This window comes from Aethalodelphis obliquidens, unplaced genomic scaffold (genome assembly GCF_003676395.1).
Source record: "Aethalodelphis obliquidens isolate GAN/ISIS:26980383/991018 unplaced genomic scaffold, ASM367639v1 scaffold9, whole genome shotgun sequence".
Lineage (NCBI taxonomy): Eukaryota > Metazoa > Chordata > Mammalia > Artiodactyla > Delphinidae > Aethalodelphis > Aethalodelphis obliquidens.
The window spans coordinates 37,615,473-37,686,553 of record NW_020837953.1 but is presented as its reverse complement, the minus strand read 5'-3'; the positions used below and the strand labels follow the sequence as shown (position 1 = coordinate 37,686,553).

General features: G+C 43.9%; 2 protein-coding genes across 7 annotated transcripts; one reads left to right on the top strand and one right to left on the bottom strand.

Moving 5' to 3' along the window:
• The first annotated feature begins 16,495 nt into the window (after positions 1-16,495).
• On the top strand, positions 16,496-45,957 carry OTUD3 (OTU deubiquitinase 3). Its single transcript, XM_027109922.1, has 8 exons — positions 16,496-16,876; positions 23,694-23,842; positions 28,948-29,060; positions 32,624-32,746; positions 37,649-37,780; positions 38,333-38,429; positions 39,631-39,815; positions 40,819-45,957. Exons 1-8 carry the CDS (start codon positions 16,656-16,658, stop codon positions 40,993-40,995), a joined length of 1,197 nt encoding a protein of 398 aa, XP_026965723.1. The 5' UTR covers positions 16,496-16,655; the 3' UTR covers positions 40,996-45,957.
• Positions 39,842-59,725, bottom strand: PLA2G2E (phospholipase A2 group IIE). Of its 6 annotated transcripts, none has more exons than XM_027109928.1 (5): positions 55,034-56,190; positions 54,141-54,282; positions 53,826-53,932; positions 49,027-49,133; positions 39,842-40,851 (listed from the first exon to the last, which is right to left on the bottom strand). In XM_027109928.1, the coding sequence occupies exons 1-4, from the start codon at positions 55,071-55,073 to the stop codon at positions 49,054-49,056; spliced, it is 369 nt and encodes a 122-aa protein (XP_026965729.1). In that variant the 5' UTR covers positions 55,074-56,190; the 3' UTR covers positions 39,842-40,851; positions 49,027-49,053. The 6 variants fall into 6 exon arrangements, with proteins under 6 accessions (XP_026965729.1, XP_026965728.1, XP_026965724.1 ...); XM_027109927.1 differs by lacking the exon at positions 39,842-40,851 and adding an exon at positions 47,978-48,115; XM_027109923.1 differs by lacking the exons at positions 39,842-40,851; positions 49,027-49,133 and adding exons at positions 49,579-51,980; positions 59,607-59,725 and having other exon boundaries at positions 55,034-55,114.
• Between the last annotated feature and the right edge of the window lie 11,356 nt (positions 59,726-71,081).

The window sequence follows — 71,081 nt, the reverse complement described above, 5'->3', positions numbered from 1 at the left end:
AAAATAAATAAATAAATTTATATATAAAAAAATAGTAACTTGGATAGTTATTAATGTGCTGAAAGATATGGGATCATCCAATCCTTAGGGAGACTCATGGACCCGGCATGCATCTGTCTCCTATCACCTCTCCCTGGCGGTCCAGAGTCTACTTTGCATATTTCTTAAGAAGACAAGTAGCTTTCTCTATAGGGTAATGTCCCCCACTGCTGGAGGGAATTCAGGGGGGTGGAATGGAGTGGGCATTGGAATCTGATCTCTGTGGATGACTCACCTGCTTTTGCTTGAAAGCTGCCTTTGCAAAATGGGGACAATAAAACATTTTCCCCTTCACTGCCCCACCCTCTCTCCCAGTTTATGAGGCTGGCGGGAGAACTGATTAGCCTGTAAACTGCTGTGGTTTCCCTTGGAGAAAAATATCTAACAGAAGCGATGTGCACAGGGAGATCAGCTCGGTGGTGTGTGACCACCTAGAGGGGTGGGATAGGGAGGGTGGGAGGGAGGGAGACGCAAGAGGGAAGAGATATGGGAACATATCTATATGTATAACTGATTCACTTTGTTATAAAGCGGAAAATAACACACCATTGTAAAGCAATTATACTCCAATAAAGATGTTAAAAAAAAAAAAAAAAGAAGCGATGAGGATGGTTGCAGTTTACAGAAATGAAGATTTGTTTTCAGAGCAACACTTCCTGATACCTGAACTGAAGACTTTGTTCTATACAGACTCAGGCAGGTATAGGTGGAAGTAGCATGCAGCTCAATCTTGAAGAACCAATAGTCTTAGAATTGATGTTTGTGTCTGAATCGATGTGGTAGGATAAGTGATTCTCAGACCCTTGGCAACAGGAAAGTTTTGTTTAAAACTTCGTGGTTAGGAGCACAGACTCTGGAGTTGGACTCTCAGGTTTGAATTACAGCTCAACTCTTTCTAGCTGTGTGGCTTTGGGCTGATTTACTTAATCTCTCCATGCCTCAGTTTCTTCATCTGTAAAACAAGAATAATGATGGTACCTAACTCATAGGATTGTTGTGAAAATTGAATGAGTTAAAAAAATTAAAGCTTTTAGAACAGAGTTCCTGACAGAGTAGGGGGTTTGATAAGTGTTAGTTTCTATCTATCTATCTATCATCTATCTATCTATCATCTGTTTATCAATATCATTATCATCTGGACTGAACAGTGCAATGTAGAGGAAAGAATCTAGGATTTGAAGCATATATACCTTTTATTCCAATCTTGCCTGTACTACTCAAAAGTTCTGTGATCTCTGGATACAACTGTTCTCAAGTTTTTGTATTCAGTAATGGCTGGAAGCTGGAGATACTTAAGTGAGCTGTATAAAATACAAAAACATCTTAAAAGTATCAAATAGCTGACAAGCCAGTGAGGGGTACTGCTTGAGATCTGGGAAAAGACAGGATCCCAGAGAGGTGAGCATTACACTCAGGGCCACTTGTATTGTTCCATACATTTGCTGATATCAAGCAGGCAGCTCTCTCAGACACGGTGGAACGAAAGTAAAATATTGAATCCCATCAAGGGTAAGAATCCTGGTAAACCATTTCCACTTTTAGCTGAGACTCAAAAGGGCTATACCCTAGGAGAAGGGGTGAGATGGAAATAAACAAGCTGTATCTCAGACTGTAGCCAGTCTTTGAGTCATCAGGGTGGTCCAGAAAAACGTCAGTCTTTTGGATTTGGTTGGTTAAATCATCTTAGGTGGTTAGTGCCCTCAGGTGTTTGATAGAAGCTAAAGAAAATCCTCTTTTGAGAGAATATAACATCATCCTGGCCACAAATTGTTTTACAAAGATGTTTTAAACTACAATATTCTACAGTTAATTCAAGATAACTAAGCACACTAAAAGACAAGGCACCATGAACAAGAGTTAAGAGAAACAAGAGACAATGAAACAGATCGATAGGGACTAGTGTTGTTAGAATGATCAGAAAACAACAATAAAACAACTACACTCACTATGTTCAAAGAGATACACATTAAAACTGGAAAATTCTGTCAGGAAACAGGAAGTGATAAAAAGTGACATAGCAGATTTGAAAAAGAACCAAATAGAAATTCTAGAACTGAAAAATATAAGAACCAAAACTAAGAATGCAATGGATGGTTTTAACATCAGATTAGACACAGATAAAGAAAGAATTAACAGCAGAAACTGTAAGAGAGGTAAAAAGAGTATCTCCAGAAAAAAGCATGGGGAGTCAAAAAGGCATGAACTACAGAAGAGAAGTAAGTGACGCAGAATGTCTAATTTAGGATTAATTGAATTTGGCTTTTCCAGAAAAGTATGTTTCCCAGAAGGAAAAACAGAACAGAGCACAGGTTATATTTGAAAAAAATGACAGAAAAATTTCCAGAGATGAGGACACATCTTTCCAAAGACACAAGAAGCCCAAACATTCCCAAGCAAGGTAAACAGAAAGAAATTCACATGGGAACACCTAATGGTAAAACTGCCCCAGTGATTCCCTATTCCTGGAACCTTCTTCCACAATGCCCATTCTAGCTAAATCCTATCTACAAGTCACATCTTATTTTACATTTAATGTAAATTAAAATACTTCATGTCCCTCCTTCTCGCTCCACTTCTTGTTAGGTGGTCCATCTTCTTTGCTCCCACAGCATCCTGGGCTTACTCAGACTTTTTTACTTATCATACCTGAAATTGCCTCTTTATCCGGCTGCCTCTTACACCAGATTGTGAGGTCTATGAGAGCGAGAATGTGTGTGCGGTACTCATTGTTGACCCCCGCACCCCAGCACAGAGCCTGGTACACAGAAAAGCACTAAAAAAATGTGTGTCCAAGAATGATAGTCATCTAAACTCTTTGAGCCTCGGTTTTCTTATCTGGAAAATGGGTACAATAATACCAATATCATGCATTCTGTATATGGTTGTAAGAATTAAGTTTAGATAAAACGTGTACCAGACCTCTATTGATACAATAACGCTATATATTTGAACACCTTAAGACTCTGTTTTCATATTTGTCTAGTGAGGAAAATAATTCCAGTTGGGTTGTTTTTAGTATAGGCTGAGACAGGCTATCCATCATGTCACAGTTGACAGTGAGCTAATGGGAGTTAAATGAGCTAAAGGGAGGCCAGGCCCATTTGTTGAATTCCTACCATGTGCCATTTGCTGTGCTAGGAGCATTATATTCATTACCTTATTTTAAGGCGTATGAAAACATGAGACATATAGTTCTCTTCTTCTCTCTTAGATGCCTGAGAACTAAAAACCTTGCAGGGATCTCATCGCAGAAGTGTCCTGGAGGAGGAGGAAGAGGAAGAGAGAAAAGATGTTTTAGATTTTGGGAGAAGCTCTTTTTTTTTAATTAAAAAAATTGTTTATTAAAAATTTTTCGGCCGTACTTTGCAGCAATGTGGGATCTTAGCTCCCTGACCAGGAATCAAACCCAAGTCCCCTGCATTGGAAGCATGGGAGTTTTAACCACTGGACCGCCAGGAAGTCCCAAGAAGCTCTTGATCTTCAAGTTCCACTGCAAAGTCTGATCTCAAGGAAGAGAGAGATTACTTTGTTGAGCAAGATTCTCTCCTCCTGTATCCCCAGGCAATTAAAAAAATTTTTGACAGCACAAGTCAGCAAGGTCCCAGGGTCCCAATATTCCTCATCCTATAGTCACTAACCTTTTCAGAAATAAATATCATAGTAAAAACCATCTCTTTCTGGAAAGGTGAGGGGGGCAGAGGGTCAAAACTCTCATGAGGCTGGTTTCAAAGGATTCAAAGCCCGGTATTTGGTTATGTTTACCCAGCAAGCACTCTGAGTAGGCACTGTATGACATACTCATTCAATATTCGTAATGCTTTAAGGTTGTATTAGTTAGTGTTATAATACTGGATGCTCTAACAAATATAACCTAAAATTTCAGAGGTTTAACACAATCAAAGTTTGCTTTTCCCCTCACTTAACAGTCCAAAGAGGGTGTTCCTGGTCAATGGGTGGTTTTCCTCTTTATGGTGACTCGGGGACCCAGGCCTGGAAATGACACACATCACTTGTATTCGCATCTCAGTGGCAAAAATTTGTCTTTGGCTGCATCTGGGTGCAAAAGGGGCTGGAAAATGGAAACCATGGTTGGGCAGTTGAAGTTGTTGATAAAACAATTTCAACTTCACACTATGGAAGAGGAAGCATAGGTTTTTGGTGGACAGCTAGTTATCTCTTTTGTAAAAGTATCATCATCGTCATCCCCATTTTGGGATGGGGAAAGTGAGACTTATTTAAATAACTTCCCCAAGGTCCAAAGCTGATAAGTGGTAGAGGCTGGATTTGAACCCAGGTAGTCCATTTTCAAATCCCATGTGCTTGCCATTGTATCCTGCTAGTTCACAGTGATGAATAAGATGTAGTCTCCACTGTCAAGAAAAAGACAAAGTCAGACACACCCTTGAAATTTTATTTTCAAGATTAAAGCTCTTGGGATATCCCTGGCGGTCCAGTGGTTAAGACTCTGCACTTCCACTGCAGGGAGTGCGGGTTTGGTCCCTGGTTGGGGAACTAAGATCCCACATGCTGTGTGGTGTGGCCAAAAAAAAAAAAAAAAAAAAAAGCTCTTGAAATAAGCTAAATAAGTACTTGAAAACAAGTGCTCTCACAGTCGTTCAGAGCTCAGATGCCACCTTCTCAGAGAGGCCTTCCCTGCTGCCCTTTTCTTCCAACCACCCTGCTCCTCCAGATACGCTATTTCGTGTAATCTTGTGTATTCTCTCTGTAGCACTGTCTATCTGAAATCAGGCACATATTTGTTTCCTGTGGATCGACTGTGTCCTTGACTATAATATAAGCTCCCTGGAAGCAAGGAGCTTGTCTGTCTTGCTCACTTTGTATCCCAGTGACCATCACAGAGTCTGGCACACAGTAAATCCTCAATAAATTGTTGTGAAAAGAATGAGTAGACGTCTCCACAAAGTGCAGATGCATTCATTTATTCATTCTCACATTCATTCACTCATGTATTAGTCATTCCTTCCTTCCTTCCTTCATTCATAGACTCTTTCTAAAATGCCAGGGCCTAATCTAAGGATAGAGAGATGATAGTCCTTGGTCTAAGGGTGACTTGTGAAACCCTGGAAGGCTTCCTGTAGGTGGTAATATTAGAGCTGGAGGGAGTATTTAATTGTGCCTCAGAGAAGGGGGTGTCATATTACTTCTCTTGATGCTTTTACACCTTCATTTGGTCTGTAACCAAATACATTGCTTCCCTGGGCTTTGTAAACTATCATTGTTCAGCAAGGAGACCAGCCCGGCTACCACTTTATGATGGCAAAGCTCCTGAACCCTGTACACCATGGGTCCCCAAGCCCCGGGCTGCGGACCGGTACCTGTTAGGAATGGGGCTGCACTGCAGGAGGTGAGCAGCTGGCGAGCAAGCAAACCTTCACCTGCTGCTACCCATCGCTCCCCATCGCTCGCATTACCACCTGAACAATTCTGCCCACCCCCCACCCCCGTCTGTGGAAAAATTGTCTTTCATGAAACTGGTCCCTGGTGCCAAAAACGCTGGGGACCTCTACTATACACAATATAAAGAGTAGAGAATGGACTCACAATGGGACAAGGTGGGCTTGCTCTTTCTGTCTTTCTTAGAGGGGGCCAAGGGCAGATGCTAGTTCATAGCAAAGGGCTGGCACCTTTCTTTAGCCTATAAATAAAAATGACCCAGCCATCCATATGATGGTCCGCCCATCTCAAAGTCCTGATGTCACAGCAATGCAAATGTTACAGCTGTAAGCATCAGTGTCCCTAAGGAGAGGTACTCAATGTTTTTCTTAGAAATCTGAGCGCCTACACTCCTATTTTCTTTTTGGGTAAGTCACGTCAGTGGGTATGGCAGCTACTCCATTCCTGATACAATGAATATGCTTAGATAATGTCACAAGTGACATGTCTGGCACGGATCAAAGTTAGGGTCGGCTGCTGGAGAATGATGTATTTGACCTTTCCCCGTAAGAGGCTGCTCCAGCCTTGGCATTGTGAGTTTTGACGCCAGTGGGAAGCTTTAGGAAACAGGATAAGAGCAAAGAACCAGGTGTTCCGAGGACCGTTCACATCTTTTGGGGGATGTTTTTCTTATTCCCACTGTAATAAGGTTTCAATGTCTGAAATCCAGAAAAATACAAACAAACAAAAGAAAATAAAAATCACCTCCATTTTCAAGAGCCCGGAGGTCATCAGCGTAGCATTTTGATATCTACTCTTCCATTCTTTCTGTGCGTATGTGTGTCTTTCTTTTTTCTTTTTTTTTTTTTAACAGAAATAAGATCCTTATCTCTTTGCAAACTGCTTTCTTTCACCTAATAACACATTGTATACATTATTCCATTCCATTTCATTGGATCGATCACCTTCTACGAGACTATTTGGAATGGCGAGGGATATTCTGTGGTACGGTGACACCCTAGTTTATTTGAAAAACCCATTCTTGCTGGATATCTAGGTTGTTTACCATTTTTTCCCATGATAACAAATGCTGTAATGATTATCTTTAACGTTAGGCATCGAGTCAAATGGTGACTCGATGCCTAACCTTAAAAGTCATGCTTTTAAAAGCATGACTAGCTCTTTACCAGCAAAGTAGAGAAGTTCTAGCGGCTCTAGCTGAACAAATAAAAATAAAGACTAATTTAAATAAAGTGGGTGTGTGTGTGACAGAGGGAGAGAGATTAACTGTAAATACAAAAATTAAGTGTTCATTTCCTTAAATAGATCTACTCCACCGGGGTCATTTTGGCCCCAATTCCTTTTTCATCTAACCAAAAAAATAAAATAAAATAAAGATGTCTGCCAGGGGAGTAGTAGGTATTATGGAACCACCAGATTTTACTTCCTTTTGTTACCAACCAGTGTTCTTGGCCTCCTTAATCAATAGAAATTGATCAGAGACCAGACAAGAAATTCAGGCCAGGCTTTATTGGGACCCCTGCTACAGCAGGGGGCAGCAAGAACAAGTAACAGGTTCCCTTACTGGCTTGCTCTCGGAGGGAGGTCAAGCTGATTCCTTATATGGGGTGAAGGTAGGGCTGTGCCCAGGTGTCGGGCCGGAGGGGTAGCTTAAGTGGTTTGCCCACCCCTTTGGTGGTGTTGTGTGCCGGGGGCATGCGCAGGACACTGCTTTGCTCCCGGATCTTCAGGAGTGGCGGTTGGACTTTTTGGTCTCTTTGTATCTTGTTGTCCAGAATTTGTCCCCTAAGTTTCTTTGTATTTTGGAATTCGAGGAAAAGACGTTTGTCCAGGTGCAAGCATTGCAGCAAAGGGTTCCAGGTCCCAGCCTTTCTCACTTCCCAAATGTTTTTGAGTTTGTGCTTTTGCACCTGGAGGTTTCACAGAGGATTCTTAGGTGAGCTTGGGAACATTCACTTTTTTTTTTTTTTTTGAGATTTGCTGATACACACCTTTTTATTCCCTCCATCTTCTCCAAGAAGAGAAGTGGACACAGAACCAAAGGCAGCTTCCTGGGATGTCAGAGATGTATCTTCTTCAAGGGACAGACGTGTTGTTGAGGAGGGTTGGGGACAGTGACTTCCAGGACCAGCAGCTGGCAGCAGCTGTCACCGTGAGATTCTGGGGTTTAGTATCTGTGAGGAGTTTTCTTTCTCTCTCAGTGACCAGGTCCAGCTTCAAGTGTCAAAGACAGTTCCCTGCCAACTCAGCCTGCCAATAAAAGCTGCTCCCATTTACGGGATGCTCGGTATAGACCAGGCAGTTTGCATCCTCAACTTGCAAGGTGGGCATTAGTATCTCTATTTTGCAGATGAAGAGACAAGAACTGAATGGTTAACTAACTTACCCAGTATCACATGTTCAGGAAGCTAAAGAGTCAGGATTCTAACTCTACTCTCAGTGATTCCAGAGCCCCTAAATTTTCTGCTACGCCTCATTTCTACTCTGATTTATTGTTATCCTTGTGTTTTACAGGTAAACTTTAAACTCATCAGGGTTAGGAAGATTTTGACTACTAAAGGAATTGTGTTTTTTGGTTGTCTATGTTTTAAGACTCCAGCATGCCATTTTCTACCAATCATACATTTTAATTGTCCAAAAAAACTGGAGATAAATACTCAGAGAATCCTGAGAACATGTCAATGCCTTTATCTAAAAATGTGGGCTTTTGGCTGCCATGGTGAAAGGGACCCACCATCTTTCAGGAATGGGCTCAGGACCCTCTCTGGAAGCTTTCCCAGATGCTCTTGCTCTGCCCCTTCAGTCTGGATGGGATGCCCTAGAACTCTAAGCCTGGCACTAGAGAAGTGACATCACAATGAAATGTTCACCTTTGATGTCTGCCTCTCCCAGACATGAGAGCCTTCTTGTCACCAGTGCTCTCTGCCTTGGGTACCCAACAAAGGGGTCTAGGCTTGATTTTCTAGCACAGTGGTCCTCACTCTTTCACTTTCTGCATTTGTCCAGTCCACTCCCATTAATGGAGCCTCCTAGGCCATAGATAACTAAGACAGAGTTCTAGCATGGAGGAGCCTAGTCTAGTGGAGAGAGGCAGATAGCAACTCTGAATATTTAATAGCAAAAACTTGAGAATGAAACAACAAAAGCTGCATGTATAAACATGGATAACTTTAAAAAATTTACTGTTCATACAGATGGCCATAGGCACATGAAAAGATGGTCAACATCGCTAATTATTAGAGAAATCAATACTGCAATGAGGTACCACCTCACACCGGTCAGAATGGCCATCATTAAAAAGTCTACAAATTACAAATCTGGAGAGAGGATGGAGAAAAGGGAACTCTCCTACACTGTTGGGGGGAATGTAAACTGGTATAGCCAATATGGAGAACAGTATGGATGTTCCTTAAAAAACTAAAAATAGAATTGCCATATGATCCAACAATCCCACTCTTGGGGATAGATCTGGAGAAAACTATAGTTTGAAAAGATACATGCACCTCAACGTTCATAGCAGCACTATTTACAATAGTCAAGACATGGAAACAACCTAATGTCCATCGACAGATGAATATATAAAGAAGATGTGGTACATATATACAATGGAATACCATTCAGCCATAAAAAGAATGAAATAATGCTATTTGCAGCAACATGGATCGACCTAGAGATGATCATACTAAGTGAAGTAAGTCAGAAAGAGAAAGACAAACACCGTATGATATCACTTATATGTGGAATCTAAAATATTACACAAGTGAACTTATTTACGAAAGAGAAACAGATTCACAGACATAGAAAACAAATTTATGGTTACCAAAGGGGAAAGGGGCTGGGGATGGATAAATTGGGAGTTTGGGATGAGCAAATAAAAACTGCTGTATATAAAATAGATAAATAACAAGGTCCTTCTTGTATAGCACAGGGAACTATATTCAATATACTGTAATAAACCATAATTGAAAAGAATATGAAAACGAATATATATGTATAACTGAATCACTCTGATATACACCAGAAACAAACACAATGTTATAAATCAACTATACTTCAATAAGAAATAATACATTAAAAATACAATGTTCAGTAAACAAGTCATAGAATGATACATTTACTTTGGTATCATTTACGTAAAGTTAAAAATGCTAAACCATACTGTGTTTTGTGTAATGATACAAACCTATGTATGATAAACACCAGATGTATGAGCATGGCTGCCCCAAGGAGCTAGGGAGGGGGCAGCTGTTGGGGAGCAGTGTATGTGGGGCTTCAGTTTTACGTGACATTTTTTTAGGCGTGTTAGTGTAATTGCATTATTCTTTATCCATTTTTTTCCCCAAACAACGTGGCTTGCAGGATCTTAGTTCCCTGACCAGGGATGGAACCCAGGCCCACAGCAGTGAAAGCACCGAGTCCTAATCACTGGATGGCCAGGGAATTCCCTATCCATATTTGTAGCTGTTAATATTTCATTTAAAGAGGCAGGTTTTAAAAATATACACACATATAGTCCCATCTCAATTTTATATTTAAAAGTTCATTTATGTTCTCATAGAGAAAAGATAGCAGGAAATATTAGGTTAAACCACATGAAATTGTCATTTTTGTAGGTTAAAAAATGGTTATCAGCAATCTCATATGGGTAAAGCTGATACACTGAAATGGCAACAATCACTATCTCTGAGAGTAGATTTATGGATGATTTTTTAAAAAAATTCTTTAATGTCTTTTCCGATTTTCTCCCATGAACAGGTTATATTTTCCATATCAGAAAAATTTCTATGTGGATCGTTTGAAAAGAAAGAGAGAAAGCTGTCTTTCTGCTGCCCCCTTGTGTGCCCTATAGCACAGGGCTCCCTTTCCTTTCACCTGCCAGGTTAGTTAATCTGCACCACAGGGTGGGGGCCTGGCACGTGTGCTGATGGAACAGTTGCAGGTGGTTTGCGCAGGATGATGATAACAACAGACTCTGAGGGCAATTAGGATCTTTGGCACAGAGATACCAGACAGAGCAATTATTATGGAGCCGTAAAGATAAATCCTGCAGCTCAAGGACTAGCAAAGTCATTTTGAATGAGTATGGGCATCTAGTTCAGGGACGGGAACTCCCTTTCCCACACTGATCACCTTCTTCTCTCTTCAAGGGTCATTGATGAAACAGAAATCAAGCGAGGATCACATGAAAACAGAAACTGATGTCTTTTAATCCCCTCAAGAGCAGGGTAAAATAGTCTATTTAGTTGCCGGAAAAATTAGCAATGGAGGATATGAAACTGTTCACTTTACATATATAAATAATTTGGTGTATGTAATATATTTCGGTTTTATAGCCACTTAAGGGAAAGTGGAGAGAATGGGCAGTGCTGAGGTAGAGAAAAAAGAGAAGTAAGGGAGAGAGGAGGAAGGAAACTAATATTTAATGGATCAGGTACTTTGTTAGGGTCGTGATATTAATTCCTCAGAACAACTCGCAGAAGGAACCACCACTGCTCTCATTTCCCAGATGAGGAAACTGCAGCTTGGAAAGATTATGGAAAAGAGTGCTGGTCACACGGGCCGCAGAAATGGGATTGCGACTTAATTCAGTCTGACCACTCCAAAAGTCCTTTCTTTTCGGTCCGCCATATGCTGAGTGGGTGAGACAAAGGGGGCGCTGGAAATCCAGAGAAAGAGGACAAGTGGGGAAGTAAGAGGGACAGAGGCACCCATTGAGCCCAACCACCACCAAGAACAGGAGCCACAAATGGAAAAAGAGGTGAAGGGGTGACAAAGCTTCACGTGTATGTGTGCACATATGCCCAAGTGAACATGCAGAGGGGTTCTGGGTGGTGGGGTGGGGGGATTATCCTTGTCCTGAGTATTTGATGTATACGTATGTGCTTTATGTCCATCAAATAGAACGATGTATCATTAACTCAAATTTAGTACTACACAGTCTGTGACAGTTTGGACATGGCTGAGTTGATATTTAATTTTGCTTAGGAAGCCCTGTCCTTACAGGAAAAGCAAATTAACAGCAAAACGAGATTGATCCAAAGGTGACATGGTGAGAAAGGCAAGAAAGCAAGATGCCAAGACGCACGGGCTTCTCATTGCAGTGGCTTCTCTTGTTGCAGAGCACGGGGTCTAGGCGCGTGGGCTTCAGTAGTCATGGCTCTGGGGCTCTAGAGCTCAGGCTCAGTAGTTGTGGTGCACGGGCTTTGTTGCTCCACAGCATGTGGGATCTTCCCGGACCGGGGCTCAAACCTGTCCCCTGCATTGGTAGGCAGATTCTTAACTACTGCACCACCAGGGAAGCCCCTGAGAACACTTAAAGACTTAAGAAATACCCACTTCTTGGGAAAAGCAATATGCTTATTACAAATTTGGCTTAGCTGATAAAGAGGTCCCCCAAAGAAGTCTATTTGGCTTCAGTTTGAAGGAAAGAATAGATTTTATTAGTCTAGTAAAAATAATTTTATTAATTTTGTTATATACGTAATACACAATCATATTGCACTCATTTAAAAAAAAACATGTAAGTTCACTTTCACTCTTTCCTCCCTCCTCATTTTTATCAATTTGGTATTTACCTTTCTAGACCATTTTCTACATATTTAGAAGAGTCAGCCCTCTGTAAATGGGGGTTCCACACCCATGGATTCAACTAATGGTGGATCCAAGGTTGGTTGAATCCACAGATGGGGAACCCGTGGTTACAGAGGACCAACTGTACTACAGCCATTTTATATAGGGACTTAAGCACCCATGGATTTGGTACTGCAGGAGTCCTGGAGCCATCTCCCACAGATACTGAGGGGTGACCGTACACATGTGCACCTGTAGAAAACATATAGTTCTTCTGTTTTGTTGTTCTGTCTTACATAAAGGCTACATGGAGTGGATCACTTTACCACGTGATCTTTCATTCCAACACACATCCAGGAGAGCTATCCATTTGAACTCATCTAGACCTACCTCTTTTCCCCTTCACCATTTTTTAAAATGGTTGCAGAGTATTTCATAAATGGCTGTTTCATAATTGAAGAAGCCATTTTCCTATTGACGGATATTTACACTATTTATAATGATTTTATTTTACTCACCACTATGCCTTAAATATCCTTGGACAGACTTCCTAATGCATGTGTGCAAGATTTGTTTTAGGACAGTTAATGAGATGTGATATTTCTGGGTCACCGGGCATTCAAAATGTTACCAGAGACTGCCCAAACAGCCTTCCCAGTGGCCAGACTAGTTTAGCTCCCAACAGCAGTGTGTGAGATTTCTCGTTTCCCCATATCTTTGATACTATGTTCTTACAAGTCTTAAAGCTGCATTTCTTCACTAAAATTCTACTAGTCACACTTTTTTTAAAAAACTAATTTGAACTAAATTTGAACTAAATGCCACTCAATGAGGTTTGATGATTCTTTTAATTAATTCATTTAATTCACAAGTCCTCCCTCCCTTCGGCCTTTAGATGTAATTTATAAGCAGTATTGATTTGCCCGCAAAGGGAGACATTGTTTAAGACAGGCCTCTGATGACAGAAGAGAAATGAGCTTATTCAAAATTCTAGGCATGGCCTGACAGGTCAAGGGCTTATGCAAGAAAAGATTTTACAAGAAGGACTGTAATCGGGAAGAACAAACCTGACTCCATATTAGATCTGTTTCTTTTACTTTAACCTTTGTGTTCTATTGCTTTTGCTTCCAGTTAAGAATGTGGCCTATAGTCTGAAATATACAGGAGAGCCCATTCTCAAGGCTCTGACTTTTAAGGGTATAACACTTTTCCATTCATACAGTGATAAAAAATTGTAGAACAGAGAAAAACATTTATCTTGTTGGAGGTTTACATCATGACCTGACCTACGTGGACAGCTGCAAGAACAAAGGATTCCTACACCAAGAAGCTTGCAAAAACCAACCATGCCCCTCCCTCAGCTTGCCTTTAAAAATGCTTTGCTGAAACCTTGGGGAGTTCAGTTTTCTGGGCATGAGTCACCCGTCTCCTCACATGGCCCTGCAATAAACATTTCTGCTCTGAACTCCAACATTTCGGTTTGTTTGGCCTCACTGTGCGTCGGGCACATGAACTTGCGTTCGGTAACAGGGCAAGTCTTTGCATTTCTGTCAATATTTTCACATGTTCCACCCACCTTTCCACATGTTTTGTGGTGACAAAACCTTCCTCCCTAGTGTCTGAAGTTTGCAATGTCACTGCCCTGAGCCCAGGGGTTTTCCACAGTCAGAAGAATGATTCAAACAACTTCACTAAGCTGGTACTGACTGTTGGCCTAGAGCTTTACACTTTTATGTAATCTTTACAACTCTCCTTCTCATTCTTATGTTATCTTAGTCATTGTATAGAATAGAAAAATGATGTTCAGAAGTCAAAATAACTCATCTAAAATGAAACCAGGACAGAAACCCAGGCCTATCAGGCTCTAAACCTTTGTGATCCGCTTTAATGCAGAGAAAGTTAACTAGAAAGTCAGACAATAGTGATATCTGACAACAGACATAGTAGAAAGACTATATTGACAACAATTATGGGCAGTGTAAGGGAGTTAATAATGAAATAAATTCAGGTATTTTGTAGAGGACTCTTCATAGAGTAGTTTATGAAAAAGTTATATGTGTCCTATAACACGGTGGTTACTCTGGAGCCAGGTGGCCTGGCTTCAAATCCTGGCTCTGCCACTTACTAGCTATGTGACTTTGGGCAAGTTACTTAACCTCTCTGTGCCTCAGTTTTCTCACCTAGATGGTGGGAATTAAAAATAACACAGATTTCAGTAAGTCAGACAGAGAAAGACAAATATAATATGGTATTGCTTATATGTGGAATCTAAAAAAAGGGTACAAATGAACTTATCTACAAAACAGAAATAGAGTTACAGATGTAAAAAAAATATATATGGTTACCAGAGGGTAAGGGGGGGGGAATAAATTGGAAGACTGGGATTGACATATACACACTACTATATATAAAATAGAACTAATAAGGACCTACTGTATAGCACAGGGAACTCTACTCAGTACTCTGTAATGACCTATATGGAAAAAGAATCTAAAAAAGAGTGGATATGTGATATATGTATAACAGATTCACTTTGCTGTACACCTGAAACTAAAACAACATTGTAAATCAGCTATACTCCAATAAAAATTATTAAAAAATTTTTTTAAAGTCCACTTTCAAAAAAACCCCACATATTTCACTGGGTTGTTGTAATGATTAAATAAGGTAGTATTTGTAAAGCAATTAGAATAGTGCCTTGAACACGGTCAATACCATAAAAGTTTGTCATTATTATCATTATGATCGTATGTGGTCTTCACTGTTATTCCTGTTTTACAAATGAGGAAAAGTATGTTAAGCAACTCACCCACGATCATGGAATGAGTTAGCGATAGACCTGAACTGGTACCTGGGGCTCTGCCATCCTGTGCAGTGGTTTTTCCACTCCTAGCACTGCCTCCCAACTTAACTAAATACAAGCAGAGGGGCTGTTGCAGGCCTTGGGATGTCTGTGTAAGAAAAGGCGAGGCCAGGCATAACTCACATTCTTTCTTTCTGAGACTAAAAGAGGGATCTGTAGAGGAGGAATTTCAGCAACTTCAGAGAAGCATGTGAAACATTCTACAACAATTCAGTCCAGTTCCATTTCATGAAATTTTACTAGCATGTGAATTTATCTTTCCGATCTACTTCTCTTCCCTTCCATCCCAGACTCAGCATCCCATCCCGATCCACATCCCCAACCCCATCACCATCACCTGTCCTTGGATAGCTACAGGAACTTCCTACCTGGCATCCCTCCTTCAACCCATTCTCCTAACTAGAGCCAAAGACATTTTTAAAACATAAGCCTGCTCAGGTTAGTTCCTGATTAAAGTGTTTCAATGGCTCCCCATGGCTCTGAGAACTGGGACTAAACCTGTTCACAGGGCCCGCAAGACTGGTCCAGATCTGGGCCTTCCTTTCATTTCCTGTCTCATAGGTCAAGTCCTGGGCTCCTGTCAGATTGAACTTTCTTCAGCTCCTCAAAATGGAGCTCTGGTATTGCACACACAATCCCCTCTCTCTTAACTGTCTTAGTCTGGCCAAGTCCTACTCATCCTTTAAGCTTCAGCCTAGAACCCAGCTCTTCTGGGAAGCCTTTCTGCATTTTTCACTCCACTTTTTGCCCCACTGCACCCTTGATAGAATTTGTCATGCAGTGTCGAAATTGCTGTGTCCTTGCCCATATGCCTCATTGGAATCTGGGCTCCCTGAGGGCAATCGCCAAGTCTCTTTGATTCAGTGTTACATCTGGTATCTACCACAAGGGCTGAAGTGAGAGTTACTTACACACTGAAGATAAGTACAGACATTAGTTGAAACTGAGGAAATGGAGGCTATTCCCAAAGGGGAACTTGTAGGTAGGGAAACTAACATCATTAAGGGCAGAAACATCAGGAACATTCCCAGAAATGGTGAAAGAGACTGGTTAGAGGGTCAAGACGTGGAGGAGACAGTGGCATCACCGTGGGAAGAGAGAGTTAAGAAAGAGGGTCCAGGATGAGGGAGAAGAGGGGATTACAGGAGGAGAGAGGGGATTACTGCTGGAGTTAGCTTCCAGGGTACGTGGATGTGGATTAGGGTTACCAACTACCCTGGTTTACCTGGGGCTGTCCCCGTTTTAAAACTGAAAGTCCTGCAGCCTTGGAAAACCCTTAGTCCAGGTAAACCTGGGCTGGTCACCTTACGGTGGAATCAAGATTACAAGAGGAGCCAGTTTTGGACAAGGGCTACCTCCCCCTGAGTTATGAGGGAAGGTAGAGAAGCAGAGAACGCCAGGATTAAATAAAGTGTATGCGCTTTTGTTCCCCGGCTCTCCTCGACCTTTTCCTGCTTTGTTCTCTCCGGTCCCACCGGCGGCTCACTTGGAGTACCACCCACCGATAGAGGGCGGAGCGAAACAAACAAAGATGGGTTCCCCTCTAGCCCTCCCAGGCGAGCTCTCTATGGCGCCTGTCAGCCTAGCCGGGCGGAGGGGCGGGGTTCCATCACATGACCTGGGTCCCCGGCGCCGGCGCAGGCGGGGTGGCAGTGTCGCCGTCGCCGGCTTCCGTAGTCTACGCCGCTTCGCCTCCTCGGCACCTGAGGCGGCCGCCCGGCGGTCCTGCGGCTCTCGCTCTGCCGCTGCGGGCCGCGGGGCCAAGGCCATGTCCCGGAAGCAGGCGGCGAAGAGCCGGCCGGGCAGCGGCAGCCGGAAAGCCGAGGCCGAGCGCAAGCGGGACGAGCGGGCGGCGCGTCGGGCCCTGGCTAAGGAGCGACGGAACCGGCCGGAGCCCGGCGGCGGCGGCGGCTGCGAGGAGGAGTTCGTCAGCTTCGCCAACCAGCTGCAGGCCCTGGGGCTGAAGCTGCGGGAGGTGCCGGGGGACGGGTGAGGCGGGCCCGGGAGCGCGGGGGGCGGCGCCGGGGGACCCGCCGGGCATGGCGACCGTCGCCGGTTCTCGCCCATCCATTCATCGGGCGGCCCCGAGCGCCAGCTGCGAGCCAGCCGTTTCCTAATGCAGGGGGTCCGGCGGCGAGCGAGGCGGCCAGGCCCCTCCCCTCGAGACGCTCGAGTAATCCCCAGTTGCCCTAATCGTGGCAAAGGCTCCAAGCAAACTGTAAAGGGGTCCTGAGAGAGAATACTGGAGCAGGTCTCCTTTAGATCGGTGCTCAGGAAGGCCCCCCTGGAAGGTGACATTTAAGCTGAGACCTGAACGAATGAGCTGGAGCCAGTCAGCCGAAGAGCAGGACCGCGCGGAGAGCGGTCATAATGACCATCAGACGAATAGAAAGGCGTAAGCCCCACTTGGTATAACGCTTGGCCTCCTTTGAGTCCTTACTGTTGGATATTGCCCTCCTTTTACGCTTGGGAAATTAGGTCTGTGAGGGCCTGTTGTTTACTGAGCTGAAGGCAGCTTCTCTAATTCTTACTTATATGGGCTTCAGTTTCTCTGTAAGCAGTGGCGCTTACCCAAGTTTGCTTGGGGTTTAGACTGGAATCTGTGTCCAACTTTTTTAGGGAACACGGGATAAATAAACGGGGTGGGAGGGAGGGACTGGGCGAGGGGAAGGAAGAATGGCCTCGGGAAGGGGCATATGGATCCAGGAGCGTGGAGGGAAGAAGAAAAAGGGTAGGGGAGAGGGCAGGAGATAAGTTAGCATCCCCATTGCAGGGGTAGGTAAAAGGGGGTCTGGAGGCCGGAGTGTGGCACTCTTGAAGAGATAGTATTAATAACAGCCTGGTTGTTTTTGTTCCTCCCTTCATTTGGGCATTTTTGTTGAATGAATGAATGATAAAAATATCATAGAGGGAGGCCAACTAGACCCTCAGCAGGGCCCCTCAAAGAGGCATTTTCTTAGTGGAGTCGCTACAGTTAAAAGCTTGCTTTGCTGGGTCTTGCTTTTAGCCTAGTACCTTGATTTTTGTCAAATATAGTTAATAAATATTCAGGGCCTTATTTATCCTAAGCAAACTCACAAGCACAGACATTGCTCTATAAACCGAAATACCAGTTGAGTACTTTCCGGTGGGATTGGGCTGGGGTCTGCTTCTTCCTTGCAAATGATTGGTTTGCTTGTGTCTGCTGTACTGGGCATGGGCTTCCCACTGGCAGGGTATCCAGGAAACTGAAGTACTCAACAGAAGATTGCTTATGAGCAGGAATTGCAGCACAGAGATGCTGGGAACACATTGATGACTAACGTTCAAGCTTAGTAAGAGAGACATAACAGCAGGTCTCAAACATTTTGGTCTTAGGATCCCTTTACACTCTTAAAAATTACTGAGAACTCCAAAGAGCTTTTGTTTATGTGGGTTATAGGTATCAATATTTACTGTATTAGAAAGTAAAATAAAAATTAAAAACATAATACACAAACACCCATTATATTAACTTTCAGAGTGATAACATCGAGTATCATATATCAGGTAGCCTCTGGAAAACTCCACGGGACACTTGTGAGAGAATGAGAGTGAAAAAGATAAATAACATCTTAGTTTTGGACTCATGGATACCCTGAAAGGTTCTCAGAGATACCCTCCCTTCCCAAACTGGGCCACACTTTAAGAATGGATGATATAAATAATTAAAATGCAAGTTGATATATTCTTAACAGTGACCGATTATAGTGGTACTATTGAGAAGGAAGTTGCCAACACTCCCAGAAGTGGTCAGGGAAACCTTGTTCATTCATCAAACGTTCATCGAAACCTACCGTGTGCTAGATGCCTTTCAGAGGAGGTCATACTCAGACTGGGTCATGAAGGACCAATAAAAATCCAATAAAAATATGCCAAGAGGGGCTTCCCTGGTGGCGCAGTGGTTGAGAGTCCGCCTGCCAATGCAGGGGACATGGGTTCGTGCCCTGGTCCGGGAAGATCCCACATGCCGCAGAGCGGTTGGCCCCGTAAACCATGGTCGCTGGGCCTGCGCATCCGGAACCTGTGCTCCGCAACAGGAGAGGCCACAACAGTGAGAGGCCTGCATACCACAAAAAAAAAAAAAAAAAAAAAAAAATATGCCAAGAGAACATTCCAGGCTGAGGAGTAATACATGTAAAGGCACAGGAGCACATTATTTTTGAGACATCTGCAAGTTGTTTAGGATGACAGGAGTATAGGGTGGAAGTCAGCGGCAATGAGGCTGCAGAGGCTGAGGCCAGCTTGACTGCAATGCTCATGTCTCTCACTTCTGACGTCCCTATTCTTTGGACAATGTTAGATGGATAAAAGGATAATGATAATTTCTCCTTTGGGGGCTCCATGAAGCTAACCCCTTTCTGTTCACAAATTCTTCCCGTGGGTGCCATGGACTGTTCAGCCCTCTTTAGTATTGTGGTACTTTGGGATATGGTGATGACAGGCTTTATCACTGTGCAGTGGATGGTGCGTCCTGTGTATGTTACAGGTTAGTGGGCATCAACAGATTCTTTTGTTAACATTTATTGAGTACTCTTGGTGAAATATAAAGTTACAGTAATAAAAAAATAGTTGACAATCTCCAGTCTTCTGTCTTTCCATTCTGGTCTGATTACAATATTGAGTAGCCTGCGATAGCATCTCACACTATATAGGCGTATTCATTGTTGGCAGTATGGTACTTGTAGCATTCTGGAACCTTCGGGTACTTGGGAAGAAATTAGCTGGTGTTCTCTAATGTAGCCTTTATGTGAAATCAATGTAGCATAGATTAATCAGGGAGCTACTTATGGATTTTTGTAATGCATCATGGCCCGCCTTCATATTTGTTGTGTTATCTGGAGGGTGGACATAAATTGGATTCCGTTTCAAAACAAGAAATATTTTAACCTTGATGCTGTCCTTAAAAACATGATTGGGTGTAGCGTGAAAAGAATCGCTAATTGGATTAGGCAGTACAATATTAACATCTCTCTGAACTATATCCAGTTGTATCTTCCTAAATGTAGCCTCAAAGTACATTGCTAATTAGTAGTGTTCCAATATTAAAGCATTAAAGAATCACTAATTTTAGCCATTTGTCTCTGTCTCAGGTTGTTTTATTGTGAAAGTTCTACCTTATTTTTATAATCGTAACATCTTAGTGCTAGAAGGGCATTCACACTTTGTCATCTTGTCTGATTATCCGTTAGTACCTGCATCACCTGTACAGCAGCCTCATCTTTTGTGTCTGGCTCAGTGGTTTTCAACCTTGGTGTCACAATAGAATCACTTGGGGAACTTTGGAAAAAATACAGCGCCTGGGCGCTCCCTTAGATCAGCCACACCAGAATCTCAGGCAGTGGGGCCTGGTTAGGGATAATTTTTAAAAATGTCCACATGTGATTCTAATGTGCAGTATAATTGAGAACTGCTGATTTAGAGTCTAGAGTCTAGACTAGTGTTTCTCAAACTTTAACATACAACAGAATCACCTGGAGGGCTAATTAAACCCTCAGAGGGAAGAGATTGCTGGGTTCCCAACCCCAGAGTGTCTGATTCAGTAGGGCTGGGGCTGGGCTAGGCGGCTCAGAATTTTCATTTTGAACAAATTCTCAGGTGATGCTGATGTTGCTGGTCAGGGGTCACACTTGGAGAATCAGTGATTGAGACCAGCACTGTCTGATAGAAATAAAATGGGAACCACATATGTACAATAATTAAAAATTTTTCTCTTAGCCACATTAAAAAGGTAAAATGAAACAAGTTTTTAAAATAATGTCCAAAAGTGTAAGTCTCTTACAATTACAACACACCTCAATTTGTATTAACCACATTTCAAGTGCTTAGTAATCACCTGTGATTAGTGGCAACTATATTGTATAACACACATGTAGGCAGTTCCTGAGGCTTGTCAGTAGAAATGTACAAAATCCTTAGTCTGTGCCGTCCATCTCTCTAGACCTAAAATAAAATTACCTTTTATTTGCCAAAATCTGTGTCCCTGTAGCTTCCTTGTTTTAGTTTAGTTTTATTGTACAAGGATAACACCCCTTTCACCATGATGGATAGTTGGAGGCAGCTATCATGTCCCCTGAGCTTTCTTTAGGCTAGAAGTCACTCGTTGTTTATGTTCTTCATATTATTTAGTTTAAAGCCATGTCAACTCATCTGAACCTATCTTAAAATGTAGGAACTAGAATCATATACAGTACTTTAGCTGGGGTCTGACCTCAAAGAACAGAACAAAATCTGACCCCCTCTCCCCCGACTTCTGCATACTTACTGCCACTACTGCAGCCTAAGAGCCCATTAATTTTTTTAACACCTAACGTTGCAGTATTGTCTCATGCTAAATTACTGAGCACCCAAAACCCTTAATTCATGTAATTGGTTAGTTTTGTGAACTCAAATGCAAGACTATATATATCCCTATAGTGCAGTGGTTCTGAAGTGGGCATGATTTTTCCCCCAAGGGAACATTTGGCAATGGCTGGAGATAATTTTGGCTGTTACGACTGGCGGGAACATGGTGGTAGTGGTGTTACTGGCGTCTAGTGGGTAGAGGCCAAGGATGCTCCTAAACATCTTCCAGTGCACAGGACAAAGGATTATTCCAGAATGTCAACAGTGTGTGTGGGGGGGGTGAGAAGCCCTGCTCTAGTGTATTGGGTGAGGGTGTGGACTCAGGAAACAGCTGGGATCTCCTAGAGGCCCTTTGGGCCCTGGCCGCACTGTTCTCACGAGGATCGTGAGTGCGCTTGCTGGGCTCCCTAAGGGAACCTAGGTTGTTTGTAGAGTTTGTTCACATTTCATGTGCTACTATCTTGTAACTCTGTCAGAAAAGGAAGTGATTTGTCTATCTTGATTTTTCATTTTGACTACTTGTTTTTAGTGAGCTCAAGGAAAGTTTGGTAAATATAGAAAAGTATATCAAACTAAGTTTAACAAATGATCCTAATTCCACTCCCCAGGGATAACTGTTACTAACATTTTGGTGCCTGGGATTGAATCCTGGGTCCACTACCTACTGATTTTGTGACCTTGGGCAAGTTACCTTAGGGGGATAGTAATAGTGCCCATCTCATAGAGTTGTAAGGACTAAACACATTTAATACATATAAAGTGTTTGGAACAGTCCCTGGCACATTGTAAGAGCTGTTGAAGTGATGGTTTCAGTGCTTTTTCTTTGCATACATTTGTATGTGTTTCTACATCTGTGTATATAGTATACAGACGAACATGCTTGCGCTCATGCAGTACATACAGTGTGATGCCTACTTTTTTGGCTTATGTGGAGAACATTTGCCTCTGTTGCTGAAAGTTCATGGAAAGCATGTTACTTTCTGCAGAACACCATGAATTTTGAGATATCAAATGTAAAGCAACTAAATATGTAATTTTGCACCAAATCATGCCTTCTTTTAAACTGGATTCAAGAATAAACTAGTGGTGGCAGGTGTTAAAGTTTTAAGAAAAGTTTGAGAGAGAAGCTTAAAATTGAGAACATCTTATCCATTAGCTTACTTTATTCCTGTGGTAGAAAAAAGACTGCCATTGTTAGATTTTAGCAACAGACCCCTCATTCTAGTGCATAGAACTGTTATGTTCCAGTCCCTTCTAGAATGTTGCCCCAGATTGATGTAGAGTTTCTTGGATTCTAGTTTGTAGAATCTGTTGTCTAAATTCTCCCCTTCGCCCCACCAAAACAAACAAACAAACAAAATATATATAAATCTCCTTATATGTTTGAAGAGATTCCTACCTTTCTATAACTTTCTGTTGAAAACTCACTTTTCTGAGTTGACAAACAGAAAACCTCCGTCACCTATACATTTAGGTTTGAAGTCCTTCCAGAAGTGTGATGAGTTTATATTTTGGAATTAGAATATCATAGGTTTTCATTTGGAAGAGTAAACAGTTTGGTGTGAAAGTGGACAAACGTTTGGCTTCAGAATGGCTATTTCCTTAGTTTTGAGGATACCAGTGTTTGTCTTGTTTCAGTCCCTGTGTATCTGGGCTCTGTGTTTGTGGTATAGTTTGGAATTTTAGAAGCCTTTAAGGGGTTTGAAAGTAAAGATAACTCTTACAATTTATTACCAGCCTTTTAATTTTAGAAACAAAACAGAAAGAAAACTTGGAGAGTTTCCATTTGGCAGGAATAAGGACAGCATTGTGGCCCTTGGGTGAGAGGCGATGAGCCGAGGAGGGAGAGTGTCCTTGTGAACTATGCCTGTGTGTTGTCCAGGTGCTCTTCCCACAGCTTTCCCCACTGTGTCCTTAGGACTCAAAGAGGATGTTCCGCTCAGCTGTTTCTATTGGGAGCTTGACAAATTGCTATCTTTTTGGGACTTGTTAGGTGAATAGCTGAGCAGCCATTGTGAAAAGGGTTTCAGAAAAGAGGCAGTAGCTATGATTTATTATTTTGGAAGGGGATCTGGGAGTCATAGCCCTTAGGTGTGGAATGGCCTGTAGTGTCTGGACCCTGTCTTCAGGTGGTTAGTACATCACCAAACTTCACTTGTTGAAGCAGCAAAGGTACAGAGAAGTTCAGTATCTCTCCTGAGTCAGCCAGCTGGTAAGTGGGGAATAGGATTCTTATTTGATGCCTCTCAAAAAGGTAATGTGATTGAATATCTTCCCTAGTGCTCTCCCCTCTGGTATCTGGGAGGAACCTGGACAGTCAGAGTTGAGGCTTTATCTCTTTTCTGTGGAAAGATTTCCATGGATGGCCTAGCATGAAGCATCATTGTTTTAGATGAACTAAGTTCATTTTTAAAAGGTCTTGACCAGCGTTTTGTTTTGATAGCAATTGCCTCTTCAGAGCTCTTGGTGATCAGTTGGAGGGACACTCACGAAATCACCTCAAGCACCGACAAGAGACAGTGGACTACATGATAAAGCAGCGAGAAGATTTTGAACCCTTTGTAGAAGATGACATTCCTTTTGAGAAACATGGTAGGTTCACCGTGGGACACTGGATCCTCCAGGAGTAAATGCATTGGGTAATTAAATCCATCAGGATCCCCTACCCTTCCAGCTGGGGGTTTGATTACATAAATTATGGCATTCATTTATTCAACAAGTATTTATTTGTCTGCTCCATAATAGGCAGCGCGCTAGGCAGTTGGGAATCATTAGGTTTAGATGTAGATGCCATTAATAAAAATGATGATGTTGGGAATTCCCTGGTGGTCCAATGGTTAGGGCTCCATGCTTTCACTGCCGAGCATGCGGGTTCGATCCCTGGTTGGGGAACTAAGATCCCCCAAGCTGTGTGGTGTGGCCCCAATAATAAATGAATAGATAAGTAAAATCTGAAAAAAAAAATTGTTGATGTTAATTAACCTGAAAAGCTATTCGTGACTTCTTATTTAGTGGTGGGGAGGGAGGGGGGAAGCAGGTTATGAAATAGTGTGTATAGATTGATCCTATTTTTAAGAGGTGTGTGCACACGGAACCAAATTACGAAGTCTGGAAAGATACTAACATTTTATGGTTAATTCCTGGCTCCATTTATTTTTCAGAAACCACTCACTCTTTCAACAACTCTTATTAAGGGGAGATAATAATAGGGCCTAATTTATAGGGGTTTTTGGTAAAGATTAAATTAGTTAATACAATTAAAATAAGTTCTTAATAAGTGTCAGCCATCTGGGGATGATGGGACTGTGAGTATTCAAATTATCTTCTGTAGATTTTTCTGATTTTTGAATGATCATGCGTTACTTTTATAATCAGAAAAATCAATGAAGTCATTTAAATTTTCCCCCCCAAACCCAAACACAACCTGGTTTCTTTGAGGCACGTCAGTTAGTGACTTAAATTAGTTCCTTAATAGGCTCAAAGCTAGTAAGAAAATACTAGCTTTTAAGCTTTGATTTTGACAGATGTTTACTGAGAATCTACTGTGCTGGGTGCTGATATATTTATGTTTTACAAATAACATTTTCATTACAGGTCTCATGGTCTTGTCTGTCTCTTATCAGGCAAGAGACTCATTCTGCGTTTTAGAGCGCTAACTCGGGGAACCATGTCAGGAGAGGATGGGGAGAGAGACTGAGAAGGGAGATGAGTTAGAGAGCTCTGCACACTGGCCAGATGAAAGCATAAGCGTGTCTCCACCAAGGCAGCTACTGGGGATGATGAGTGGCGTCCAGACCAAGACACAGTCTGGCAATATAATTGACAGGACTTGGGAGGTGGTGGGGGGAGGGGAGGGGTGGGGGAGACAAAGGCGATTCTGAAGTTTCTGCCTGGGGAAAGACCAAGTTGCTGTACTGTTAATAAACTAGAGGGCAGCAGGAGGAAGACATTTGGGAGGGAAGCTATCTGTGATCCCAAAGCCTTTCTCTTTCCTCACTGGGGAAGAACTCATTCATTAGGCACAAGCAGCAAAAGAGAAACGGTAGCGAAACTCCTAGCGATTAGTTTATTCTAGTCATAGTCACGGAGTTCTGATGGTCTCTTCCTGGGTCACTTTTTGTCTAGCAGACACTGGTTAATCAGATGGTCACCAGTTTACAAATTAAGTGTGGGTGTATGGAGCAAGTTTGGGAATTTAATGCCATATAAAATGAGTTGTGTCATTGATCCAATTAAAATATTTTAGGTGAAGAGAGTTTTTAGTTTGTGACTTTGAACATCTTCAGTGATGTTCACGTGGTAGATTTGGGGGTATGGCAGGACCCTAGGTGTACGGTGGGAAGGTGTTTTCAAGAAATGTCGCTGTGCGTGCCTGCTGGTTGGTTGGTGCTTTATAAGAGTGAGTATCATAGAAGTGGGAAGTGACTGACTGCCATAGCAGAAGGGAAAAGAAACCTAGAAGTCTGCACATTCTACTTGTGTGTCAGTTGAAGACTAGACTTGTTACATTTATTACTCTTATGTTTGGTTTTTTTTTTGATGTTGGGGGTAGGAGTTTATTTATTTATTTTTGCTGTGTTGGGTCTTCGTTTCTGTGCGAGGGCTTTCTCTAGTTGTGGCAAGCAGGGGCCACTCTTCATCGTGGTGCGCGGGTGTCTCACTATCGCCACCTCTCCTGTTGCGGAGCACAGGCTCCAGACGCGCAGGCTCAGTAGTTGTGGCGCACGGGCCTAGTTGCTCCACGGCATGTGGGATCCTCCCAGACCAGGACTCGAACCCGTGTCCCCTGCATTAGCAGGCAGATTCTCAACCACTGCGCCACCAGGGAAGCCCCAAGTTATGTTTTTAATGTCTACCTACCTTGTTATACTATGATATTCTTGAGGGCAGGGACTGTGTCTTTTCCCCACTGTGGCAATGGCTGGCACATGGTAGGCACTCATATTTGTTGACTGAATCATTGAATGGCTCACTTAACTCTTCAGGACCTGGTTACCCTTGCATCTGGCTGTGTCTTTAGGATTCTTTCTTTCCTTTAGACTGTGGCTTTGGAGAATCGGCATCATCTTTTCCCTAACTAAACAGATACCCAGATCAGAAACCTGAATGTTCTTAATGCCTTCTCTCCCTCCCTCCTCATACCCAGTCATTCATTAAGTCTTGTCACTTCTACCTCAATGTTTTTTTTCTCATTCTACTGTCTCATAGAATCAGGCCTCTTTGGCCATTTGCCTAGATTTCTTCAATACTCTTTGCCTCCTGACCCCTTCAGTTTGTTTTCCACATTGCAGCCAGAGTGGTAATCTAAATGGACATCGAATAGGTCTTCCCCTGTCTAATGCCTGTTGGCAGCTCCCCGTTGACCCCAGGAAAGTACCAACTCTTTAGCCCTTTCTGATCTGTGATTTTCTTCTTTCCCTACCCTCTTCTCTTGTCATTTCCCAATATATTTTCTTGCTTCCGCACCCTGCCATCTCAGCATTCTGAGTCCCTGCCAATACTGTGTAGTCCACAAGCTCATCATGCTCTTTCTCACTTCTGCTTGGAACATCATCCGTTCCTCTTCTGTCTTTTACCTGCCCTTTGGGAAGCAGCGTAGTTGTCTCAGCTGAGCAGCTTATCTGGTACACCTTGCCTCCCCTCCCCACTGGTCAGACTGGCTTATGTTCCCCACCTGGAGTTAGCCAAGCTGCAAGGTTTAAGGACACGGTCTTACACAAGACTTCTCTGACTTCTGACACCAGCTGCAAGTTTGTGGTTTCCCAGAACCACTCTCAGGTTTGATAATTTGCTAGAAAGACTCAGAGAGCTCACTGAAGGCTGTTATACTCACAGTTGTAGTGTGTTACAAGGAAAGAATACAGATCAAAATTAGTCAGATGGTAGAATCTGGGAAGGTTACACACTGTACAAAAAGTATTGGCAACCAGGGACCCTCATCCAAACTTCAGTGTCCAGAATTTTTATTAGGGCTTCCATTATGTAGATGTCATTGATCGATTGCCTAAGTGGTTCAACTCAGTCTCCAGCTCCCCAGTCCCCCAGGTCTTTCTAATATCACACGGCCAGAGAGGTCCACCATGAGTCGCCTCGTGCATAAACTTAGCATCAGCTGTCAGCTGAGGCTGAGGGGCCTGCTGTGGATAACAAAGACACCCCTGTCACTTGGGAAATCCCGAGGGTTTAGAGGTTCTCTCCCAGGAGGGGGGGTAAAGGCCAGACCTCTCTTTGGGTAAGGCCACGTTCTTTCCTCCATGGTTCTTTCCTAAAGCACCTACACGTCAGCAGTGTCCCTTTTCTTGTTGTTTGTTCCCCACTGGTTATAAACTCCTTCAGGGCAAACTGTGACAGGCTGTATAATGGAGTGGCCAGGAGCCAAGGTCTTGGATTCAGGATGCCTGGGGTGAAACTCAGCTCTGCTCTCTACCGGCTCGTGACCTTGGACACAGTTGCAAACTACTGTGTGCCTTGGTTTCCTCATCTATAAGATGGTGTACATGATAATACCTTTTTTCAGGGGATTGTTTTGAGGATTAAAAGTGATTTGTGAGTTGGTGGGAATGTAAGTTGATACAGCCAGTGTGGAGAACAGTATGGAGTTTCCTTAAAAAACTAAAAATAGAACTACCATACGACCCAGCAATCCCACTACTGGGCATATACCCTGAGAAAACCATAATTCAAAAAGAGTCATGTACCACAATGTTCATTGCAACTCTATTTACAATAGCCAGGACATGGAAGCAACCTAAGTGTCCATCGACAGATGAATGGATAAAGAAGATGTGGCACATATATACAATGGAATATTACTCAGCCATAAAAAGGAACGAAATTGAGTTACTTGTAGTGAGGTGGTTGGACCTAGAGTCTGTCATACAGAGTGAAGTAAGTCAGAAAGAGAAAAACAAATGCCGTATGCTAACACATGTATGGAATCTAAAAAAAAAAGGTCATGAAGAGCCTAGGGCCAAGACAGGAATAAAGACACAGACCTACTAGAGAATGGACTTGAGGACACGGGGAGTGGGAAGGGTAAGCTGGGACAAAGTGAGAGAGTGGTAGTGTATAAATGGACATATATACACTACCAAATGTAAAATAGACAGCTAGTGGGAAGCAGCCACATAGCACAGGGAGATCAGCTCCATGCTTTGTGACCACCTGGAGGGGTGGGATAGGGAGGGTGGGAGGGAGGGAGATGCAGGAGGGAAGAGATGTGGGGATATATGCATATGTATATGTAGCAGAAACTAACACACCATTGTAAAGCAGTTATACTCCAATAAAAACGTTAAAAAAAGTGATTTGTGAGAAGAAATTAATAAAATCTGAAAGAATATGAGAAGTGAGTAGAGCGGTGCTTGCCACATAATAAGCATCATTAATGCAAACTGTTATGGTTATTGTCACATTTCCAATGTCTCTCATAGAGTTAGGCATTTAGGAAGCATTTAGAAAATGTCTATTGAAGGAATGAATAAATGAATCCTTTCTTTATGAGTGATTGGTGCCCTTCTGAGTAGGAGTCTATGTACTGTTTAACCAGCTTCAATTCGTAGACTGACAAAGCTAATGGACTTTTTCAGGTATGTTCACTGTTTCTCATTATTTAGAACTAAATTATACCAAAGCATGTTTGCATTTGGATTTTTCTATGATAAAGACTTCATTTTTCTTTCTCTCTTTCCATGCAGTGGCCAGTTTGGCAAAGCCTGGAACATTTGCTGGCAATGATGCAATTGTCGCCTTCGCAAGAAATCATCAGTTGAATGTGGTGATTCATCAACTTAATGCCCCTTTGTGGCAGGTAGGTCGCCTATTCAGGAATTTATGTGAAGCTCTTGTTTATAAGTTAGCTTTGGGGATGTCCTCAGATGATGGGGCTTGACTTATGATATTGAACTATGCAGGGTAACTTTAACCCAAGATGGGAAGCTTGTGGTGGCTTGGAATTAAACCCTGCATTACAAATGGAGTCTGAAGTATAATTCAAAAACCTTTAAACTGCCAGAAATGTCACTCAGCAGTCAGTTAACTGGGTAGTTTGGGGTGGAGAGCCTCCTGTGGAAATAACTTAGATAATTTTGTAAAAATACCTCAGTGAGAATTTAAAGGATTTGCGTACATATTCTAGTTTGAAATATATCTGTTCCATGTATATGTTTTTGTTTTTTAGATGGAGGAAAACAAAGACCAAATTCACTATAATAGCTGTTGCTAAAAAGAATTTCTGAACAACAAAATTTATTTCATGGCCTAGGGTGTCAAGCTCTATTTCTGTGCCCTGCCCGGCTATACATAGCGGTTCCAATGGTTTTTCTACAGCAAGTAAGATTTTACAACAAATGTTGCGTTTGTGCTGTGGGATGGCAGAGCACGCTGCTGCTGAGTCGCTTAGGCCTTCCTTACCCTCCTTTACCTTTGGTATTCTATTCTAAAGTACCCTAGTCTCCCAAACAGTCCATCAAACCGAACATTCTGGAGTACGGAAGGTCAGAGGTCGGGGTGAAACTGTACACAGACTGCCACCCCTTACTCGTCCTCCTTGCACTCAGAGAGCTTTTCACTTTGTGGCTCAGCTCCTGGAGACTGGTCAGGTGATTCCTATCAGTCTTCCTCTCTCCCCTGCTCCACTACTCCCCCATTTCTAACTTTGTTTTTTTTAATTAGAAAGTAAAACATAATGGTTATAGAACAATTTCAAAATTCAGAAAAGCCCATTAAAGGCAAATAAAAAAAGGCAAATAAAAGTCACTCAGAGTCATCATACTCCCCAGAGATAATTACTATTAACATTTTAGTGTGTATCCCTGTTATTCACACACACTCTTAACTATAAAATCATTCATGTATGACTGGGAAGAGACTATCACAATGTCACACGTTTTAAGGAAGTCTACACACACACAGACACATCCATACGTGTATATATACACACACGGTGTATCCCTATATATTGTATTATTATCAAGGCACCAATGGCCTTTTTTCCTCATTGGTTTCCTATACCACCTGCATATATATTTCTTTGTAAATTGCTTATTCCTTTGCTTAGCCTTTGCTCATTAAAAATAAAGTCATTTATAGAGATATGATTTACATGTAGCAAAATTCACCATTCTCTGGTGTATAGTTCTATGTGTTTTGACAAACATAGTCATGTAACTACCACCACTATCAATATACAGTATATTTCCACCACCCCAAAAAGTTACCTCATGCCCCTTTGCAGTCACTAGTCCCCTCCCCCCACTCCCAGATTCTTGTAACCACTAATCTGATTTGTCTCTTGCAGTTTTTGCCTTTGCAGAATGTCATATAAATGGAAGTATATAGCTTTTTGTGTCTGGCATAATGTCCTTTTAACAAAAATTACACTACAGCAAAATAAATTAGATACTCCATGGGTTGGTAGGGACTTTACGTTGCAGGGATACAGTGAGCAGGATGGGAAACAATATCTGTATGTGCTGTTCTTTGGGGTAGTGTTGTCACATGTACTGACACCGGGGAGAGCTATCATATTTTTAGTGAGGCTCTCTCTTTCTAAGGATGTCTTTGAGCCAAGAAGACTGGTTACCTCTTTCGTTGTCCCAATTTTTTGTCTTGAAATCTTTACTGCTTAGCAGAAGTCATCAAAATCATTTGAATATACAGCATAATGATCCTCTTCTTGAAGGAATATACTCAGGGCCAACTCAGTAACTGTAGGTTGCCTTTTCCTCCTCTGATAACCATTTTTAAAGTTTCTTAATTACCTAGGTAGTTGTGGAAGATAATTCTGCATAACTAGATTTTTTTTTCAAATACATTTATTTCTGTAGTGTCCTCTTGCTAAACATTCAGAGTATATGTTTTTAAAATAAATACATTTCCTGTATACTGGAATTGTCTACTAGGTTTTCCCCATCTCTCCCCACCCCAGTGAAGCACCTTATAAAATTTGAGAATTGAAACTGAATTGGTTGCTACTATCATGGGTAAGAGCTCTTACATTAATAATGAGGAGGTTTATGCTCACAACGTACATTTTTTTTTTCTGGCTACAAATGGAATATATGCTTCTGTAAACAATATAGACACGTGTGATTTAGAAAATGAAAGTCCTCTGTGGTCTCCCTCTCCATGAGCATCACAATTTGGTGACTGTTCGTCAAGTTATTTTTTCTTATTCATAATGCATATGTAGTGTTATTATTATTTAAATATATAAGTGCTTTAGGGATTATGTCATTCAGAGATTCTGATCAACTAATTTCCTTTCCAGTAGTCTTCCTGGGAGACGAATGGTGCTCTCTCTATTTTGCATGTGTCAGAACCAGACCCTCTGCCCTTTGAGACCTAGATATTCTACCTGGAGAAAACTTGCGTGGTTCTGACTTCTAGACCTGTGCAGTTCCTGTTTGTTCCATGGTTTTGCTGTGGTTTTAGACCACAGATATTGTTTAAATTAATAATAGTATCTTACTGCCTGTGACTTTCAGCAAAAACAAGAAGGAGGTGCTGATATTTTGGGGTTTTAACAAATAGACAGTTACTGGGCTCTCTAAAGGACAGATTCAGAATTACTGTAGAGTTTCTGCAGAGCTGGTGGTTTGGGGGGGATGCCCAGGCTCCACTTCAGGCCGTCTGTATTGCATGACTCCAGGGAGCACCATTCTGGTTGGGTTGTGCTGCAGGGGCACCATTCACACAGAACACCTTGTGAGTAGTGCTTCCAGGTTGTGCAGCGCAGTAGTACTGCCTGACTGTATATAATTTTATTTTGAAATTGATATAAGTGGGATGTTTTGAGTTGTTAATGTTTCTCAGTATGTGTTTGATGAAAAATGCTATTTTTGTTAAAAAAAACAGTGTGGATTTACTGTGAAGCTAGTGAAGCATAAGTGTCAGGTCCTTCATTTTTATGGGGCCCCGTTCAAGGTCTTGGGAGGAGTTCTAGCAATTTTATATATGTAATTTTATATTCTTTTTCTCGAAACTTGTTTGAGTTTCAAGCCCAACAAATCTGCATCTGCCCCTGGGCCTTCCCTCTTGGAAGGGACCTGTGCATTTGAGGGGCTGAGAGGTACTAACACTCCTGAAACTTAAGCTTATTTAACTTCATGGTAAATCTGCCCCTGGTTTTTGAATATGCATTTCTGTATGGATTTATATCCATATAGTTGCACATTAAAGCACAATGAATCATATATACATGAGTGGAAGAAAGATAACTCAGAAATTGCTTAGGACGTATCGCAGTCATATTCCCAATTCCTTCTATATAGAGCCTGTTGACTGGGCTTCCTGGGCAATCAGGTGGCGTTTCTCTTCTGAAGTGGACACTGTGCAGATCCGCGCTGGCATCTCCCCTTCCTTTGCCTGCAGATTCGTGGTACGGATAAGAGCAACGTGCAGGAGTTACACATCGCGTACCGGTACGGAGAGCACTATGACAGCGTTCGGAGGGTCAACGACAACTCAGAAGCGCCTGCACACCTCCAGACTGATGTGAGTGAAGCCTCCGTTTTCTTCTCTATTCTCAGCCCTGCAGGAACCAGGTTGAGAGCTGTGTGCCCTGGAGCTAAAAACCAGTGATGTTTTAATAGAAAGTTGCCTTTAAGAATCTCTGGGCTTGATTTTTTTTAAAATTTTGTTAGTTCAGGTGAGAGCAGCAGATAAAATTATTGTTCTTTTGCTTTCCCTAACAGCTGATGGCTATGATTGCATGAATATAATTTATATAAACATTTAAAATAACTTTTATGTTTTAAAATTAATCCATGCTTTGTATCTAAAATTCAGAAACTATAGAAAAAGTAGAGAAGAAAATTTAAAATGCACAGAATCAAAAATTTTTGTTATTGTTTTCGTATTTGTATAGCTTTGTTTCCTGCTTTTTTGCCATTAACATTATTTCACAAGCCTTTCCTCACATTATTAGACACTTTCTTTGTAATTAAAAAAATAAAGTAAATGTCACTCTCTCACCCTTGTTTACCTCCCTGGATGCAACCAATGTTATTAGTATATCATAAAATTACCTAGAGATATTTTACATATCAAGCAAATATGTGAGTATGTGCATGTGTTTCACTTTTGCTGGAGTACATTCTTCCTATCCACAATTGTAGCATCCTCTGTATACTGTTCTGCACCATGCTTTTCGAATGGAACATATCTCGGAGTTTAATTCATAGCAGTACATAAGGAACTTCCTAAATCTTTTTAAATGGCTCCATCGTGTTCTAGTGTATGGATGCATTATAATGTGCTTGAATAGTCCCTTTGATGGACTTTTAGATGGCTTTCAAACTTTGCTTTTACAAACAACATGCAGTGCCTTATATGTGTATCTTTTCACACATGTGCGAGTGTATTTGTGGAATAAATTCCTAGAAGGTTCTTACTACATCAGAGGATGTGTGCCTTTATAATTTTGGTAGATATTGCCAAGTTGCTCTCTGTAGAAGTCTTAGTCAGTTTACACTCCCACTTGCAATATGTGTCTCTTCTGCACCTTTGCCAGCACAGTGTGTTATCAAGTTTTTAAATCTGTGTCACTGTTAGGGAAAAAATAGTTTTCTTAACATAGTTTTAATTTGTATTTTTCTTATTAGTGAGCTTATGCATCTTTTCTTGTGTTTAAAACCTACTTTTGTCCTTTTTTGTGTGAACTGTATTCATGTTTTTGTCCATTTTTTTCCTGTTCAATTTTCTTAATGATTTTTAGGAAATCGTTATGTATTAGGGAAATTAGCCTCTATTTGTGGTATGAGTTGCAAATTTTTCACAGTCTGTCATTTGTCTTTTTATTCTTTCCCATATTGTCTTTGCTCTGAAGGAATTTTAAATTTTTATGTGGCTAAATTTATCAAGTTTTCAAGACAACATATAAATGTCTTCTGGGTTTTGGGTCATGATTAGGAAGCTCTTCCCACTCTGAGGTTAAAAAGAATTCTCCCATAGTTTATTTTAGTCCTTCTGTACTTTCATTTTTTAAAAGAAATTAGATCTTGTGTCTATTTGGGATTTATGTTGATATATAGGTGTGAGGTATGGATCCAACTGTATATTTTTCCTTGTGGTTACCTCGTTGAACCCGAACTGTTTATTAATTACATGTCTTTTGTCCACTGATTTAAAATGCTGCTTTTTTCATATAATAAATTCCCATGTGTAGTTGGGTCTATTTCTAGACATTGGTTCAATTCCACTGGTTTTTCTCTTCATATGTTAATGTGTTCATTGTTTTAGTTAAGAAACAGTGTATTTGAAAATCTAGTAGAACTCTTCACTCATTGTTACTTTCTTTTATTTTTTGATTTCCTGTATATTCTTGCTTTTTCTGTTTTATATATGAGTGTTAGAATATGTTTGTCTAGTTAAAAAGAAGTCCTGTTGATAATTTGCTTTTATTGGATCTCATTAAATTAATAGATTAACAAGCAAAAATTTTCTTCTTTATGATGTTGAATCTTCCTAGCCGGGAACCTGATACGCTTTTTATTTGTTTCGTTGACTTTTTGGCGATCTGCGGGAGCACTTTTTTCATATAGCCCTTTCCCATTTTTTACTGAGTTATTCTTAGATGTTTTATGTTTTCTGTTCCTGTTGTTAGGAAAGGATCTTTTTCCCCTTTATATTTGTATATGTGAGATTTGTTAACAAAATGTTAATTATGTACATACCCAGCTATGCTAGAGAATTTTCTTACTTTTTAATTGAGGTAAAATTCACACAACAGAAAATTCACCATTTTAAAGTATATGATTCAGTGGCACTGAAAACACCTATAAAGCTGTGTAACCACTTCCTCCATCCAGTTCCAAAACATTTTCATCACCGCGAAGAAAACTTGGTGCCCATTAAGCCGTCATTCCCCATTCCTTTTCTATCCCAGCCACCACCAGTCTACTTTCTGTCTCTGTGGACTTACTTATCCTGGACATTTCTTATAAATGGCATCACACACTATGTGGCTTTTTGTGTCTGGCTTTCCTTAGCAGGGTTCATCCATGTCATAGCACTTATCAGTACTTCGCTCTTTTCAAGGTTGAATAATATTCCATTGTATGATATATCACATTTTGTTTATCCTTTCATCTGTTGACGGGCATTTGGGTGGTTTCATACTCTTTGGCTGTTGTGAATAGTGCTGCTATGAATATGTGTGTATCGTATTTGAGTACCTGTTCTCAACCTTTTGGATATACAGTTGACCTGTGAACAACACAGGGGTCAGGGGTGCCAATTATGTGCAGCTGAAAATCCAAGTATAACTTGTAGTTGACTGTCTGTATCTGAGCTTCCGTATCTGCAGTTCTGCATCTTTGGATTTGACCAGTCGTGAATTGTGTAGTACTGTAGTATTTACTACTGAAAAAAATCTGTATAAGCGGACCGTGTAGCCCAAACCCGCCAACTGTATATCTAGGAGTGAAATTGCTGGATCATATGGTAATTCTATCTTAAACTCTTTGAGAAACTGCCACACTGTTTTCCACAGTGCATAGCTGCACCATTTTACATTCCCACCAGCAGCGTATTGAGGGGTCTGCTTTCTCCACATCCTCACCAGCACTTGTTATTTTTACTTCTTTTTAAAAGATACATGTACTTTAAAAGATTAGTGTCTACATGTCAATCCCAATCTCCCAATTCATGCCCCCACCCGCCCCCACCCCCCACTGCTTTCCCCCGTTGGTGTCCATACGTTTGTTCTCTACATCTGTGTCTATTTCTGCCTTGCATACTGGTTCATCTGTACCATTTTTCTAGACTCCACATATATGCATTAATATAAGGTATTTGTTTTTCTTACTTACTTCACTCTGTATGACAGTCTTTAGGTCCATCCACGTCTCTACAAATGACCCAATTTCGTTCCTTTTTATGGCTGAGTAATATTCCATTGTATATATGTGTCACATCTTCTTTATCCATTCATCTGTCGGTGGGCATTTAGGTTGCTTCCATGACCTGGCTATTGTAAATAGTGCTGCAGTGCACATTGGGGTGCATGTGTCTTTTTGAATTATGGTTTTCTCTGGGTACATGCCCGGTAGTGGGATTGCTGGGTCACATGGTGATTCTATTTTTAGTTTTTTAAGGAACCTCCATACTGTTTACCATAGTGGCTGTATCAATTTACATTCCTTATAAACATAGGATTTTCCAGAATTCTTTTTGTTTGGAGTAGTTTTTTTGTTGATTCTCTCTCTCTCTTTTTTTTTTTAAGGTATAGAATTATATTATCTGCAGATAGCGATAACTTCTTCCTTTTCAGCTCTATGCTTCTAATTTTTCTTTTTTTTGGGGGGGGGCGCTAATTGCATTGCTGTTACCTCCAAGACATGGTTAAATAATCATGGTGGTGGTGAAAATCCTTGTTGTGTACCTTACTTGAATGGGAATGAAGCATCATTCTGTGGATTTACCGTGGTTATTTCACCATACTCACACTATGAAACCTTTAGGTGTTTCCAATTATTCACCACTCTTAGTGGCGCTGTGAGGAGCGCTTTAACAAAAATCCTTTCTATACTTGACATGATTTCCTTTGGATGAATTTCAAAGACTTGCTACACATAGCCAAATGGTTAGGGTAAATTTTTAGAATAGGTTGCTTTTTATTAACATTCTAAGGAGTAGACTGACATTGCTAGAGTCTACTTACACTTTTACATGCAAAAGTGGAGATGTCCTTGCTCATTTCCTGTCTCCCTGCATTAATAGCAAGCAGGGGGAGAAAGTGATTGGGAGCCACAGAGGGATGATTTTAGCTTTTCTGAAATGGGTTTAGGTTGTAAAGGCCTGTGGATGCCAAGTGAGCGGCTCTTCAAGTTTTTAGAATTTGACAGGCACCCTTGAGCGTGGTGATAGCACACGAGGTTAAATGAGTCACGCTCACCTGTGATAATCTGGTTGGGGCAGGAGCTGCAGCACATTGCAGCTGATGATCAGACAGGGCCTCGGCAGCCAGATGAGAGTTGTATGTGTGTTTCTTCAAGATGAGTTGTCCTGCTGAAAAAGCTCATTGGGTGCTAGTGTAGAGGATCGATTCTGTTACTAAGCTCACAGCTCTGGAAACCGGCTGAGACAGATATGTGCTGTCTGAGTCAGCAGTCATTGCCAAAATGTTGGTCTCTAGAAGCTGTAGGCGCTCTAATGCCATTTTTACTGAACAGTTTATCCCATATCTTGGGCCTTTCTTTTTAATACTTCAGTTGTGGCCTGGAATCTCAGTGTCTGGATAAAATTTAGCCTAGTGATTGCTATTCCTTTAAGATTGTCACTGGAATCTTTTCCCATATATTTAAATGTTTTTGAGATTAGAGGGTCTTCCTGTATTGCAGATTCTGAACATAGTTTGCTAGAGTTCATGATTATTACTCTTTCTGTGTACTTTAGTTTCAGATGCTTCATCAAGATGAATCAAATAAAAGAGAGAAGATCAAAACAAAGGGAGTTGACTTTGAAGATGACCTGAGAGATGAAGTAGAAGATGCTGTCCAGAAAGTTTGCAATGCAACTGGATGTTCAGTTAGTATTTGTCACGCAGTAACAGTGGTTTATAGACAGGCATTGCTGTGCCTAGTTTATCTGCTAGTTTTGTGGCATCACTCTAGCATGCTGACAGCTGATGGGCCAAAATAGGCCCATGATATTTGTAGTTTAATTAGCTTATGTGATACAGTTTAATGAGAGATGTTCATTCATTTCTCTCTTGTTTGCTAGACTTTATCCAATACTGTTCAAAATCCTAAGGAAGTATGTGGGTTTATTATTTTCTGACTAGTGCGGTTTTATAAGAATTCATTTTATTAAATGGTTATTTCAGGTGATTAACCTTACTGAAAATTAAGACATTTTCTAAATGGAGGGTCTTGAAACCTTGCCTCAATGACATCCTTTTGTTTATTTTTAGAATAGGTTGCTTTTTATTAACATTCTAAGGAATAGACTGCACATTGCTTGAGTCCACTTACACTTTTACCTGCAAAAGTTTATAAAATTGTTTGTCAGATTATTGATGTAGAGATAGGTAGAAAAGTATACCCAGAGTCTTGATGTGTTCCTTTGTTTCTTTCATAGGATTTTAATTTGATAGTCCAGAACCTGGAAGCTGAAAATTATAATATTGAATCTGCGATAATTGCCATGCTCCAGATGAACCAGGGGAAAAGAAATAGTAAGTCCATGATTGATATTTATAAGGTTTCAAAATGATTATGTGGGTGATTTTCCAAATACTTATTTTTAATCAAGTGACAGGTAATAATTATATTGTTATTTATTCATTCAGCAGCTTTATATATGACAGGTGTTTTTTTACTAGGTGCCAGCCCTGTGTCAGAGAGAGTATAGTCTGGGGTGGGGAGGGGCTTGGTGGAGAGAGATAAGTAAATTGGTATAATAAGACATAATGAAGTGTGGGTACAGGCTGCTAGGGGAATGCATGAAAAGGCCACCTAGCTCAGTTTTGGAGGAATGGAAAATGTCAGGGAAGACTTTAGCCTTTTAGAAATAAGATCCCGTTATAATACCAAAATGATCATTGAAATGGAATGGAGAGAAAAATTATTTTTCTAATGGAAATATTTAAATTACTGGCACCTGTCAACTGGTGATAATTCAGAATTTCTTTTTGCTTGAACTGAGTTTAATTCTGTGATTCAGAGGAAGGAAAAAAGTTGTTAACAATGAACTGTTTTCTCAAGTTATTTATTTTAAATGATTTCAATATTTATTGCCAGACATTATGTGCCACATACTGTTCCTGGCATTATAGTTTTCTGATTGGGTATTTTATTATCCTCCTTACATATTTGCTATGCCTTCTTAGAAAGCTGTAAGTAACTTGGTCTTTGTGATTCTAAAATAACGCTATGCAGTGTCTGTGCTATCCCATATGGTATGTACTTGACATGTGGCTAAGTGAGACTGACTGAGGAACTAAGTTTAAAATTTTATTTAACTTTATTTAATTTTAATTTAAATAGCTACGTGTGGCTTGTAGCTACTGTATTGGAGAGCACAGCTTTAGATCTTGTTTCCTTTCTGGTTTTGGAGTACAAATGAAAGATTTCCCCCTAAAAATTCATGTTAAAAAGTGGTTTAATCTAACAAAATAAAGCACTCAGCTGGTAGGAAGCTGATGATAAGACTGGTGGTCAACAGGTTATTTTAAAATTTATCTTCCGATTTTTACCAATTATTTTTTCCTTATGTTCCCCACTGTATTGACTTGATATTAGAATTTTGCCTCAAGGAAACTTGCTTTCCAAATGCCAGTGATCTAGGGACCCGGGTAATTTCGGAGTCATTTAACAATAATCGCATTGTGTAACTATCTTAGGTTTTCAATTTAACAAAATATCTTTCTTCGGAAGATGCAGAGGAGAACCTTGAGTCCAGTGGCCGAGTGCTGAAGCAGTGTGACCCTTTATGGGAGGAGGGTGGCAGTGGCACCAGAATCTTTGGAAATCAGGGCTTAAATGAAGGCAGAACTGAAAACGATAAGTCTCGGGCCAGCCCTAGCGAAGAAAACAAAGCAAATAAAAATCACCTCCCCAAGGTAGGAAGCTGGGGCTGCACGGGCAAACGGTGGGCTGCTGCAACTCGGTGGCGTGGAGGGAACTTGGAGCTCAGTTTAGTGTGTGATTTTCTCTTGATCTATGAAAGTGGTTACTGTAGGAAATACAGGGAGTGCATGAGGGTATATCATGAAGTGGAAGGAAGACCTCACTTGTCCTGCCTGGGCTTTGCAGTGATGGCTAGAAGGAAGTATACCGTGAATTCATACTCATACACGCGGATCGGCTCCATTTCCCGCCTAACATTGCTGCGTGTGTGGGTGCTTTCCGTGCTAACCCAGGTGATTGAATCCCATTTTTTTGTAAATACCATCACCTTCAGTGAACATCTTTGTGTATAAGTCTTAGTATTTTGCATTATTTGCTTGGCTAGAATTCCAGAAATGGAATTAACAGGTTAAAGGGCATGGATATTTGAATCTTTTTAAGGTCTTTTGGTAAATTGTCAAATGCTTCCCCAAAGGGTTGTACTGCTCCCTTCCCAACCCCACTCCCACGAGTAGTATAAGACACCATTAATTTTACTGAATTTGGAACTTATCGTAAAGACTTTCACCAGGAAATTCTGAGCTCAAAATGCAATGTAATGTAAAAGGTCACAGGCAGAGGCTAAGATGCGATAAGCTTCTGAGGATTTTGTTAGGATCCCCTGGGGCAATAAATTATGTACAGGAAGGCATCCTGTGGCATGTTTGAGTGTTACCTCCTGCTGGACTAGGGTTAATGTTTCTTTAGGTCATTTTGAATTGGTTTATGAGGAGAATGGAATTGATTTCGTTTGCTAGCTCAGCAAGAGGGTATAAATTTAAACGTAAATTTGAGCAGTAATGGGAAATGAATCATTTTTGGTCTGTTAGGTGGGTTTTCTCTGTTCTCGTTGAAAGGCAGTTTGTACCCTTTGCATCTGTCAGCCCTGCATTTCCCGTCCACTGGTGCAGCCTGTGTCCCCGTGCAGGCGACTCAGGTGGCAGTCTTCTATTTCAGGTCACGAACAAACAGAGGCGAGAACAGCAGCGACTAGAGAAGAAGAAACGACAGGAGGAGAGGCACCGTCACAAAGCCCTGGAGAGCAGGAGTAGCCACAGGGACAACAACAGAAGTGAAGCAGACGCGAGCACCCAGGTCACCTTGGTGAAGACTTTCGCGGCTCTCAACATCTGACTCTGGCCTCCTGGGAGTTGTGAGAAGGGAATGGAAAACGGAGGGCCGTGTGCCAGGCTTTCCAGCGAGGCCATCCTTTTACAAAACGAAACTCAACCCACAGAATCACACACTGAGTTAGTTTTCTTCAAGCTGCCTCCTTTTTTGTTCAGTTTTGTCAGTGATGTGTCTTATTTAATGAAAGTGCAGTGAAGCCATTCATGTTCCGTAATTAAAATATCGACTTTTAGGGGTGGATAGTTAGGTCAAAAAAACCCTTTTTAAGTGTGGTTTTATTTGCCCTGAAAATCAGAGTTCGGTGACCCCGGGATCTTTCCTTAACACTCGGGGTTTCACTGTAATTGTTCATGAAGTAGTTTAGATTAATTGCTAGAAATTCAGAATGACAAGTTTCCTTTGTTTCTCTTTCATTTTCAAACAGACATTCATATGCAGGATAGTTTATAAATGATGTCCAACTCAGGTACATGTTTAGAATTAACTTTCTTCTAATGCAAGTTAATCAGAAAATAATTCAGGAAGTGTTTTCCCAAAGTAATAGGATGTGAAGGTTGTGGCCTGTAGTCAGGGTGGAAATTAAACAGCTGTGTTTCTCTTCTTCCTGATTCTGATGCTCAGATGGGATGCAGGTGCTGTTGGTTCGTTTGCACTCAAGCCGTACGATAAATAGGCCAGACTGTTAATTAGGCCTGGGCTTTGCTGGAAAATCTGTAGTGTTGCTGAGTAGTTTGTACTTGTTTCTTGACAACGAGAAGACAGTGTATCATCAGTGCTTATGATACAGTTCTGGGATTCTGATAGCGTGGAGCGCAGAAGCCATAGTTGTAAAGGCAGAAGTCAAGGGAGTCCTGAGATTTTGCTCAGGAAGAAGTCTGAAGAGGTAATTGATTGGGGGGGGGGGGTGGGGGGTGTCTGGAAGGATTTCTAAGGCTTTTCACGTTCACATTTTAAGTAAGTAACCGTCTTTTCTTCCTTACTATTCTGGATTTAGAAAGATGCCTTCAGAGAGATAAAAGGTAACTTGACCCTTTGCTGAATTTTCTTAGTATTGTGAAAATGAAATCCCATAAAACGCTGCACTTAACTTCTTTTTAGTTAAGCCCTGTTTGGGGATTTTGCTGTTCAAAACACTCTCCAGCACCCTCCAGAAGTTGTCAGTGACTTAGGTTAGACTAGCAGGGCAGAGAACTTACTTTGGCTGAGGCCTTCAGATGACTCCACAGTGCTGAAACAGATTTGGGCGGTGGAGAGATTGCATTCCTCAAACCGAATTAGGTGAAGGTGAACTTTAAAACGAATGTATGAAGCGGCCAATCTTGGACTCTCTTTGCCTTTTGGGGACCTAATATTTGGAGAAATAATATATGCTGAATCAAAAGGTAAATTATTAGTTACCTCCCCCATCTCAGATTTCAAAATTATCAGAGTTCCGAGGCAAAGGGAAAAACTGTAAAAAGGTTTTGACACGTATGGACACATCATCGTGTGGGCTGGCCTTGGATTCATTGGATTGCCTTTATCAGCAGGTGATTTGCCTTCTGTGGTTTTGGTGATGTATTTTAATTTTTTGTTTGTTTGACTTCGGTGACTTTTTGTGGTTGGAGCATCGGTAGTCTCCTGGAGGCGCTCCCGGAACACCCTGGTACAGTACATCGTGACATGCGGCAGATTTAGAAACTGCACAGCATTTTTTCTTTGCACATTGCGGAGTCCTGAGTTAGAGCCTCTAGTACTCAGTCCAGACAAGTGAGGGGTCTCCGTTGTCTCACTGTCTCCAAGGGAGTGAGGTCCAGTGCTTCAGGATCTGTTCTCTTGGCTTTTAACTCTGGGCACGTTCCTGACTCTGGCTGAGCGTTTCTGAGCGAGCACTCTTTCTTGTCTGTCTTGTACTGTGAGAGTACAGGAGACCAGATCCCCTCAGAAAGACTGATTGCGTACCAGAAATTCAGCAGAATTAGGAGTCAGAAATAGCTTGAGGGAGACCCATTGTCAGAAGTAGTAGGATCGCTTTATTTACTTGGTTAATGAAGGTGGCCTTGGGCCCTATTGGGTTTTTGTTTTTTCCTGTTGGGTTTTAGAAGTTGCTGAAAAGTTGCTAAAGAATACTGGGCACATTTATTTATAAATTACCTAATTCTGATCATAGGCTTCGGCATTTCTTGGGTAAAATAACAGTGGTTTTAAAAACTAATCAAATGGCTTCAGTAGTTTTCTTTTATTACCATGTCATAGTTTTCTAGTTATAATTGGTCTGTGTTTAGTGTGTTAATTATTAGGAATGGGGAACATGTATCCAACTTTAGTGATAACTTCTAGCTAAGGGTTTAAATTTAGCCTTCACTGCCTCAGTCCCACCAAAGCATGAGGTAGATGGAATCCATGTAGTACTTGGTTGCCTTGGTAGGCACTTGAGAACTACTTTATTGGCAGCCAAAATGGAGGCCCAGCATGTTTAGTCCTGGGATGACTGGTCAGTGACGGTTACCAGGTGTAGTTACTCAGGTGAACTGCATAGTAGGAGGCGACTCTTTCTTAACCTCTGTGGCTGTTAGAGGTTTGTTATGTGCGATTGTCTCGGTAGCTTTGGTCAGGAGAAGGGGGATGAGGCTGTGGTCCATAGCTGCTTACTAGTCTTATAAACTGTATATAAAGGTTTTATGGATTTTAAAAAAAGATTTTTTTAAAGGTCAAAATACAAAATAAAATTTTAGTAGCATCAGCTTTGTACTAGAGAGGTAGATGTATTGAAACAACATAGAATCGCAACTTCTGAATTAATATAGTTGCCACCAGGAGATGTTAGAGAAAGAATGTATATGTATATTTAATTTTTCAATAATAGGAAATATGCTTTCAGGAGTGAAGTCTGGTTGAAGAATTGTGGCAGAAAGAAGAATCTTAAGTGTTAGTTGAGCTTGTCTATAGTTTCTTTTATAAGCTCTGAAAACACTTCCCTACCTATTGTGATTCTGAGGGCTTGTGAAGTGGGAGCTCCATTGTGGGGCAGCTAGAGTGGGCCTTTGTGTAGGTCATTTCTCATGGTGCTGCCTGCTTCCCTGGGGAGCTTTGACGGTTCGAAATGATACTGTCCTGGGGTGGGGGGAGGGCCATGCTGAGGGGGGAGAGCTGCTCCCATGTTAAACAGGTAGATATCAGATGGACTTGGCATTGAACTGTGCTCGTAGTGAGTCCCTGTCATCCGTGTGCAGTTTCTCTCATTCTGAGAAACTGGACTGCCTGGGTTTTATCGTGTCCACATAGAATGCTGTCAGTTTTACCTCTGTGAGACGTTCAACTCGAATGTGCAGTCAGTTGAAGGAAACTTGGGTTCCTAGTCAGAGCTGACTAACTCTCACCCTGACCAGAAGGGTCTGTGTGGATGGGGTGACAGTGGAGCTTTGTAGTTTCAATGTCACATCTGTGGCCCTCCCTGACTCCCATTTTGGGTGGATGCGTAGCTCTTCACCTTTTTTTACCTCAAGGCTCTATCTATAGCAAACCTTTAGACTCAGAGTCTGATGCAGTTTTTGTGTTTTGACATTTCATTATTCACTGTTTTGTTCATCTCAGCCTTCAGAACAGGCGCTGCTCGAACTCTGGGGCCTTCCGACGGTTGTTCTGAGGTGATTTAATAAGGGCGCTTTCTACAAGGTGTGTTTTCCTGACTCAAAAGCAAATTGTATTTTTCCATTGATGTTGTTAAGTTGAAGATCTCGACGGCATACGTAAACGATAGCAGATCTTCTGCTGTCACATGCGAGAGGGGGAGTGGATAATTGGATTGAAGTGGAGACACTGAGCACCCGGCGCGAAGTGCATTGCACAGTACGGAACTCAGAAGGTGCGCACAGGGCCCGGCTCCGGGGAGGAGCTGGGCCTCGTTGACTGCTGGGCTGCGTCTGTCCAAGGTAACGTTCCCTGTAAAAACCTCAGGCTCTTAACCATCTCCTCTGAGGAATTACCTTCTAGAGCCTCGCTCTCCTAGTTCAGACTACTTTGTAGCTTGATTAAAGCGTTTAGCATTCTCGCAAAGTTACCTGAGAAGGGGCTGGTACCGGTAGAGAACAATTTCTGTAAGAGCGCGGACTTGTGCGTGGTGACTGTGGTTTAAGCAGGGCACGCCCCCGGTCCCGGAACTACCCCTGCTCGCTGTGCTGTGGCCCCGGAAGGTAATGGCCGCTGGGCGAGACCTCGGTGGTCTGCCCCTCATCCTCCGCATCTCGACATCCAGCAGCTCACTGTTGCCAGCCATCTGTGGTAGTTGTTTGAGCACAGTCACAGACCTCAGCCTGTGGTTTGATCCCCTGGCAGGTCCCTCAACCAGAACTTGAGGAATGCGGGTGTGGGCTCCTCTCATGGTTCATCTTCCTTGGGGAGAAGGGCCCTCGGCCTCCCTGGCTACCCTTCCAGCGTCCGCCACCAGCACCGAGCTCCGTGAGAAGAAGAAAAGAGCCAGGGGTCGGACATCAAACCTCCGTGTTCCTCTTGCTGATGTAGAAGCGCTGGTGGGTGTTAATCCCCTTTATGAAGGAGGGCAGGTGGGTCTGTGGAGAACACAGGGGCCTTCACAGGCTCAGCCACCTTCTCTTTTTTTCTAATTGCACTATACTTGTCCTCACTGCAGTCCGAAGATATTTAAGACCTCTGTGGGGTCATGATCCATAGACTTAGCAAGTCTTGCCTTATCTGTGGAGCTGGACGGGGGGAATGTGACCATTGTCTGATGTCCATAGTTCATTTCCTCCAGGATGTTTCTTTCCTCAGATTGTGTTACTCTGAACCATTTTATTTTTTATTTACCAAAGTACTGTACTTGGCTATTTGCAGTGTTTTCAAAACCAAATGTTTCTTTTTTTGTGTTTTTAATCTTCAATACTTGGTGCAATAGAAGCTGCAAAGATGTGCCACTTTATCTATGAAATGGAGTTTTGTATACCAATAAATTCTAGTTTAAAGAGAAAGTTTCAAGTTGTTTTTGTCACTGTCTGGCCGCCGTTTGCATGAGACAGAGAGCATGCTGGGAAATATCCTCCTTAGAGACCTTGGCACGGAAGATGTGCACGTTCTTCCAGTGTATGCTCGTCTGGGGTCTCACTGAGCTTAAGCAGCTGATTGTAGCTTCCGTCCAGGGGAGTATGGCCGCCGCACACACTGGCAGGGCCATCCCTCAGATTTCTGCCTGGTATCTAAGAACGTCTATGATAGTTCGTAGTTGTCTAAATACAGAGCAGCTGTCTTTTGGCTTCCACCTTGGGGTTTCTCTAGAACTCGGGGGCTTGGTTTGATCCCATTCCAGGAGGGAGCATCTTCCCCCAGGTGCACGTGGGCAGCGGTGACTGCACGGACTCACCTGGAAGAGGTCCTCGGGAGGGGGAAGGGCGGCCACAGAAAACCAGAGGGAGGGGACCCTTTGGCCCGTGCAGCAGGGCGCTGCTCGCACGGGGCTCCAGGGCTCCAGGGCCAGTCACAGGTCAAGATTGCTGCCATCTCACCAGCCTCGCCGCGGCCTCATGATTTTGGCCTCGAGGCTCCTGCTCGCTCTTGGTCTATGTTTGTGCTCATCAAGCAGCCTTTGAATTGTTTCTGCAGGATCTTGGCACTGAACAGTGTCCGGTACCACCCTGGGTGGAAGAATTCTCCAGCTACTGGCAAGGCCGACCCCCCTTGGGCACTGTCCTCCCTGTGTGATTTTTGCCTCATTCCGTGACCAAGAGACTTCTGGGTGCACAAATGCTATCCAGTTCCTGAGCCCACGAGGCCCAGACTCTGGACTCTGTTAACCCAACTGAGAATCTTTCTGAAAGATCCGCTAGGACCAGAGTGCTGTCCCGATGTAAGTGTCCCCTCCCCCCGTTGGAAGACTTCCGTGGCCTCCTTAATTCCATTCCGCAGTGGTTCAGCTGGGGCCGGGGGCCGTGGGGCTTCCTGGCTGGGTCTCGGTGACCTGTGAGATTGGATGAGTCTGTAAGGGCGGAAGTGTCCTCAGGCCACATAGGGGATAATTAGAGAACACAGTTTATTATTTACATTTTCCTCCAGGCTATAGCCTTGCTTACTCTGGGTGAGTGACAAGTTATGGTGCCAAAGATTGAGATACCATAAGAGGGAAAGTGGCAGCTCCCGTGTCCCCTCTTGTTAACTGCTTATGGTTGTCTAGGAGAAAACAGGGTTGAAACCCCCAGGTTTAAAGTTACCTGTTTGCCAGATGCACAGAAAGTGCATGTTGGCCTTGAGATACAACCAAAATTTGTCATCAAATGCTCTGCTCCAATATGATTTTGACTGGACTGCTGGACAGGGTGGGCCCTCAGACCATAGTGATGCAGCGATTTAGAACTTTCTGGGTTGAACAGGATCAAGAACGATCTTGCTGATTCATGGATTCTGGCTTGGCAGAAGGAAAAATTCTCCGCCTTGGAGAAGCTTGTCTGAATTTCCCTATGATAGAGGGATTTAGATATCTCAAGATGCTCAGTTTTTGTTCAATTTATTCACCAATCCAAACATCCAAGAATCCATCCATCATTTACTGAACCTGTGCTGTGTTGGAGTCTATTTCTGGGCATTGAATCAGATATGGACCTTGTCCTCGGAAACCTTTCAGCCCAGCAGTGAAAGCGGATATGTTAACTATGACCCAAGAGAGCACAGGCCATAAAAGGAGGTACTGATAGGAGGGCTGTGAGTTCAGAAGGGAAATCAAGGAAGGCTCTGTGGAGGAAGTGACATTTAGACGAGGCATGAAAGGGAAGATAGGAGGTGGAAATAGGAAGCTAAGATATTTGGGCCTGAAGGACCAGCATAAGCAAACCCCTCCAGTGGGAGAGTAGGATGTCCCACGTGTTTGGGACAGTTTATTAAGGGTAGACAATTCGTTTGGAGAAGGACTGGGAACTCCTTTCTTCAAACACTTGTCGCATGCCTTTTGCTACTGGAAGACTAATGCTGTGCATACTGAATGAATTCCAAAGATCAGAAATACCTGGTTCCTCCTGACCTCTTCTTACAGTGTCACGAGTCAGCCTGTATGTGCATTTTGACCTTGGAACACATCACAGGTAACAGCCCTCCAGGAAGAGTGCTATGTACCGTCTCTCCAGCCAATTTTACCTCATTGCCTCTGTGGGACAACAGATCAGGGCACTGAAGGTTAATGATTTCCAAACACTTGTCCATTTAAGATAAATGTTTTAAGATAAATGGCACTCAGAGTAGTGGGCCAAGGGGCTATTCAAATAAATTAGTATAGTATTTATCATGTGTATAATCGCAATTATCATGTATCTGTGGATTCAATTAAGCAGATATTTATTTAGCATCCACCATGTGATGGATTCAATAGGGGAGACAAAAATGCAAAGTGACCTAGCACAGATGGAGCATCTATGATGCCCCAGGCACTTTGAATAAGTTATCTCATTTAAACCTTAAAACCACCCAGTGAGGCTGATGGTCCCATCCCAGTTTTACACATAAGGAAATAAATAATGGGTCCAAGATCACAGAATTGAACCCAGGGCAGTCTGCCTTCCCCATATAGGAACCCAAAACAAGAGCCCAAATAGCTGGGGTAAGTATCCCTAAGAAAAGTATAAACACATTGCTTGGCTGTTCAGAGGAGGGTGAAATCTTCTCCAGGTGGAAAAGCACATGGGAAAGGTGGCATTTGAGATGTGCCTCAAAGCACATGGGTGTGAATGTGGTGATAAGGAGCCTGTGAGAGGGAGGCTTCCGGGTTGAAGGAAGCTATTGCACAGAGGTGTGAAGACAGGTGGGCATGTTCCGGCAGTGGCGAGGAGCATAGAGAAATATATATGGCGGGAAAAGCAGATGATACCAAGCTTGAATGCCAGGGCTTGGTGGACAATGGGGAGCCACTGATGGTTCAGGGGCAGAAGAGTGATATGATGGAAACCAATCTCTGGGAAAATGAAGCTGGCATTGTGGACAGGATGGAGGCTGGATGGAGAACGGAGGGCTGAAGAACCTTAGGTCCTGAGAGCCTGATCTTGGCTCTATTATGACACTCACCAGTGTAGAGTAATTGCTGTTGTCTGTCTATAGGTTGGCCACGTCAGATTTAGCTCTGTCTCCAGGTTTCAGCAAGGGGCCAGGAGCATGGTTTGTATGAAAGTGTACTGAGGGAAAGAATGGAATTTAATACAGTATTCAGTTCTCCAGCAGTGACGCTGCGAAGAACCCTAAAGAAGTGGACGAATGTCCATGAAATAATAATTGGACTTAACTCTGGAATTCCAACGTGATTTGATTTCTAATCGCTTACTCAGCAAGTTATTTAATTGAACACTTGGTTCATAGCTTTTGTTAGGGGCCAAGTGGGAACAAAAGCAAAAACCATCCAAATCCTATCATCAAAATCGGAGACGCAAGCTATGAAACATTCAGGTAACAAAGTCCCCTCCCCAGGCTTGATTCAGTCCCCATGCCTCATTCAGCCATTCATTCATTCACTCATTCATTCATTTGATAAATTAATAAACAGAAAGCATTTAGAACAGTGCCTGGTGAATGCCGAATGCTTAATAAATGTTAGGTATTTTTTGTTATTATGACTATCATTCATTCATTTATGGGATGCTTATAATGTGCTAGGCATTATTTTGTGTACATCCACACATGCTAATTTATTAAAACCTCGCTACAATCAACCTACCAGGGAAATGTCATTGTTCTATTTCACAAGTGCAGACACTGAGGCTGTCTGTGGCCATATATCAGTGCTTTCAGTGTGCACACGAGTCACCTGGGGGTCTTGTTAACTCGGCCATCTGGGGTCAGGTCCAAGATTCTGCATTTCTAATAAGCTCCCTGAGCAGCGGGGTCTAGAACAGATGCACCACTGCTAACCGGCAGAGCAGAGGGCTCTACCTGGAAGCTCCGACATCAAGTTCAGGGCTCTCCTTTCCTTTTTTCAGCCTTTTCCACCAAGTCTGCACTGGAAATCAAGCGTATGTACTGTACACACACACAAACAGGATTTAGACGGAATCATTCTTGCATTCACCAAATATTTGTTGATTCTTCAAAAAACAGACTGCACCGAGGCTTGTTCTTAAGTTCCAGTTTTCACCCTGTCAGATGGTTAAGCAATTGTAACCTCACAAGGTACTCCTTCCATCGCTGCCTTGAATCCGTAACGCCCAGAGCACCACCTCTCTCCATCTCCCCCAGGTCAGTTCCTTCTTCCTGTGTTTCTCGTGTATGCAGTCGTACCATCATTCTAAGATGTCTGTAAGGACTTATTGATTATTTCTCAGCATATGATTACTGAAAGTGCGAAGCGGCCGGTTTCACTAGCCCAGAAGCATACTTTGCCCCCATGATGAAGGGAAATTCAGGCTTAAGCCAAATTTGTTCCCACCTGTTAGCCTGAACAAAATGGACAACAGAGGGTGCCTCAGGACCACTCTTCCCAACAAACACTGGGCTCTCTTCCCCACCCACACACACTGTGCTTTACGACCTGGTCTCCCGGTGATTATTCGCCAAGGATTTGAGTCAAGTCACAGCAACAAAGCGCGCACATCTGCCCCCCATGTTTTGTTTGTTTGTGTTTGTTTTCCTAGCACAGAACTTCTTCACCTTTTAAAATGTATGATGATCATCGATTTGATGGCTTCAGGCTCCTTCCTGCCCTCAAAGTCCTGAAAGTTGCACACGTTCCATGAAATGGACAAAGGGAGGGGATGTTTATTACCTGGCCGCTGAGAGCGTTGCCTGTGCGATGCTTTTTTACATGCTTTATCTCATTGAATAGTCTCATCCCAATCCTGGAAGATTTTATCAGCATATTATAGATAGAGGAGATATATCTATATTTAGGAGTAGAATCTGCTGAAGTTCATTGCTTCCCAGATAGGCTGCATTCCATTTGATGGGAATCCTTTGGTGCTTTAAATTGGCTCCAGAGTTGGCCCTAGGGTGTTGGATGTTGAAACCTTTCCTCTTCCCCTCCCTGTATCAGGAGCCTGACCTGGCCTGGGCATCCTCACAGCTGACCTTCCCTGGGCACCCTGGGCTGTCCAAGATGACAACCAGAGGGGTAGAGTGTCAGTGACTGATACCCACTCATGAAGAAATGAAGGCACACTGGTATGGGAGTGAGGACACCCCTTCAGGTAGAACTTTCCCTCTCTGAGCCCCGAATGCCCATCTGTCAAGGGAGGGCTTCGAAAAAGGTGATTTGAGAGCTTCTTTTCACTTTGAGCCAGTCTTCTAATGGGAGGGATTTGAAGCCTGATGACATGGTGGGGACAATATTTTTAGGTTGGCATTTTGCGTGCTTCTCACATTATGCCATATGGCCAGAAACATTCCTTCTAGAGAGTGCCATTATTATCTTGGATAAGATGGTGGAATGTTAGAAAAAGAGAATCACAGAAACTCACTGTAATGGGAAATTAAAAGGACAGAATGTCAGAGCTGTGCACAGGGGCCACCCATGTCAGACCCACGCTGTGTCCCAGCACTTAGCACGTTGTTGGCACATGGTGGGTGCTCAAGAAACGAACGAATGAATGAAACTGCAGACTAATTAAGCCCTACAATGATAGAATCTGAGGATCAGTATTGGAATTATGGGAAAATATCATTCACATATTCGGAAGAGGGAACTGAGATCCCAGGGGGTGGGTTATAGAATCTTCTGGGTGCTAAAGGGCCCCCGGGCATGGCTCTTCCTCATCTGGGAGCTCTCAGGGAGGGATGGGTTTGCAGGAAAGGAATTTTCCAGAGGGAGGGGCTCTGGTGCCAACGTTCCGGAGGTCTGGGGCTCCAGCAGCTGGAGGGCAGGGGGCCGCAGGAAAGAAGCGGAGCACAGCCTTAGCAGGGCGGGGTAGGTCCGGTGCACAGCTTGTTGGGGTAACGGGCGTATTTGCGGTCGTAGGTGCCCAGGTTGTCGTGAAAGCAGAGAGCAGCCCTCTTGTCACACTCGCAGGTCTGTTGCTGGCAGGTGGTTCTGCCAGCTGGATGGGACGAGGTGAGTCAGGGCCTGGGCGCCTCGGTCCTGCCACTCTCAGACATGCAGGGGACTGCTCTGTGGTCCCTGTTCTCAGCCCCATTCTGCTGGAAGCCCATTCTCATGGGGGATGTTCCAGGGATGGGTGAGAGAAAGGGCAGAGTCCCGGAGGGCCTGCTGGGGCCCAGGATGCTGGGAAGCCTGGAAGTTTGTTCTCCTGTCCTTTCCCAAGCCCACTCCACTGCCCTTAGCCCTTTCCCCCATGGGGAGACCATCTGGTTCACTAACTGTCGTCCGCCCCAGCCCAGGGAGAGTGCATTTCCAGGCAACTCCTTCTCCCATGTAATGCGTTACTGACAGTGAGGCAGCTGTCAGCCTGAGAGGAAAGCTGGGAAGCTTACAGCAGCTCAACCCCAGATGGCCTCGGCGTGCCCCAGAGGGACTGAAACTGGGGCCCGCTCGGCCGTGCCTGTCTCCCTCAGAGCGGACGAAGCCCATTTTCCTAGCATTAACTTTAGGGCTCCCCCCCCACACGTGGCCACACCCTGCCTGGGGAGCAGAGCTGACGTCAGCTCTGCAGGCACCAGGGGCCCCAAAGTCTCCTCTTCCCTCCACTGCCTCTGTCTGCCCTGACTGGCTCTGGCTCCTTTTTGTCCCCGTGAAGACATCCCCCAGCTCAGAAATATCCAGGTTCCTCACTGTGCTTTGCAAAGGTCAGCCTCGTTCCCCATCCGGGTTCTGCTCTCACCTGCTCTTTCAGCAGCAGTCAGAGTTGGAAGGGGCTTAACAGCCACGTCAGCTCCTTTGGGGGGTTCTTACCAGAAGCTGGATTAAGCCAGGGAACTGAGTGATTGTCTCCCTTTTGTAGATGAGGAAGTAGAGGCTTTTGAGGGGTTACGTCACTTGCCCAAAGACATACAATGGGTAGGTGACTCCCTGACCCGGTGTCCCTTTTCACCTAACACCTCTCCTCACTCATCCTCTCAGTGCCGTCCCTGACAGGTGGCTTCCTAGCCTTGCATGAATCCTCAGGGATGGGGAGCTTACTACCTGTCAAAGCTGCCTTGCTGGGAACAGGCATCTCTGAGCCAAATCTGCCTCCCGTGGTTCTGGTTCTTGTTCTGCCCCTCCCCCGGGACAGATCTTAGAGATCTGAGCTGAGTCTTCTCTGACCCTCCTAGACCCTCCTGCTGTGCCCCACGCTGGGCCTGCCCTCCTTCCAGGCTGCTCCTGGCTTTGCGGCAGGAAGAAGGTTTGGTTCTCTGATCTGAGCTCCCTCCACGGGGCTGGGCTGCGTGGAGCCCTCCGCACTCTGACTCGGGGCAGGCTGCTTCCCCAGGCCGGGGACCAGAGGAAAGCTACTTGGTCCAAGTGGGCACTGGGCCTGGCAAGGATGAGCACTGGTGCACTCAGCCTTTGGGAGCAGGGTCTGCTGTCCCAAATCCAAGCTCCAGCTCTCTCTGTCTGGGGCTCTGCCCTCAAGGCTCTGTCCTGGGAACCTTGCCTCTAGCTGCCACCCAGGCCCTGGGGAGGGCTGTGTGGGTACAGCTGCTCTGGGGCTCAGCTCTACCCCCTTTGGCTCCTCTCCCCAGAGGCTGGAGCTGGGAAGGCTCTGGCTGGGGAAAGTGCCTGGGGTCAGGGCAGGAGCTGATGGGTCATGTGCTCTCTAGGCTGGGTGCCACAGGAGCATCTGGGTGGATGGACAGGTCTCTCCCCACTTCCGTGATGATGGAAGATCCCACGCCCGCCCCAGCCCAGGTGGCCAGGCTCAAGGGGCTCCATCACGAGAGGGTTCCTAGCTGAAGCTCTCCCCCAACCTGGTGTCTGGGGGAGTCTAGGGCTGTTCACTTACCACAGAAGATGCCGTGCCTGCTGGCAGAGAAAAGATACGTTTCCAACATGGGTTCACAGCCCAGCTTCTCCAGACTCCCATAGCAGCAGTCATGGGCGTGGCAGCACCTGTAAGGGTCATGGTTGGCTTGGAGGGGCCTGTGAGCCAGGCTGGGCAGAACCAGGGGCTGCCTGGGGGGCTCAGTGCCCAAAGGGGCTCAAAGTGGAGGTCGGCCCCAACTTTCTAGGTGCCCCCAGCCCCTCCCTCCTCCCAGGATGCTCCCCCGGCCTCTCCATCCTCCAGCGAGGTGCTCTACCTGCTGGGCCACCTGCTCACCAGTCTGTCTGGTCCACTGGCCCGTGGGAGCCGCCGAAACCACAGTGGCAACCATAGTCAATGTACTGCAGCGCAGGCTGCCCCTTCATTCTCTCAGTCATCACCCCGAACTGGACCAGGTTCCCGACAGCCAGGGCCACTGCTGGGAGGGAGGGTGGAGGAGGTCAGCTCCCTCAGGGCCCCACCCTCTGCAGCCAGCTGCCCCTGATGTGCCCCCAAACCTGAGTCCAGACATCTCTCCGATTGTCTAGGTGACCTCACCTCCCTAAGCACCTCATTCCCAATACTAACAATGCTAAGCAGTAATAATATCCCCATGACATCATCGCACCTTGATCCCCTAGTCCTCACCCGCGTCGTGTCAGCACACGTGACCCCCCTACCCCCCACTCCGCTCTCCTTCCACCATCTCCCAGAATACCACCCACTCATCCTCCGGGGTCCCAACCCTTCCTGATCACCTCCCCAGGTGTCAGCCCCATCCCCGCAGGAACTCTGTCCCTGTCAAGTCCCATCAGATGTCACTGGATAAGCTTCCAAACCACCTGGACTTCCCCAAATTCCTCTAGGTCCTGATGATGCAGCAGTGGGGGGCTGCTGACCCGGGCAGGTTAGAGCCAAAAATGGAAACTTAAGTGAGGGATGGAGCGGGGGTGGCAGGAGCTCGTGTGCTGTCTGGGATCCCTGCCAGCCCCTCTCCCCCGCCCCACCGGGCCCTCCGGGCTGCTGTCTTCCCCTCTCCCCCCTCTCCACTGACTAGTGATGGCTCCGGAAGAACTGGCCTCCTCAGGATGTCCAATCACACCCTCCTCAGGGCCCAGCTCAGGGGCCTCCAGGGAGTTGGGGATTCCTAGCTGGGGCAGGGGAGGGGTAAAGGCAGGAAGGTTACTTACCCATGAGGCAAAGTAAGGTCAGAAGAGGGGGAAGCTTCATTCTGCTGGGAGGGGAGGGGTGCAGGGAGTAGAGAAGCTGGGCTGAAGGAGAAGGAAGTCAGCAGGCGTGCCTCTGATCTCAAGGCCTCTCCGCATTAGTTAAATACCAGGGTCCTGTCCACTCCCCCTCATTAACCCCTGAATGCCCAGTGACGTAATGATACTTCCTGGTCTGACACTTTGGCCAAGTCTCCAGGGGAGGGGCCAGCCTGGGGCCTGTGGGCTCTGCTTCCAGGCAGTTTGGGGAAGGTGGGGGTCGATCTGTGGGCTTTCTTCTCTCCGCCCTTCCCCTCCCCTCCTCCTTTCCCCAAATCACCGTGCTTGGTCCCACCTAGGCGCTCTTCATTCTTGGTGTCTTTTTCTCATTCCCATTTCACTGATGCAGCCTAGAGAGGCTGAGAAACTTAAGTTCTCAGCTCCCTTGGCCAGGGAGCACCAAGGGCAAGTCTGTCCTGTTTCCATGACGCTAGCTACTTCAGCATGGCCCCGACTCCCCTTCCTGCCCCTCAACCAGCCCCTGTGTCACCCAGACGGAGAGTGGTGATGGCAACTTGACTCCATAACAGGGGGCCACTTGTCCAAGAACCTAGAATGCAAAGCCTGGGCGCTCAGCCAGCTGGGCTTAGGGTTTTTTCTTTATTGTTCTTTCCTGGGCAGGCTCCTGCTTGTTTGACAGGTAGCGAAAATACTCCCAGTTAAGAATTCTGTCTCCCCAAACCCTCGAGTAGTGGTGGAGCATGGCTGCCATAGAAACAGGCTCCATCTGACTCAGCTGGAAAACCCACATTCCGGCATGAACTGGAAACTTCCATCCTTTTGATGTCATCTTAGGGCCTGGGTCGGGGAGACAGTAGCCTCCTGGTCCAACTTGGCCCCCAGAGAGAGCTGCTGTCCCCATCGTCGGGTCAGAACACTGAGGCCGGGCTTCAAAGCTTGGCTGGAGGTTCGTGGGATGGAGGAGAGGACTCGGCTCTGTCGTGATCAGAAATGTCGAGGTCCCACAAAATGCAAGACCAATTTATGATAAAAACCCTCCATGCATAAAAAGCATGCATAGAGGGAACTTACCTCAACATAATAAAGGCCAGATATGACAAACCCACAGCCAATATCGTTCTCAATGGTGAAAAACTGAAACCATTTCCACTAAGATCAGGAACAAGACAAGGTTGCCCACTCTCACCAGTATTATTCAACATTGTTTTGGAGGTTTTAGCCACAGCAATCAGAGAAGAAAAAGAAATAAAAAGAATCCAAATCAGAAAAGAAGAAGTAAAGCTGTCACTGTTTGCAGATGACATGATACTATACACAGAGAATCCTAAAGATGCTACCAGAAAACTACTAGAGCTAATCAATGAATTTGGTAAAGTTGCAGGATACAAAATTAATGCACAGAAATCTCTGGCATTCCTATACACTAATGATGAAAAATCTGAAAGAGAAAGTAAGGAAACACTCCCATTTACCATTGCAACAGAAAGAATAAAATATCTAGGACTAAACCTACCTAAGGAGACAAAAGACCTGTATGCAGAAAACTATAAGACACTGATGAAAGAAATTAATGATGATACAAACAGATGGAGAGGTATACCATATTCTTGGATTGGAAGAATCAACATTGTGAAAATGACTATACTACCCAAAGCAGGATAATCTGTCTATTGGTGTAAGTGGGGTGTTAAAGTCTCTCTCTATTATTGTGTTACTGTCGATTTCTCCTTTTATGGCTGTTAGCATTTGCCTTATGTATTGAGGTGCTCCTATGTTGGGTGCATATATATTTATAATTGTTATATCTTCTTCTTGGATTGATCCGTTGATCATTATGTAGTGTCCTTCCTTATCTCTTGTAACAGTCTTTATTTTAAAGTCTATTTTATCTGATATGAGTATTGCTACTCCAGCTTTCTTGTGATTTCCATTTGCATGGAATATCTTTTTCCATCCCCTCACTTTCAGTCTGTATGTGTCCCTAGGTCTGAAGTAGGTCTCCTGTAGACAGCATATATAAGGGTCTTGTTTTTGTATCCATTCAGGCAGTCTGTGTCTCTTGGTTGGCGCATTTAATCCATTTACATTCAAGGTGGTTATTGATATGTATATTCCTATTACCATTTTCTTGATCGATTTGGGTTTCTTTTTATGGGTCTTTTTCTTCTCTTGTGTTTCCCACTTAGACAAGTTCCTTTAGCATTTGTTGTAAAGCTGGTTTGGTGGTGCTGAATTCTCGTAGCTTTGTAAAGCTTTTGATTTCTCCATCGAATCTGAATGAGATCCTTGCTGTGTACAGTAATCTTGGTTGTAGGTTTTTCCCTTTCATCACTTTAAATATGTCCTGCCACTCCCTTCTGGCTTGCAGAGTTTCTGCTGAAAGAGCAGCTGTTAACCTTCTGGGGATTCCCTTGTATGTTATTTGTTGTTTTTCCCTTGCTGCTTTTAATATTTTTTCTTTGTATTTAATTTTTTGATAGTTTGATTAATATGTGTCTTGGCGTGTTTCTCTTAGGGTTTATCCTGTATGAGACTCTCTGCACTTCCTGGACTTGATTAACTATCTCCTTTCCCATGTTAGGGAAGTTTTCGACTATAATCTCTTCAAATATTTTCTCAGACACTTTTTTTTCTCTTCTTCTGGGACCCCTATAATTTGAATGTTGTGCATTTAATGTTGTCCCAGAGGTCTCTGAGACTGTCCTCAATTCTTTTCATTCTTTTTTCTGCTCCCTGAAAGTTATTTCTACCACTTTCCCTTCCAGCTCAATTATCTGTTTTTCTGCCTCAGTTATTCTGCTATTCATTCCTTCTAGGGTTTTTTTTTTTTTTTTTTTTTTTTTTTTTTTTTTTTGCGGTACGCGGGCCTCTCACTGTTGTGGCCTCTCCCGTTGTGGAGCACAGGCTCCGGACACGCAGGCTCAGCGGCCATGGCTCACGGGCCCAGCCACTCCGCGGCATGTGGGATCCTCCCGGACCGGGGCACGAACCCGCGTCCCCTGCATCGGCAGGCAGACTCTCAACCACTGCGCCACCAGGGAAGCCCATCTAGAGTATTTTTAATTTCAGTTATTGTGTTGTTCATCACTGTTTGTTTGCTCTTTAGTTCTTCTAGATCCTTGTTGAATGTTTCTTTTATTTTCTCCATTCTATTTCTGAGATTTTGGATAATCTTTACTATCATTACTTGGAATTCTTTTTCAGGTAGGTTGCCTATTTCATGTTCATTTATTTGGTCTTGTAAGTTTTTACCTTGCTCCTTTGTCTGTAACATTTTTTTTTTTTGATGGGTGGAACTGTATTCCTGTCTTACTGGTTGTTTGGCCTGAGGCTTCCAGCACTAGAGTTTGCAGGCAGCTGGATAGAGCTGGGTCTTGGTGCTGAGGTGAGGACGTCTGGGAGGCCTCATTCTGATGAATATTCCCTGGGGTCTGAGGTTCTCTGTTAGTCCAGCGGTTTGGACTTGGAGCTCCCACCACAGGAGCTTGAGCCTGACCTCTGGCCTGGGAACTAAGATCCCACGAGCCGTGTGGCAAGGAAAAAAAAAAAAAAAAAAAAAAAACAGCAATACAATAACAAAGAATGAAAAACAAAATAAAATTAGAAAGATAAAAAATATAATTGAAACAACTGCAATAAGGTAAAATAAAACCACAACAGAAAAAAAAAAAAAAAAAAAGCCTTGACCATGGGGCGTGGAGTTTAGGCGGGGCAGGAACTTAGGCAGGGGTGGGGTTTAGGGTGAGGTGGGACCTAGGCCGGTCGAGGGGTGATGTTCAGGCGTGGGGCAGGGCCTGGGCCCTGCTTAGCACCTGTGCAGAAGGGGAGAGGCCGCACCTCCAAAGGAGGGCCTCCGGAGTGTGGAGTTCCGGAGTTGGGAGCTAAGGCCCTGGGTGACGGGGTGTGGGTGGAGTTTAGACTCAGCGCACTGGAGGGGGTCTCCCAGTGTAGAGGTGGGCCCTGGCGGGGGGGGGGGGTGTAGGGGCGGGGTTTGGGCTCTGCGCTGGCAAGAGGGAGGCTCCAAGGGCAGAGGATTAGGCCTGGGAGCCCAATAGGCTCCCTAGTGCCAAAGTGCACAGGGAAAGCGCTGGCCACCTTCCCTTCCGTTGCTCCGCCCCCCCACCCCCGCACGGTCCACCCCCAGGGTCTCCCCGTACCCGCTGGACCCCTAGCCATGAGTGGGTCCAAGTGGGTGTAGGAACTCCTCCCCTCCTCCAGCCACCCCTCAGGGGTGCCGATCCTGGAGGTCCAGCCTTTACTTTTGCTCCCCCTTCCCTCCCTCCCACTCCCTCAGGACCCGCGCGGCTGGAGGGGGCCTTGGTGGGCAGAGGATCAGGCCCGGGATCTCAGCAGGCTCCCCGGGGCCCAAGTAGGCAGGGGAAACCTGGCCACGCTCCCGTTTGATCCTCTGCCCTCCCAGTTTCCCGCTTCGCGCCTGAGATCCCTTCCCCTCCCCCGCGCCGCCCCTGAGGGGTGCCAGTCCTCTCCTGCCTCCACTTCTCCTTCTCCCTCCCTCCCCCCCGCGCTCACATCATACCAGGTCGCTGGGGGTTCCTCCTGACCCCTTAGGTGTCCGTGGTCCCCCACCGGTGCCTGGTAGGTACCCTCGCTGTGCAGAGACGCGAATTCCACGTCCTCCTAGTATGCCATCTTGACTCCGCCCTGAGCTCTTCTAGTTCATGAGTCATCCAGTTTCCTTTCACCAAATTCCTTTCTGACTTTGGTTAACCAGAGTAGGTTTCTGTAACCGTTCAATGTGCTTGCAAACAAAAACCTTTATTTCATATAGAAATTGGCACCAGAAAGAAGGTTGTAAGCAATAGGCCCTGGGATAGGTTAACGGGCACAGACGGGGCCATGATTTTCGAACGCCAGCTGCCCATGGTACCCATAGTCATTAAACAGCCACCTGCTCACAAGGGCAAAGCTTGGCGTGCTGGGTGCTTGCTGACATACAACAACTTAAGAGGGATGAGGAATAGAAAGACCTCATGACGGGCTGATTGTTTTGATGGCATTTGGTTAAAGAGGGAGGTATTTATCATACCCAGGACCACGCAACATATTATATGTCAGATTTGTTTATTTCTTCTGTTCTCCCCTCATAGAATGTGAGTTCCTTGAGGGCAGACACTGTCTCGAACACTGTTCTTCCTCCAGTGCCTAGAACAATGCCTGGCACAAGGTAGGCACTTAAGTGAGCAAATGCATGCACGACTAAACAGCGAGCTCTAGTTTAGAATTTCTAGAGTAAGAAATAGAAGCGTTATCCCAGAAAGAGTCAAAAGAATTTGCTAATTCGTATTATAAAAAGATCTGGGGAGAAATTGTGAGAAAAGATGTTGAGGCTCCCCCACCAAGAGTAAAATGTTGTGTCAGGTTGAACTTATTACTCTGGATGCCCTAGCCCAAGGTTCTGTAATTCACTGTGCTAATCTGGGCAGCTCTGTGAGTCTAATGTCGCCTGGGTTGGCGAACTCACATGCTGGTTCACGGCATGTGGAAAGTCAGAACTCATTGTCTTAACATGGAGTATCAACCAGAAAACCACAGAAGACTGCAAATAAGAAAAGAGTGTATTTGGGGTCTTAAGAACTGCAAGTTAGGGGCTTGCCTGGTGGAGCAGTGGTTAAGAATCCTCCTGCCAATGCAGGGGACACGGGTTCAAGCCCTGGTCCGGGAAGATCCCACATGCCGCAGAGCAACTAAGGCGGTGTGCCACAACTACTGAGCTTGCTGTCTAGAGCCCGCGAGCCACAACTACTGAGCCCTCGTGCCACAACTACTGAAGCCCGTGTGCCTAGAGCCTGTGCTCTGCAACAAGAGAAGCCACTGCAATGAGAAGCCTGCGCACCGCAGCGAAGAGTAGCCCCCACTCGCCACAACTAGAGAAAGTCCGCACGCAGCAACGAAGACCCAACGCAGCCAAAAGTAAATTAAAGAAAAAAAAAAGAATAGAATTGCAAGTCAGGAGACACAGATTCCGGTAAAGTGGAAAGAGTGTTCTGGGGAAGAGAAGGAGTCAGGGGCTTATAAAGGCAAAAGCCATGAAGCTGTACTCTGATACAAGAAAGGAAATATTTGTGCTTAAGGGATGGCTATCATGGGTCGTTTTAGGGTAAGGTCCCATCAGTATCTTGAGTTTTTGCCAGATGTTCTGTTAGGATAATAAGCAGTCAAAAGGTCAGATTCCATCCAGGCTGAGATGTACCTAGGTCATCCTTCCTCAATGGCCTCCCTCCCTGCTCCATTTTAGAGAGCTCTCTTACCAATACCAACTCCATTTTGATTTTCCTTTCACAAGAGGGAGGAATGAAACAGGTGAAATTATTTCAGTGGGGTTGAGGGATGCCCAGGGTGGCACAGCCAGGAGGCAGCAGGCAATGATCAGGAGCAAAGTGAGTGGGGGGTCATCCTGGCAATAGCTGGTGGGTGAGGTGATGAGATCTCAGAGCATGGGCTGATCTACTTTGGAGTCACCAGAAATGAAATGGGCTGGTATCCCACTGAGATCATGTTTGATTTGAGTAATTGACACACCCGAATGACAGGATACTGAATATACAGCATCTCAACTTCAGTGAAGTTCCTTAGGGTCCAGGAGCCTGTCAGGATATCCCTTCTGAATTAGAGGGAGACTCAGACTGGCATAGATTTCCATCAGGTACAGCTGTCAATCATCCTGGGACTTCCTATTATTATCTTTGTAAGTTTTTTTTAATTAATTAATTAATTAATTTATTTTTGGGGCTGTGTTGGGTCTTCGTTTCTGTGCGAGGGCTTTCTCTAGTTGCAGCGAGCGGGGGCCACTCTTCATTGAGGTGCGCGGGCCTTTCACTGTCGCGGCCTCTCTTGTTGCGGAGCACAAGCTCCAGACGCACAGGCTCAGTAGTTGTGGCTCACGGGCCTAGTTGCTCCACGACATGTGGGATCTTCCCAGACCAGGGCTCGAACCCGTGTCCCCTGAATTGGCAGGTGGATTCTCAACCACTGCGCCACCAGTGAAGCCCTATCTTTGAGTTTGATGCACTGTTTTTCGGACTTTACGTCTTCACCTTAACTTACATTCTTATTTTGTTGGAATGCATCCTCAGATAATTTTCTAGGAAAAAGAAGCAACTTCTAAATCCTTCCATGTCCCAAAATTTCATGGTTACCTCACAGTTTCTCTGGGTGTAGAACTGTATCCCAGCAGTTGGCAATTATGGCCCATGGACCAAATCAGCCCTTTTGCCAAATTCTTATTCCTTTGTAGATAACCTGTTTATTTCCCCCTCTTTCTCAGAAGCTATAAGACCCCTTGTTCATCTTTAGTGTTCTAAAATTTTGCAGCGATGTGGCTAGGCGTGAGTGTTTTCCCCATCTGATTTTCTAAGCGCTCAAGTGAGGTCGTTCAATCTGAGGACAGTTATTCTTCAGCTCTGGGGGATTCTCGTGTTTCTTTGAGAATTTCTTTTGCTCTGTTTTCTCTCTTCTGGATTTCCTATAAGATGACTGTTAGACTTCTTGGATTGATTCTCTGAGTCTCTTTTCTGTTATATTTTTTCTTTTATAGTCTTTTGGTTCTACTTTCTAAGAATTACTTTGACTTTTTCTTCCAACCCTTCTTTGCTTTTAAAAATTCCAGCAATCATATCTTTTTTTAAAACTTCTTTCTTGTTACCCACTTACTGTTTTAACATAACTTCCTGGTGCTTTATGAATGCATTATTTTCTTGAATCTTTCTGAGGGTAACAATTAGAGATTTAAAAAATATATCTTCTGGGGCTTCCCTGGTGGTGGAGTGGTTGAGAGTCCGCCTGCCAACGCAGGGGACATGGGTTCGTGCCCCGGTCTGGGAAGATCCCACATGCCGCGGAGCGGCTCGGCCCGTGAGCCGTGGCCACTGGGCCTGCACGTCCGGAGCCTGTGCTCCGCAACAGGAGAGGCCACAGCAGTGAGAGGCCCGTGTACCGCAAAAAAACAAAAAACCAAAACATATATCTTCTGTTCTCTGAATTATCTCAATTTCTACGGGGTCATCTCCCTCACCTTGTTTATGTTGGCCTCCTCCACTTTGTAATGTTTCTTTACATTTCTGGTAGTCCTTGATGGTCTGCTGATATTTATAAACAAGACCATAAACATCTCCATGCATGTGGGTGGGGCCTGTCATCCAGTGCTTTCAGATGGATGGGCAGGGAGCTGCCTTTGTGGCAGCATGGAGAGAGCTCTTTTATTTTGGTCATGAAAGTCCACATTAGTTACCCTAATTATTGTTAGACAACTTTTTGAAATAGAAGTCCTTTGATTTTTTTTTTGCTAGGAGTGTAGTGGGGACTGGGGGTGGGGAGATGGGATGCCCAACCACTAGGCATTCTATGTGTGTATACGTGTTTATGTGAGTGTGTGTGTATACGTGTGTGTGTGTATGTGTGTGTGTATAGTGAGGAAGGTTTGTTTTAACATCTCCTCTCCATTTTGTTGGTAATAACCGCTTTTTACTTCGCAAACCATCTCTCCCCTCCATTCTGTGTGATCCTGTACAATTATTCGTCATGGTGCCCTGCATTTACCACCACTAGGGTAGACTCGTGACCCAAGATGTCCAAGCACAGGTTGTTTCTCCTGGCTACAGGGGTGTTTCCAGGAATAAGCACTTAAAATGGACCAATCAGAATCTTTCCTTAGATTTGATTTATGGGTCTCCCCTTTCTCTGGGGCCTTGAGCTATAAAGACCATGCAAGCCTGGAGCTGTCAGTGACCATGTTTCTTGACTACATGGGAGAAGCTTCCTATAGAATGAAGCCACTATGCTGGTGGAGGCGGGCAGAGAGATAGAGAGACAGAGACAGAGAGACACAGAGAGATATTGAGATTCTTGGATCTAACATCGTTTGATTTCTACTCTGAACCTTCAAGTTATGTAGACCAACAGATTCTCTTTGTGACTTAGGCTAGTTTGACTTGGGTTCTGTCATTTGAAACTGAGAAGGAGCAAGAATAACCCAGAAGGTTTCTATGGGTAGCAGAAATCTACTTGGTTCTACTTGGACTCAGGAGACCCCAGGAGGGGTATCTGGGTGGTACATGGAGGTGAGGCTGAACACCAGGTGCAGAGGTTGGAAACCTCAACAAAGATCCACGGGCTCAACCATGGCTTGGAAAGAGAATAGCCTCAGCTTTTCAAATGGGCCAAGTGACCACCAGGAAGTGCAGCATGGTGTACCAAGACCCTTTCCCAAACGTCCTGGGCTGGGTCAATCCTGAAGACTATGGTACAACTTCAAGGGAGGGGGAAGAGATTCCTCCAAGACATGACTTAAATTGCCTACCAACCTGGGTCAGGTGAGATAAATTGATTTGATTTGAAAAGCTAAAGCATTGTGACATTTCATGTACTTGAGTGTCATGGAAGACATCATGCTGTTGACTCCCCCTCTTCTTATCATCATCATCATCGTCCACCTATCACTATCCCCATCATCTCATCTCCCAAGTCTATGCTGCTCCGTGTTAAGTGACACCATGTGTGAAACACTAACAGCCAAGCTTAGGCCCATCCCTTTCTCATTGTTCCTCACCAAGGGTTAAAACAGGTTCAAGTCTTTTCCCACCCAGGGTCACCTTGTTATACTTTGATGTTAGACATAGAACATCTTCAGATCAAGATCTGAAATAACGTGTCCATCAAGTCCTTAGCTGCTGAGATAACAGAACAAGGGTGATCCAAGAACAGATGAAAGCAAGTAAGTGTCTTCAAACATTAACAAAAGGCCAGAACTAGACAAGGAAAAAGAAATCTATCAGCGAGTTAGTCAACATGGCGTAAGATCTGCAAGATAGTTTCAGAGTTGCGATATGAGGGAGCGGCTCCGATCAGGGAGGGCTACCCCACAGAACTAGGCTCTATGCCACGTCTAGAAGGAGTTGAATTAATTTCTTAATTTATAATACAATGGCCTAAGGGGCAAAATAGTCATGACTATTCATTACATAAACGTTGACTGAGCATCTCTACGTGCAGGTTATGTCCTGGTCCAAGAACAAACCAGATATGTAGCCCATCCTGCAGGTCTGTCGTCCCAAAGAGGAGATAAGCAGGTGCAGAAATAACTTTGATCCAGTAGAAAGAAATACGTGACGTAGGAGCCATACGCTTAGAGATAAAATTCTACAGTATTTGTGTTAAAATGTTTCAAAATGTTAAAAAAAAATTGAGTCAGGTGAGATAAGATGTTCTTCTGGATCTGGGTTAATAAGAGACAGAATTTAAAGTTCACTACAAAAGCTACCTACATGGGAAGGGAAAAATATTATTTAATGACCTTCCTCCAAAACCCACATCTGATGTCTGTTAGGAACGTAAGAAATAAACAGGGATTAGAACTAGGGAAGCCCAATACAGGTGGCATTTGATACAAGCTGCTGTTTCCATACAGGTGGAGCTTCAGGTGATATTCTTAAGCAAATATGGGCAGGTTCATGGGGAAGGACTTCGCAAAAGTGTGGGCCAAGCAACTTCACCTTGACCTTGAACTAGGAGCCTGCCTTAGCACAGGTACATGAGATAGCAGAGGTCTTTAGCAGATGCCCTAGGGCTGTGGGAGCTTTAGGCAGTGTGCACAGCTGAGGCAAGGATTCAAGATGGGGGAACGAGGCTTCCTGTAGGCACGTCCTGCAGACACTGGGGGCAGAACGATGACCTGCTGAATTTCCTGTGTTTCTTCAGCCAGGTTTGCAGACCAGGACTTTAGCTTCAGCTAAATTCGAGTGTGTTTTCTCAGGACAGTGCTTCTCAACCTTAATGTGCATATGAATCCCTTGGGGGTTTTCTGAAAAGGCAGATTCTGATTCACTTAGTCTGAGTTGGACTTGACGTTGAATACCAGGTAGGTCCTGTTCCAGACCTGCTGAATCAGGATCTGCATTTTAAAAAATTAATTATTTTTGAAATTGAAGTATAGTTGATTTACAATACTTTATGAGTTTCAGGTGTACAACATAGTGATTCAATATTTTTATAGATTATACTCCATTTAAGTTATTATAAATATTGGCTATATTCTCTGTGCTGTACAATATATCCTTGTAGCTTATTTATTTTATGCATAGTAGTTTGTACCTCTCATGACTAGTAACCACAAGTTTGTTTTCTTTATCTGTGAGTCTGTTTCTTTTTTGTTATATTCACTAGTTTGTTTTATTTTTTAGATTCCACATATGAGTGATATCATACAGAATTTGTCTTTGTCTGACTTATTTCAGTTAGCATGATGCCCTCTAAGTCCATCCATGTTGCTGCAAATGGCAAAATTTTCATTCTTTTTTATGGCTGAGTAGTATACTCGTGTGTGTGTGTGTGTGTGTGTGTGTGTGTGTGTGTGTATCTCCATTGTGTGTATATATATCTCACATCTTCTTTATCCATTCCTCTGTTGATAGACACTTAGGTGGCTTCCATATCTTGGCTATTGTAAATAACGTTGCTATGAACATTGGGGTGTATGTATCTTTTTGAATTAGTGTTTTTGTTTTCTTCAGATTTATACCCAAGAGTGGGATTGCTGGATCATATGGTAGTTCTATTTTTAGTTTTTTGAGGAACCTCCATACTGTTTTCCAGAGTGGCCCTAAATGTAAGGCCGGAAACCAGAATCTGCATTTTAACAAGATTCCCTGGGAGATTTTCAGACACGTTACATTTTGAGCAGTGCTGCTCTAGAGCATGAAGCCTTTAGCTTTTAGCATTAAAGCCTCCTGTGGTCGGTATAGATGGATCGCCCAAATTCCTTTCCCTTTACGTTGTTTTGCATGGCCTCAGAGCCAAGGCACTAAACTGTAGAGGATCATTCTCAACCAAGGGTGATTTGGCCTCCAGGGGACATGTGGCAAAGTCTGGAGAGGTATTTTGTTGTTGCAACTGAGAGGATGTTACTGGGATCCAGTTGGTGCAGGTCAGGGATGCTGTTAAACAGCCTACAATGCCCAGGACAGACCCCACAACAGAGAACTACCCAGCCCCAAATGTCAATAGTGCTGAGGTTGAAAACCCTGCTGTAGAGGGATCAGCCTTGGATTTAGATGGCTTGTCCAATGTGGTCAATCCCACACAAAGTCTCAAGTTAGCTCTGAATTTATCAATGACAGAAGTCAGGCCACGGTCAAATTTTAGACCCACCCACGGAAAGGTGGTCGATTTTATAACAGAGAAAAAAAAATAAAAAGGAATGGATACTTTTACTATAAATATAACATCGCATCTACTTGTAGTTAAGTTATAGAAATGATGCAATTAGATTATTGTCAACTTGAGGGTTAAGGCAATTAAAGTGGCCTGCATTTGTAACATTTCTCATGACCTCATCATTTTTAATTTAAGAAAGTCTCTTTCCTTTCATTTAAGTCATAGTGTATACTTTCTCTTACACCTATTGCAAGTATTGGGCACAAGGGAATTAAAAATGCCAGGAAAATGCAAACACAGCAAATGTTATTCTCTCCAAACTACTTTGTCCTTCCAGTCCTGTTCCCTGCCCTTCCTGCATCCTGGGAGGCTGACCCCTATGACTGCATCAACAGGTCCACTTGAGCTGTGGCTTCCTGTTTGGTTTGGCCCCAGGGAGGACCAGCGGAAGAATCAGAGGAGGGAGGAGAGTGAGGTCAGGATGTTTATTCCTCTGGGCCCCTCTCTGGGGAGGGGTATGGGTGTGTCCCTTGATTGAAGGCCACACCCCCAGGCTCCTCTCCTCACTCCCCGCCCCGCCCTCCCCGCCCCCGGACTTTCCAGGCATGCAGATGGTAACAACTACCCCACCATTACAAATTCCTTGAGATTTCCCTACACCTGCCCACATCTTTGCTGAAAGTCCTTTAATTAAAGTCTCCTTGAGTTACAGTTCGAAGGGGCTACCTATTTTCCGTCAGGACTTTGACTGATACACACTCTGATCAATCAGTCGCACTCCCAGTACTTCGCCCCATGGCTCTTCCTAAGGTCACCAAGGATAACCATATTGCTGGTCCAATGGCTAATACTCACCTTAGGGGACCTATCACAGCATTTAACACGCCGGGCCTTCCACCTCCTCGGCCCATTTTCTTTACTTGGCTTCTACCACCTTCTCCTGGTTTCCTCCCCAGCCACTCCTTCTCATCTTCCTTCCCAGCTTCCCTTCTCCACACTCACTCCCTTGGTGATGCCATCAACTCCCACGGCTTTTCAGTACCATCTGTTGGCTAATGACTGTCAGGTTCATACCTGAAGCTCAGGTATGCACTTCTGTAAATGGAGATGCCTTTATTCACCTGCCTACTCAACACCCCCATGTGGATGTGTAACAGGCATCTCAAAGTCAACATGACCAAGAGTGAACTCCTGACCTGTCCCCAGAGCACTGCTTCACTCTGTCTTTCCCATCTCATTCCATGGGATTTCTACTGCTTAGGCTGAAAACCCTGGAGTCACCCTTGACCCCTCACACCCCTTATCCAATTGTTTCTCCTTTCAAATTATATCCAGAAACTGACCACTTCTCACCTCCTCCATGGTTCCTGCCTTGTCTGAGCCGCCACCATCTTGCCACCTGTATGACACCCTCACCTGTATGACTCCCTCACCTGTATGACTGCTTCTGCCTTTGCTTCCTACAGTCTCTTCTCAACACACTGGCCAGAGTGATCGCTTTATGTGCAAGTCACATCATCTCACTTTGTCTCAGAATAAGACAAAGTCTCACGGTGGGAGACAGGGTCCCACATGGTCCAATGCCCTGTTTCCAATCCCTGTTATGCTGTCTTGCTCAGTGTGCTCCAGACACCCTTGTCTTCTGGCTGGTCCTCCAACATGCCAGGCTCACCCTTGCTCTGGGGCCTCGGCCCTGGTTTGTCTCTCTGCCTGGCAGGCTCTTCCCCAAGATGTCTGTTTGCTTGACACCCTCACGTCCTTCAATTTTTTTTTCAACTGTCACTTTCTCAGTGAATCCCCCTCCAACCCTATTTACAGTTACAACTCCTCCCCCATCCCATTCCTCTTAACCAGCTGTACTTTTTCTATATTCATAACATTTGTCACCTTCTAATATATTATATAATTTACTTTTTAAAAAAAAATTCTAGGGGCTTTCCTGGTGGCGCAGTGGTTGAGAGTCCGCCTGCTGATGCAGGGGACACGGGTTCGTGCCCTGGTCTGGGAAGATCCCACATGGAGCGGCTGGGCCCATGAGCCATGGCTGCTGAGCCTGTGCGTCCGGAGCCTGTGCTCCGCAACGGGAGAGGCCCGTGTACCGCAAAAAAAAAAAAAAATTCTAGGTATTTTTTATTAGTGCTTAAAATTTTTTTCAAGCTACATAGCTTTTATTTATCATCAGCATCTTTTCCATCTTCTCTTCCTTCTATATAATTTACTTTTAATTATGTTTACAGTCATTGACTGTCTCCCCCCTCCTCCTCCCTGCCCCCCACCATCCCAGAGCAGGAACCTTGGCCAGACATCTGTTTTATCTGGTGTGACCTGTGCACTTGAACAGTGCTGGAACATAGCAAATGCTTAAGAAATGTTTATTAAATGACTGTATAAAGAATCTAATAGGTCTAATTCTATGCCTGATAAACAGAGGTTATTCTTCCTAATCAAGTGTGTGTGGGATGCAAACAAAAACTGACCACATGTTAGGTCTCAAAGAAAACATCAATTAATTTAAACAAAAAAGGTAGAAATAGTACAGACTTGGTCTACAACACAATAAGAAGCAGTAATAACTAACAAAAGAAGAAAGAAAAGCCTCTATCACTGGGAAAGGGAATTCTTCTAAATGACTCTCATATATATGAAGACATTTTTAATATTGTAGAATAATGAAAACAGCATTTCATGGTTACAGGTTATAGATTAAACCATACACAGAAAACTGATAGTCAAATGCATTCATAAGCGAGGAAGAATGAAATGAATAAATTAAGCATTCAATGCAAGAAGTTAGAAAAAGAATGACAAAATACACAGAAAGGAGTGTAGGAAGGAAACAAGACAGATAAGAACAGATTGTAATAAGTAAAAAAAGAGAAAAATAGCAGAACTGACAAGTCAAAGAGCTGATTCAAGAGGGGAAAATACCTAATAATATAATCTACGAGTCTGATAAAAAAAAAATGGAGACAGAGCCAGCGTACAAAATCAGAAATGTGAAAAAGAAATAACTACGGATATAGCAGTGATAGGTACATTTTTTCTGCTCCTCTCCTAGGGTTGGGGGGTGGGCACCTTTTCCCCAAAGACCAGTCACCACTGAACCACAGCTGAACCACTGAGAAGAGGTTCTCCAGCTTCTCAGGGGTCAGTTGCAACACTGGGTGGATTTCCCGACGCCCCTTGCAGGTAGCTGTGCCTGGCTTCTCCACATTGAGCACCAAACCTGCCCCCTGCCTTGCTGTTTCTTCCATCGTCACCATCGGTCTCATTCTGGTCTCGAATAAGGGTTCAAATGTGAAGTCTTCTCCTTAAAGTCTCAGGGAGGCTTCCTGTCTCCCAGGACAACTGAGCAGGTTCCTTAAGTCCCCCAGAGATGTCACTGGATTTCTGCCTTGGGTGTTGCCTCTCCCCTTTGCCACCAGACAGGGTCCATCTGTCTGCCACTGCCTCCTTGTCCGTGAGTCCGTGGGCAGTTAGGGGTCCTCTCTAGCCAGGCTTGGAGTTTGCCTGCTATCCGGCCCTGGTTGTTTCTGTCTTGGGACTGGGTAGATTCCCCCCAGTTCTTTGACCAGGTGATGGAGCGTGAATGAACTGGTCTGTGTGCTGTGGAGGAGAGGCGGCACCTGGGGTGGGGAACACAGTGAAATTCACCACCCCCAACCTTGGGGGTGTTGGGGAATCTGCTTAGGAGTCCTGGGAATCAGGAAGTCCTTCCTCAGCCCTTAAGACAGAGGACTCAGAATTTGAGCCCATGTTCGAGACTAGAATGAGGCCAACAGTGGTAGCAGAAGAGGAAGCAGAGCAGGGGTGGGGTCAGCGTCCAGGTGAACTTTGTCCAGTG

What these genes read in the sequence shown, in the direction of transcription:
- OTUD3 (XM_027109922.1), top strand. Translation starts at nt 16,656, where the DNA reads ATGTCCCGGAAGCAGGCGGCGAAGAGCCGGCCGGGCAGCGGCAGCCGG. An exon ending in CATTCCTTTTGAGAAACATG is followed by an intron (nt 23,843 to 28,947) that starts GTAGGTTCACCG and finishes CTTTCCATGCAG; the next exon opens with TGGCCAGTTTGGCAAAGCCT. An exon ending in CTGCACACCTCCAGACTGAT is followed by an intron (nt 32,747 to 37,648) that starts GTGAGTGAAGCC and finishes TGTGTACTTTAG; the next exon opens with TTTCAGATGCTTCATCAAGA.
- PLA2G2E (XM_027109923.1), bottom strand. Translation starts at nt 55,073, where the DNA reads ATGAAGCTTCCCCCTCTTCTGACCTTACTTTGCCTCATGG. An exon ending in CCAGTGGACCAGACAGACTG is followed by an intron (nt 53,933 to 54,140) that starts GTGAGCAGGTGG and finishes TGACCCTTACAG; the next exon opens with GTGCTGCCACGCCCATGACT. An exon ending in CAGGCACGGCATCTTCTGTG is followed by an intron (nt 51,981 to 53,825) that starts GTAAGTGAACAG and finishes CGTCCCATCCAG; the next exon opens with CTGGCAGAACCACCTGCCAG.